This window comes from Pristiophorus japonicus, unplaced genomic scaffold (genome assembly GCF_044704955.1).
Source record: "Pristiophorus japonicus isolate sPriJap1 unplaced genomic scaffold, sPriJap1.hap1 HAP1_SCAFFOLD_1497, whole genome shotgun sequence".
NCBI classification, from domain to species: domain Eukaryota; kingdom Metazoa; phylum Chordata; class Chondrichthyes; family Pristiophoridae; genus Pristiophorus; species Pristiophorus japonicus.
Window position 1 is genome coordinate 1 of NW_027251173.1, and position 62,433 is coordinate 62,433.

The 62,433-nt window shown below is 52.0% G+C and overlaps 20 non-coding genes across 20 annotated transcripts; 19 read left to right on the forward strand and 1 right to left on the reverse strand.

Moving 5' to 3' along the window:
• Nucleotides 1–2,771: 2,771 nt before the first annotated feature.
• On the forward strand, nt 2,772–2,844 carry trnat-ugu (transfer RNA threonine (anticodon UGU)). Its single transcript has one exon. It is a non-coding gene; the product is annotated as a tRNA-Thr (tRNA).
• A 579-nt stretch (nt 2,845–3,423) lies between these two features.
• trnai-uau (transfer RNA isoleucine (anticodon UAU)) lies at nt 3,424–3,496 on the forward strand. The gene has a single exon. It is a non-coding gene; the product is annotated as a tRNA-Ile (tRNA).
• Nucleotides 3,497–6,439: 2,943 nt separating this feature from the next.
• On the forward strand, nt 6,440–6,512 carry trnat-ugu (transfer RNA threonine (anticodon UGU)). Its single transcript has one exon. It is a non-coding gene; the product is annotated as a tRNA-Thr (tRNA).
• Nucleotides 6,513–15,002: 8,490 nt separating this feature from the next.
• trnat-agu (transfer RNA threonine (anticodon AGU)) lies at nt 15,003–15,075 on the reverse strand. Its single transcript has one exon. It is a non-coding gene; the product is annotated as a tRNA-Thr (tRNA).
• Nucleotides 15,076–15,595: 520 nt separating this feature from the next.
• trnat-agu (transfer RNA threonine (anticodon AGU)) lies at nt 15,596–15,668 on the forward strand. The gene has a single exon. It is a non-coding gene; the product is annotated as a tRNA-Thr (tRNA).
• A 2,231-nt stretch (nt 15,669–17,899) lies between these two features.
• Nucleotides 17,900–17,972, forward strand: trnat-agu (transfer RNA threonine (anticodon AGU)). The gene has a single exon. It is a non-coding gene; the product is annotated as a tRNA-Thr (tRNA).
• Nucleotides 17,973–24,674: 6,702 nt separating this feature from the next.
• On the forward strand, nt 24,675–24,747 carry trnat-cgu (transfer RNA threonine (anticodon CGU)). The gene has a single exon. It is a non-coding gene; the product is annotated as a tRNA-Thr (tRNA).
• A 663-nt stretch (nt 24,748–25,410) lies between these two features.
• On the forward strand, nt 25,411–25,482 carry trnai-aau (transfer RNA isoleucine (anticodon AAU)). The gene has a single exon. It is a non-coding gene; the product is annotated as a tRNA-Ile (tRNA).
• A 3,165-nt stretch (nt 25,483–28,647) lies between these two features.
• On the forward strand, nt 28,648–28,720 carry trnat-cgu (transfer RNA threonine (anticodon CGU)). Its single transcript has one exon. It is a non-coding gene; the product is annotated as a tRNA-Thr (tRNA).
• A 3,753-nt stretch (nt 28,721–32,473) lies between these two features.
• trnai-aau (transfer RNA isoleucine (anticodon AAU)) lies at nt 32,474–32,546 on the forward strand. The gene has a single exon. It is a non-coding gene; the product is annotated as a tRNA-Ile (tRNA).
• Nucleotides 32,547–43,358: 10,812 nt separating this feature from the next.
• Nucleotides 43,359–43,431, forward strand: trnat-ugu (transfer RNA threonine (anticodon UGU)). Its single transcript has one exon. It is a non-coding gene; the product is annotated as a tRNA-Thr (tRNA).
• A 602-nt stretch (nt 43,432–44,033) lies between these two features.
• On the forward strand, nt 44,034–44,106 carry trnat-ugu (transfer RNA threonine (anticodon UGU)). Its single transcript has one exon. It is a non-coding gene; the product is annotated as a tRNA-Thr (tRNA).
• Nucleotides 44,107–44,697: 591 nt separating this feature from the next.
• trnai-uau (transfer RNA isoleucine (anticodon UAU)) lies at nt 44,698–44,770 on the forward strand. Its single transcript has one exon. It is a non-coding gene; the product is annotated as a tRNA-Ile (tRNA).
• A 2,385-nt stretch (nt 44,771–47,155) lies between these two features.
• On the forward strand, nt 47,156–47,228 carry trnat-ugu (transfer RNA threonine (anticodon UGU)). The gene has a single exon. It is a non-coding gene; the product is annotated as a tRNA-Thr (tRNA).
• A 2,330-nt stretch (nt 47,229–49,558) lies between these two features.
• Nucleotides 49,559–49,631, forward strand: trnai-uau (transfer RNA isoleucine (anticodon UAU)). The gene has a single exon. It is a non-coding gene; the product is annotated as a tRNA-Ile (tRNA).
• A 2,631-nt stretch (nt 49,632–52,262) lies between these two features.
• trnat-cgu (transfer RNA threonine (anticodon CGU)) lies at nt 52,263–52,335 on the forward strand. Its single transcript has one exon. It is a non-coding gene; the product is annotated as a tRNA-Thr (tRNA).
• Nucleotides 52,336–55,712: 3,377 nt separating this feature from the next.
• Nucleotides 55,713–55,785, forward strand: trnat-agu (transfer RNA threonine (anticodon AGU)). The gene has a single exon. It is a non-coding gene; the product is annotated as a tRNA-Thr (tRNA).
• Nucleotides 55,786–57,434: 1,649 nt separating this feature from the next.
• Nucleotides 57,435–57,507, forward strand: trnat-agu (transfer RNA threonine (anticodon AGU)). Its single transcript has one exon. It is a non-coding gene; the product is annotated as a tRNA-Thr (tRNA).
• Nucleotides 57,508–59,627: 2,120 nt separating this feature from the next.
• trnat-ugu (transfer RNA threonine (anticodon UGU)) lies at nt 59,628–59,700 on the forward strand. The gene has a single exon. It is a non-coding gene; the product is annotated as a tRNA-Thr (tRNA).
• Nucleotides 59,701–60,694: 994 nt separating this feature from the next.
• Nucleotides 60,695–60,768, forward strand: trnat-cgu (transfer RNA threonine (anticodon CGU)). The gene has a single exon. It is a non-coding gene; the product is annotated as a tRNA-Thr (tRNA).
• The last annotated feature ends 1,665 nt before the right edge of the window (nt 60,769–62,433 follow it).

Consider the following 62,433-nt stretch of genomic DNA (forward strand, 5'->3'; position numbering starts at 1 on the left):
ATCTCTCTCTCCCCTTTCCCTCTCTCTCTCCCCTTCTACTCTCTCTCCTTCCGCTCCCTCCCCTCACTCCTCTCTCTCCCTCTTTTGCCTTTCTTTTCAGATTCTCCCCTGCTCCCTCTCTCATAGAAACATAGAAACATAGAAAATAGGTGCAGGAGCAGGCCATTCAGCCCTTCTAGCCTGCACCGCCATTCAATGAGTTCATGGCTGAACATGAAACTTCAGTACCCCCTTCCTGCTTTCTCGCCATAACCCTTGATCCCCCGAGTAGTAAGGACTTCATCTAACTCCCTTTTGAATATATTTAGTGAATTGGCCTCAACTACTTTCTGTGGTAGAGAATTCCACAGGTTCACCACTCTCTGGGTGAAGAAGTTTCTCCTCATCTCGGTCCTAAATGGCTTACCCCTTATCCTCAGACTGTGACCCCTGGTTCTGGACTTCCCCAACATTGGGAACATTCTTTCTGCATCTAACCTGTCTAAACCCGTCAGAATTTTAAACGTTTCTATGAGGTCCCCTCTCATTCTTCTGAACTCCAGTGAATACAATCCCAATTGATCCAATCTTTCTTGATAGGTCAGTCCCGCCATCCCGGGAATCAGTCTGGTGAACCTTCGCTGCACTCCCTCAATAGCAAGAATGTCCTTCCTCAAGTTAGGAGACCAAAACTGTACACAATACTCCAGGTGTGGCCTCACCAAGGCCCTGTACAACTGTAGCAACACCTCCCTGCCCCTGTATTCAAATCCCCTCGCTATGAAGGCCAACATGCCATTTGCTTTCTTAACCGCCTGCTGTACCTGCATGCCAACCTTCAATGACTGATGTACCATGACACCCAGGTCTCGTTGCACCTTCCCTTTTCCTAATCTGTCACCATTCAGATAATAGTCTGTCTCTCTGTTTTTACCACCAAAGTGGATAACCTCACATTTATCCACATTATACTTCATCTGCCATGCATTTGCCCACTCACCTAACCTATCCAAGTCACTCTGCAGCCTAATAGCATCCTCCTCGCAGCTCACACTGCCACCCAACTTAGTATCATCCGCAAATTTGGAGATACTGCATTTAATCCCCTCGTCTAAATCATTAATGTACAATGTAAACAGCTGGGGCCCCAGCACAGAACCTTGCGGCACTCCACTAGTCACTGCCTGCCATTCTGAAAAGTACCCGTTTACTCCTACTCTTTGCTTCCTGTCTGACAACCAGTTCTCAATCCACGTCAGCACACTACCCCCAATCCCATGTGCTTTAACTTTGCACATTAATCTCTTGTGTGGGACCTTGTCGAAAGCCTTCTGAAAGTCCAAATATACCACATCAACTGGTTCTCCCTTGTCCACTTTACTGGAAACATCCTCAAAAAATTCCAGAAGATTTGTCAAGCATGATTTCCCTTTCACAAATCCATGCTGACTTGGACCTATCATGTCACCATTTTCCAGATGCACTGCTATGACATCCTTAATAATTGATTCCATCACTTTACCCACTACTGAGGTCAGGCTGACCGGTCTATAATTCCCTGTTTTCTCTCTCCCTCCTTTTTTAAAATGTGGGGTTACATTGGCTACCCTCCACTCCATAGGAACTGATCCAGAGTCAATGGAATGTTGGAAAATGACTGTCAATGCATCCGCTATTTCCAAGGCCACCTCCTTAAGTACTCTAGGATGCAGTCCATCAGGCCCTGGGGATTTATCGGCCTTCAATCCCATCAATTTCCCCAACACAATTTCCCGACTAATAAAGATTTCCCTCAGTTCCCCCTCCTTACTAGACCCTCTGACCCCTTTTATATCCGGAAGGTTGTTTGTATCCTCCTTAGTGAATACCGAACCAAAGTACTTATTCAATTGATCCGCCATTTCTTTGTTCCCCGTTATGACTTCCCCTGATTCTGACTGCAGGGGACCTACGTTTGTCTTCACCAACCTTTTTCTCTTTACATACCTATAGAAACTTTTGCAATCTGCCTTAATGTTCCCTGCAAGCTTCTTCTCGTACTCCATTTTCCCTGTCCTAATCAAACCCTTTGTCCTCCTCTGCTGAGTTCTAAATTTCTCCCAGTCCCCAGGTTCGCTGCTATTTCTGGCCAATTTGTATGCCACTTCCTTGGCTTTAATACTATCCCTGATTTCCCTAGATAGCCACGGTTGAGCCACCTTCCCCTTTTTATTTTTACGCCAGACAGGAATGTACAATTGTTGTACTTCATCCATGCGGTCTCTAAATGTCTGCCATTGCCCATCCACAGTCAATCCCCTAAGTATCATTCTCCACTTCCTTTCTCTCTCTCCTGCCTCCTCCCTCTCTCGACTTCCCATCTCTCTCCCCTTCACCTCTCTCCCCTCCCTCCTCTCTCTCACTCTTTTGCCTTTCTTTTAAGATTCTCCCCTGCTCTCTCTCTCTCCCCTTCCTTTCTCTCTCCCCTGCCTCCTCCCTCTCTCGCCTTCCCATCTCTCTCTCCTCCCCCTCTCGCTCTCTCCCATTCCGCTCTCTCCCATTCCCCTCTGGCTGATTCCTTCCCCCTCTCTCTCCCATTCCCTCTCCCACTCATTCCCCTCTCTCCCTCCTTTTACAACTTCCAAGCACTAATCTCTCTCACAGAGCCGACACAGACACGATGGGCCGAATGGCCCTCCTTGTGTGCTGTAAGATTCTGTCAATGTTCAGGGATGAATCACCGAGAATGATTATTCGGGCCCCACCTTCTTGTTAACAATAGTAAGATGTAAACAGGAGCTGGTGTTACAGGTGGCTCCATAGCTCAGGGGTTAGAGCACTGGTCTTGTCAACCAGGGGTCGTGGGTTCAAATCTCACTGGGGCCTACTCAATTTTGGCTTCTGTTACTGAATTGACCGTCAATCGACGACAGGCCGACACCATCAACAGGAACCACTCACTCCGCACTTTATAATCTGCCCACAGCACTTTCACTTCCCACTCCCAGTCTGTATCCCACCTTTTCCACATCCAGTCTCAGAGACACCGATATATCATCGACTCATAGAAACTTACAGCACGGAAGGTGACCATTTCGGCCCATTGTGTCTGCACCAGCCGACCAAGAGCTATCTGCTGGGCCGGGCCACAAAGTCCGCATGTCCCAGACACGAGACTCCCAAAGCAAGCGCTCTACTCCTTCACGGCAAGCGAGCCAAAGGTGGGCAGAGGAAACGTTACAAGGGACACCCTCAAAGCCTCCCTGATAAAGTGCAACATCCCCACCGACACCTGGGAGTCCCTAGGCCAAAGACCAGTCTCCCCTCCCATCTCTCTCACTCCTTCCCCACTCTCTCCCATTCCCCTCCCTCTCTTTCTCCTTCCCCTCTCTCTCCCTCCTTCCACTCTCTCTTTTCCCTTCCCCTCTCTTTCCTGCTCCTTCCCGTGTCTTTTGCAGGGCAGGTGGCTCCATAGCTCAGGGGTTAGAGCACTGGTCTTATCAACCAGGGGTCATGAGTTCAAATCTCACTGCAGCCTAATTTTAGTATTTAGACACCTGTCTCTCATTCCTCCCACTCTCTTCCCCCTTGAAAGGATGCAACATTCAGATGAACCCCCTCACAGTGTTTGGGCTCATTCAAAAGGATATTTAATTTGGGACTATCGATTGGAAAGTTTGGAACCCTAAAGTGCTTATGGAAGAAACTACGAACTTGAATAGAATTTTGGACTTTTTAAAGACACATTCAAGGCTGTGTGCGGGCCTAAAGAACTGACAGGAGACAACTTGATTATTGAGGCTGTCTGGGTGTTGGGACTAATGTAACTTGTCTGGAGAAATGGGTATTCGAGAATCCTTCTCCACAAGAGATATTAACATTACAACAAATAACCCAGAGATAGCCAACCATCAACCTGAATCTGGAAAACCATTTCAGCATATACATCACCAAGAGGCCCAATCCAGCCTGTATGCGAAAAACTAAGCACAAAAGGACATTGCGATTACCAAACTAATATTTCCATCAGGAAACAGTTTATCGAACATCAACCCACACAAAACATATTAACTTTGAACGAGCCCGCCAAAATATTACAAAGAAGAGTCAAGCCCGCCAAATTCAATCAAAGAATCCTGGACTGATTTGGTGTGAAGATTAGAACCACTCAAACCGTATAACTGGCCCCTGTTTTAACAGAGGGTGTGACATACTTTGCCAAACAACCGAGACCACGCTTGTGTCATCAAGAAGGGAGAGAAACCAACGCGACCGTTGTAAACTTACTTCTCCAGCCTCGAAGTCCTGAAGTCCTGAAGGAAGAACATCACCATCGCGGCAACAACTGACCACAGCCAACGTGGTTTCAATGAAAAACCACCGCGATCGACCAAACTACAAATAAACTCCAACTGGAAGAAACCGAAGAATCGAAAGTTTCCAGTCTACAATCTAAGTCCTGACTACCAACAGGTGAAAACATTACCTAAAGAGACTTTGAACCTATTTCTAACGAAGAAAACCGGGTACTTACCCCATAGATCCAAAACGTGCTTTACCGCATCAGTGGACTCAACCCAACTGAAGATTGTGCAGCTAGAAGTCTTCTCCGACGTTCGGGGTACGGCAAGCAGAACCTACACAATTCAAGGAACCCCGAAACCGCGAACTACCGCTAACTGACCAGAAAGGATTGGTAAGCATAGTCCCTGCCTGCCCTGGAGTCTAACCTAGCTAGGATTAGGTATGGGGAGGTGGGAGGTGTCATTTTACTGTACACCCCCTTTGAATGTGTAATGTCTTGTTCTTTATTCGAGCGATTATAAGGTTTGACATTGTATTTTCTTGTCTTTCATAAAATCAAAGTTCTTTTGCACCAAACCAGTGACCTTTGCACTTTGTCACACCCCCCAAATAAATCCAGAGTCTCGAACCCAAGGGAGTGGGGGCGATTCGAACCGCTCAAGTAGGTCAGAGGTGAACCTGACCCCCGGGACCATCACCACACCCTTACACTCCCGTCTCTCTCTTTTCCCTTTTCTTTCAGGTTCTCCCCCTCTCTGCCCTCCCCCCTCTCTCTCTCACTCCTTCCCTGTCTCTCCCCTTAACATCTCTCTCCCCTTCCACCCTCTCTCTCCCACTCCTTCCCCTCTCTCCCTCCATTCCACACTCTCGCTCTCCATCTCCTCCCTCTCTTTCCCCAACTCCCTCTCTTCCTCGCTGTCTCCCCTTCCCACTCTCTCACTCCTTCCCCACTCTCTCTCCTTCCCCTCCCTCCTCACTCCTTTTCCCTTCCCCTCTCTTTCCTGATCCTTCCCCTGTTTTCGCTGGAACAGGTGGCTCCATAGTTCAGGGGTTAAAGCACTGGTTTAGTAAACTAGTGGTTGTGGGTTTAAATCTCACTGGGGCCTATTCAAAGTTAACTCAGTATTTAAATTCACTGTCAATTAACAAGGGATTTAATGATAAATATTGACCAGCTCTGAGACTGACCCTGAAACACAAAGCTCTCCTATTCTCCTTTCGCCCCCTTTCTCATTCTCTCTCTCTCCCTATCTTCCCCATCACTACACATTCTGCCGCTCTCCCCATTTCTCTTTATCACTCATTCCCCTCTCTCTCCCCTTCCGCACTCTCCCGTTTCCCTCTCTCTCCTCTACCCATTTCCTCCAATCTCTCTCATTCCTTCCCCCTCTCTCCCCTTAACATCTCTTTCCTCTTCCTTCCTCTCTCTCCCCTTCGCCCCTTTCTCTCTCCCACCCCTAGCCCTCTCTTTCCCTCCTTCCACTCTCTCTCTCTCCATCCCCTCCCTCTCTTTTCCTTTCTTTCTCGCTGTCTCGATTCCCTCTCTCTCACTCCTTCCACTCTCTCTTTTCCCTTCCCCTCTCTTTCCTGCTCCTTCCCCTGTCTTTTCCAAAACAGGTGGCTCCATAGCTCAGGGGTTAGAAAATTGGTCTTGTAAACCAGCTATCATGGGTTCAAATCTCACTGGGGGCCTACTCAAAATTAGCTCAGTATTTAAATACACTGTCAATTAACAAGAGATTTAATTACAAAAATTAAATAGCTTTGAGTCTGACCCTGCAACTGCTCTCTTGCTGCTTTTCCCATGATTACATGTTCTACATCTTTTCCCCGTCTCTCAGTCATTCCCCTTTCACACTCTCTCACACCTCCCACTCTCTTTTTCCCCTTCCAATCTCTCTCACTCCTTCACCCTCTCTCTCTCTCACTCCTTCCCCCCCTCTCTCACTCCTTCCCTCTCTCTCCCCTTCTCTCTCTCTCCCCTTCCCCTCTCTGTCTCCTCTTCCCCCTCTCTCTCACTCCTTCTCTCTCTCACTCCTTCCCTCTCTCTCTCCCCTTCTCTCTCTCTCCCCTTCCACTCTCTGCCTCCCCTTGGCCCTCTCTCTCACTCCTTCCACTCTCTCTTTTCCCTTCACCTCTCTTTCCTGCTCCTTCCCCTGTTTTTCCCAAAACAGGCGGCTCCATAGCTCAGGGGTTCGAGCACTGGTCTTGTAAACCAGGGGTCGTGAGTTCAAATCTCACTGGGACCTACTCAAAATTAGTATTGTATTTAAATTCACTGTCAATTAACAATTATAAATATCAACCAGCTCTGAGACCGGCCCTGGAATAACAGGCTCCCCTCTCCTCTCCTTGTCTCCCTTACACTCTCCCCTTCCAAATCTTTCTCTGCCCTCCCCATCACTGTTCTGTTCAGAATAAATCCACGGGACCGTATCGGAAGCTGAAACTATTGTGACCTTGGTCTCTTTATTGAGACCCCAGAGTGGGGAAGCAGCATGGTGGATCACCTTATGTACCTGCTTGTCCCAGGGTGCACAAGTGACCCTTAGGCCTCCCACAGGTGTGCCCCCTAGTGGCAAGTCTGACATATTGGTGAGGTTTAAGTGCATACATAACATCACTCCCCCCCCCGCCCCCTCCAAAGGCTTATGTACCAGTTATTTGCAAGTTGAGGCGATATGATGCCCTGTGTCCCCGGGTCGATCACCTGATTTGAATTCCTGGCCTGGGTGAGTTGGTCGGAACGTTGCTGCCCGGCCGAGTGCCTGGTGTGATGGGACAGACGTGGCCAGGTCCTTTCACAATGGTGGCCTGCTTATCGATAGTTTGCAGTCTGGTCTGGTCCAAACGCTTTCTGCGTTTGCTCAGTACATGGTTTCACAACCAAACACTCCATTTTCATCACACACACACACACACTCCATTCCCCTCTTTGTCTCACACAGTGCTCTCGGCCCCATCTGGGGGCCCTGAATATTGTCCACGTCACTTATTCTGATGTGGCGTGGAGGGGGGCCGTACGATCGTGGTGCATTCTCTGCTGATAGCAGACGGAAGGCTCGGTCCTGAGCGACTCTGTCCGGTGACTGCGTAGCAACCCGGGACAGCCGGGGTCTGTAGGGAGTCTACCGCGACACGTGTGGTGCTCGGCTTGGTGATCTGGGCTGCCCGCTGCGGACTATTGTCGCTGACCCTAAGGCCTGGAGAGCCCAGGATGGGCCGATACGGCCCTGAGACTTTCAGTGGTAGCGGGAGGCCGTGTGGTCCCCCGTGGATCCTGGGCCGTAGTACGGAGGTTCCCGCACCACCGACTGTGTGTAGCCTCCCTGCCTTTCTTTGTAACACGTTGCAGGGTTTGCCCCACAGGGCGGAGGGCAATCTGATGGGATGAGCATTACGTCTTTGCGACGGATAAGCTGCAACACTCCCGTCTGGCGGTTCGCCGTGAGCAGGCGGTAATGTGATAACACATCACTTGCTACAAGTACTTTGTCAGATACATATACGACCGATTGGTGTTCACCCGCTACTTTGGCTTGTTTTAACGTACCCCCGACCCCATATGATAGTACACCATTGGCCACGAAAGAACGCTCACATGGGTTCCACAGTGCAAACAACTTATTGGAACATAGTGGGTTCCTGGCCTTCTCAGCGGCTCCTCCCTTTACCTTTGCCCCAAACCCAGTGGCCTTCCTCGCTGGCCAACACATGCCTCTGTTCCGTTGCGGCCACATCCCGTGGTCTGGACGTTTCTCTCGACCCGTGGTCTGGACGCTTCTCTCGACTGCCGCCATCTTCCTCCCCAGGGATTTCCGCCTCTGGCGTCGGGAAGACACATTCGGATGGTTTCGGCCGGAGCCCCGCTCCGCTTGGTCGACCTGGAGCCTCTTCCGTCGCCGCCAAGAGGTCGTCGGCTTCGGGTGCTGGGTACCCCCGTCTGTAACCGCTGCTCGGTTGGTCTTCGCCTCCTGGTGGCCGCGATGAGCGGCCTGTGCCTCGGGGGTCTGCAAATGGATCTGCATTTCTCCCCCCTTCTCCCTCTCTCCCCTTCCCTCTCTCCCCTTCCCCCTCTCCCCCCTTCCCCCCCTCTCCCCTTCCCCCTCTCTCCCCTCCCCCCTCTCTCCCCTCCCCCCACACTCCTTCAGGCGCAGGCCATTGGGAAAAGCATAATTGGGTCAGGCAGAGTCAGCATGGATTTATGAAGGGGAAGTCATGTTTGACTAATTTGCTGGAATTCTTTGAGGATGTAACCAACAGGGTGGATAAAGGGGAACTCATTTTAAGAGTGGAAGCAAGTCTTCCTCGATTCCGAGGGACTGCCTCTTGCAATGTCTGTCAGCTTGTAATGTTTGTAGCTCCACATTGAGGATGTGGACGTATTGTGTACTGCAAGTGCAGAGTTAATAATAAACAGAATTCGGCGGGTTTCCGGAGACTTCCGAGAGAGCTGCGCGCCATGTTAGGAAGCTGTGTGTGCTGTGCCCTGTGAATATATCACACCTATGCTGATGATGTTAGAGACAAAGAGTGAGAGAGAAAGAGAAAGTCAGGTTGAGAGATTGAGTGAGAAGGAAAAAGAGTAATGGAGAGGCAGAATCCCATTTGGCCCATCGTATCCACGCCGGCCGGCCAAGAGCAACCCAGCCTCATCCCACTTTCCAGCTCGAGGTCTGTGTGTTCCAGCACTTCAAGTTCTTTTTAAATGTGGTCATCTTTTAACGTGGACAAAAATGTTCCAGGGTCAGTCTGGGAGCTGTTTAATATTTATAGTTAAAGCTCCTGTTAATTGACAATGAATTTAAATTATGATCCAATTTTGAGTAGGCCCCAGTGAGATTTGAACCCACGACCCCTGGTTTACTAGACCAGTGCTCTAACCCCTGGGCTGTGGGTCATTCCCCAGTTAGTGCTGTGTGTTTGAAGAATGAGTGAAACGCTCAGATTGTGTCTCATCCCCCAGACTCCTGCCTCCGTCTCTTCAATATTCACTTCTCAACATCGATATATCGGGTCTTTCACGTCGTAAAACATCCCAAGGCAACTCAGTCACACTCTGCCTCAATCTCTCTGTCTCTCTGTCTCTGGCTCTCTCTCTCACTCCTGCTCCTATTTCTTGTGTTGTTATGATTGTTCAGGGATGAATCACCCAGTCTCAGAGCCACCCGTATATAACCCGATATTTCACACTTCCTGCTTTATTCCCAGGATGTGATGAAGGGTAAAATGAACCAGTTGGGGTTTTTACCCATAATGCATCCCTCAGCGATGTATTTGACCCCTGATAGATAGATGGATAGATAGATGGATAGATAGACAGATAGATAGACAGATAGATAGATAGATAGACAGATAGATAGACAGATAGATAGATAGATAGATAGACAGACAGACAGATAGATAGATAGATAGATAGACAGACAGATAGATAGATAGATAGAACAAAACAGAGATTGATACACAGCACTAACTGGGGAATGACCCACATGCCAAAACAGGTAGCTCCAAAGCTCAGGGGTTAAAGCCCTGGTTTGGTAAACCAGGGGTTGTGAGTTTAAATCTCAGTGGGGCTACTCAAAATTAGCTCAGTATTTAAACTCACTGTCAATTAACAAGAGTCTTAATAATAAATATTAAACAGCTCTGTAACCAACCCAGAAACAACAGACTCCTATTTGCCCCCTTCACCAATCTTTCTCACTCCTTTATTCTTCTCTCTATCTCTCCGCTTCTGCCTTTCCCTTCATTCTCACTTTCTATTTTCCCCCCTCTCATTGCCAGTCGCTCTGTCTCTCTCTCTGCCCTTTACGTCTCTCTCTCTCTCTTTCTGTCTCTCTCTGTCTCTGCCATTCGGCCCCTCAAGCCTGTTAGAGAGGGTGCAGAAAATATTTACCAGCATTTGTAGGATCTTGCGGAGACATCGTTGGTGGTATTTCTCCAGCGACTTGAGCTGTCTGCTGTACATGGTCCATGTCTCTGAGCCATACAGGAGGGCGGCTATTACTACAGCCCTGTAGACCATGAGCTGGGTGGTGGATTTGAGGGCCTGGTCTTCAAACACTCTTTTCCTCAGGCGGCCGAAGGCTGCACTGGCGCACTGGAGGCGGTGTTGGATCTGGTGGTCAATGTCTGCTCTTGTTGATAGGAGGCTCCCGAGGTATGGAAAATGGTCCACGTTGTCCAGGGCCACGCGTGGACCTTGATGACTGGGGCGCAGTGCTGTGCGGCGAGGACAGGTTGGTGGAGGACCTTTGTCTCACGGATGTTTAGTGTAAGGCCAGTGCTTTCGTACGCCTCAGTAAATACATTGACTATATCCTGGAGTTCAGCCTCTGAATGTGCGCAGATTCAGGTGTCGTCCGCGTACTGTAGCTCGACGACAGAGGTTGTGGTGGTCTTGGTGATCATCGATTCCATTCATGCCGCTTCAAAGGGTACGTTTGCAAGGGCTGTGTAACAATGGGATACCTCCAACGTATGTGCAGGCGAGCTGCAAACCCTGCTAATCCTGCAAACCATCATGTTGCAGAGGAGGACAGATCCACGGCGGAACACGATGAACCAGAGCCTCAGACCGAGGAGGCAGAGGCTCCAAATCTTTCTCTGCCCTCCCCATCTACACAACCTGTTCTACATTTTTATCTTGTTTTCCCCATCTCTCACTCATTCCCCTCTCTCACCCTCTGCCTTCTCCCCTTTCTCCTCCATCTCTCTCTCCCCTTCCCGCTCTTACACACTCGTTACCCTCTCTCTCGCTCCTTCCCCCCTCTCTCTCACTCCTTCACTTTTCTCTCTCCCTTTCCTCTCTCCTCTTCTCGTCTCTCTTACACACTCTCTTCCCTTCCAAATCCCTCTCTCCCTTCCCCATCACGACCCGTTCTACATCTTTTCACCCCTCTCTCCCTTTCCCACTATCTCGTTTTCCCCGTCTCTCAATCATTCCCCTCTCCCTCCTTCCCCTTCCCTCACCTCACCCTCTCTCCTTTCCCCTCGCTCCCCTTCCCTCACTCACACCTTCCCCACTCGCTCCCCCTTCCACTCTCTCTCTCTCCCCATCCCCTCCCTCTATCTCCCCTTTCCCTCCCTCTATTTCCCCTTTCCCTCTCTCTTCCTCCCTCTCTCTCCCCTTCCCCACTCTCTCCCCTTCTCCTCCCTCTCTTTCCCCTCCCCTCTCTCTCCCCTTTCCCTCTCTCTTCCTCCCTCTCTCACTCCTTCCCCACTCTTTCCCCTTCCCCCTCTCTCTCACTCCTTCCCAACTCTCTCCCCTTCCTCCTCTCTCTCACTCCTTCTGTTATGTATGTAAACCTGTAATTACCATGTCTAACCACCAGAGGGCTTATCCCCCGGAGTCCAAAGGGAGCCCACAATCCCTTGGGAGCACCTGTATATAAGGAGGCCACACAGGCTGGAGAGGCACTCTGAGATCTGCACTAAAGGACTACGGTCACACTTACTTTGAGCTTGCAGCATCTAGTCTGACACTTTTTTCAAGACATAACAACAGGCGACGAGGTACAGATGACGAACCCCAATGCAACAATGCGGAGAACTGTGAGCATCCTGGATAAATTTTCGAAGGGAGTAGTTTGGGAAACCTTCGTGGAACGACTTGAGGAATATTTTGTGGCCAACGAGCTGGAAGAAGAAACGAACACTGCCAAACCAAGGGCGATCCTCCTCACCGTTTGTGGGCCATCAACATGTGGCCTCATGAAAATCCTGCTCGCTCCAACGAAACCCACAGACAAGTCGTACGATGCATTGTGCACACTGGTCCGGGAGCATCTAAATACAAAGGAAAGCGTTCTGATGGCGAGGTATCGGCTCTACACGTACAAGAGGTCTGAAGGCCAGGAAGTGGCGAGCTATGTCACTGAGCTAAGGCGCCTTTGCAGGACATTGCGAATTTGAAGGACACTTGGACCATATGCTCAGGGACTTCTTTGTACTTGGCATTGGCCATGAAGTAATAATTCGCAAACTTTTGACTGTAGAGACCCCAACCTTGAGTAAAGCCATAGCGATAGCCCAGGTGTTTATTGCCACCAGTGACAATACTAAGCAAATCTCTCAGCACACAAGTGCTGCTACAAGTACTGTGAACAAAGTAACATAGTTTTCGAATCGAAATGTACATGGCAGGACTTACACGCCTGTAGCTGCACGTCCACAGATGTCTCAGAGTCCGCCATCAAGGGTGGTGAATACAAGGCCATTAACACCTTGTTGATGCTGCGGGGGTGATCATCGATTCCATTCATGCCGCTTCAAAGGATACGTTTGCAAAGGCTGTGAAACAATGGGACACCTCCAACGTATGTGCAGGCGAGCTGCAAACCCTGCTAATCCTGCAAACCACCTTGTTGCAGAGGAGGACAGATCCACTGCGGAACACGATGAACCAGAGCCTCAGACTGAGGAGGCAGAGGTATATGGGGTGCACACATTTACCACAAAGTGTCCCCCGATAATGCTGAAGGTTGAATTAAATGGGCTCCCGGTGTCCATGGAGCTGGACACGGGCGCGAGCCAGTCCATAATGAGCAAAAAGACTTTCGATAAGTTGTGGTGCAACAAGGCTTCAAGGCCAGTCCTGACTCCCATTCGAACCAAACTTAGAACGTACACAAAGGAACTGATTCCCGTAATCGGCAGTGCGACCGGAAAGATCTCCTACGATGGAGCGGTGCACGATTTACCACTGTGGGTGGTACCGGGCGATGGCCCCACGCTGTTCGGCAGGAGTTGGCTGGGAAAGATACGCCCGTCGACGACACCTCATGTGCCCAGGTCCTAAGCAAGTTCCCCTCGCTGTTCGAACCAGGCGTCGGGAAGTTCCAAGGAGCAAAAGTACAGATCCATTTAATTCCGGGGGCGTGACCCATCCATCACAAGGTGAGAGCGGTACCTTACATGGTGAGAGAGAGGGTGGACATTGAGCTGGACAGGCTGCAACGAGAGGACATCATTTCGCCGATCGAATTCAATGAGTGGGCCAGTCCGATCGTTCCAATCCTCAAGGGAGACGGCACCGTCAGAATCTGTGGTGATTACAAAGTAACTATCAATCGTTTCTCCCTGCAGGATCAATACCCGCTACCAAAGGCAGATGACCTATTTGTCACGCTGGTGGCGGTGGGGGAAAACATTCACGAAGCTGGACTTGACCTCGGCCTACATGACGCAGGAGCTGGTGGAATCTTCGAAAGGCCTCACCTGCCTCAACACGCACAAAGGTCTTTTCGTTTACGACAGATGCCCGTTTGGGATTCGATCAGCCACGGCGATATTCCAGAGGAACACGGAAAGCTTGCTGAAGTGGGTCCCGTGCACCGTGGTCTTCCAGGACGACATCTTGGTTACAGGTCAGGACACCGTCGAGCATTTGCAGAACGTGGAGGAGCTCCTTAGTCGGCTTAATCGTGTGGGGCTCAGGCTGAAATGCTCGCAGTGCGTTTTCCCGGTGCCTGAAGTGGAGTTCCCGGGGAGAAGAATCGCGGCGGACGGCATCAGGCCCACCGATTCGAAGACGGGGGCAATCGAGAAGGCACCGAGACCACGGAACGTGACGGAGCTGCGGTCGTTTCTAGGACTCCTGAACTATGTTGGTAACTTCTTACCGGGTCTTGGCACATTGTTAGAACCCCTGCACCCTCCACTGCGTAAGGGAGATGAATGGGTCTGGGGTATAAGCCAAGAAAATGCCTTTGAGAAAGCTAGGAAGCTGTCATGTTCAAACAAATTGCTTGTGTTGTACGATCCATGTAAACGTTTGGTACGAGCATGTGATGCGTCGTCGTACGGGGTCGGGTGTGTATTGTAACAAGCGAATGAATTTGGGAAATTGCAACCTGTTGTTTATGCAACCAGAAGTCTGTCCAAGGCCGAAAGGACCTGCAGTATGATCGAGAGAGAAGCATTAGCGTGTGTTTACGGGGTAAAGAAAATGCATCAATATCTGTTCGGGCTCAAATTCGAATTGGAAATCGACCAGAAGTCGCTTATATCCCTCCTTTCTGAAAATTAGGGGATAAATACGAACGCATCGGCCCGCATCCAGAGATGGGCGCTCACGTTGTCCACATACAACTACACCATCCGCCACAGGCCAGGCACAGAAAACTGTGCCGATGCTCTCAGTAGGCTAACATTGCCCACCACCGGGGTGGAGATGTCACAGCCCGCAGATTTAGTTATGGTAATGGTAGCATTTTCTTTCCGACAGATTCTCCCTCTCTCTCACTCCTTCCCCCTCTCTCTCACTCCTTTTGGAGCAGGCCATTGGGAAAAAGCATGATTCAGTCAGGCAGCAGGGATTGATGAAAGGGAAGTCATGTTTGACTAATTTATTGGAATTCTTTGAGGATGTTACACACAGGATGGATAAATGGGGACTCAGTTTTCAAGTGGAAGCAAGTTTCTCCTCCATTCCCAGGGACTGCCTACGATGATGATAGAGACAGACAGAGAGTCAGGTCGAGAGATTGAGTGAGAAGGGAATAAGGCAGAAACCCATTTTGGCCCACTGTATCCACACCCACCAACCAAGCCTAATCCCACTTTCTAGCTTTCTATCTGTATGTTACAGCACTTCAAGTACAATCTAAATGTTGTAATCTTTTAATGTGGACAAGGCAGTGCTTGTAGTTCCAGGGTCAGTCTGGGAACTGTTTAATATTTATAATTACATCCCTTGTTAATTGACAGTGAATTTAAAGACTGAACTAATTTTGAGTAGGCCCCAGTGAGATTTGAACCCACAACCCCTGGTTTACTAGACCAGTGCTCTAACCCCTGAGCTACGGAACCACCTGCCCTGGGCTGTTGGTCATTCCCCAGTTAGTGCTGTGTGTTTGAAGAATGAGGAGGGGTCAGTGAAACGCTCAGATTGTGTCTCATCCCCCAGACTCCTGCCTCCGTCTCTTCAATATTCGCCTCTCAACATCGATATATCGGGTCTTTCACGTAGTAAAACATCCCAAGGCAACTCAGTCACACTCTGCCTCAATCTCTCTGTCTCTCTCAATCTCTCTGTGTATCATTCTCAGTCTCTCTCTCTCTGTCTCTCTGTCTCTCTATCTCTCACTCACTCTCTGTCTCTCTCACAATCTCACTCATTCTCTCTCTCTCTGTGTCTCTCTATCACTTTCTCTCTGTCGCTCACTGTCTCTCGAGCCGGAAGGCGTTAGAGAGGGGGAAGGGGAAAATCAGAAGGGAAAGGAGAGAGGGAGTCTGGGGGATGAGACACAATCTGAGCGTTTCACTGACCCCTCCTCATTCTTCACACACACAGGACTAACTGGGGAATGACCCACAGTCCAGGGCAGGTGGTTCCATAGCTGAGAGGTTAGAGCACTGGTCTAGTAAACCAGGGGTCGTGGGTTCAAATCTCACTGGGGCCTACTCAAAATTAGTTCAGTATTTCAATTCAATATCAATTAACAAGAAATTTAATTATAAATATTAAACAGCTCCAAGACTGTATTTGGGACAATAGGCTCCCCTCTCCTCCTTCTTGTGTCTCTTCAACTCTCTCCTCTCCCTCTCCCTGCCCCCTCACGACCCGTTCTACATATTTTTCTTGCTTTCCCCGTCTCTCACTCATTTCCCTTGCCCCTCCCTCGCCACACTCACTATCCCTTCCCCTCACTCTCCCCATCCTCTCCCCTTCCCCCTCTCTCACACTTCTTTCTACATTCTACCCAATATAAACTAGAAGTGATCCAAAACTCAGCTGCCCCGTGTCCTAACTCGCACCCAGTCCCGCTCACCCATCACCCCCTGTGCTCACTGCCCCCGTGTCCTAACTCACACCGAGTCCCACTCACCCATCACCCCCTGTGCTCACTGACCCCGTGTCCTAACTCGCACCGAGTCCCACTCACCCATCACCACCTGTGCTCGCTGACCCCGTGTCCTACCTCGCACCGAGTCCCACTCACCCATCACCCCCTGTGCTCACTGACCCCGTGTCCTAACTCGCACCGAGTCCCACTCACCCATCACCCCCTGTGCTCGCTGACCCGTGTCCTAACTCACACCCAGTCCCACTCACCCATCACCCTCTGTACTCGCTGCACTACATTGGCTCCCGGTTAAGAAATGCCTCGATTTCAAAATTCTCATCCTTGTTTACAAATCACTCCATGGCCCCTCACTACTCCCTATCTCTGTAACCTCCTCCAGCCCCACACCCCTCCCTATCTCTGTAACTTCCCACAACCCTCCCTATCTCTGCAACCTCCTCCAGCTCCTACATCCCTCCCTATCTCTGTAACCCCACAATCATTGAATGGCGGAGCAGGCTCAAGGAGCTAGATGGCCTACTCCTGTTCCTAATTCTTATGTTCTTATGTCCTTATGTCTGCACTCCTCTAATTCTGCCCTCCTGACCATCCCTGATTACAATCGCTCCACCATCGGTGGCCTTGCCTTCTGTTGCCTGGGCCCCAAGCTCTGGAACTCCCTCCCTAAACCTCTCCGCCTCTCTACCTCTCTTTCCTCCTTCAAGACTCTCCTTAAAACCGACCTCTTCACCTGCCCTAATTTCTACTTTTGTGGCTCGGTGTCAAATTTTTATCCCATAATCCTCCTGTGGAGCACCCTGGGACGTTTCACTACGTTAAAGGCGCTATATAAATATACATTATTGTTGTTGTTCCCTCTGTCTCTCCTCTTCCCCGTCTCTCTCTCACTCCTTCCCCTCACTCTCCCCTTCCCTCTCTCTCACTCCTTCCCCTCACTCTCCCCTTCCCTCTCTCTCACTCCTTCACCTCACTCTCCTCTTCCCCGTCTCTCTCTCACTCCTTCCCCTCACTCTCCCCGTCTCTCTCACTCCTTCCCCTCACTCCCCTTCCCTGCCTCTCACTCCTTCCCCTCACTCTCCCCTACCCTCTCTCTCACTCCTTCACCTCACTCTCCTCTTCCCCGTCTCTCTTTCACTCCTTCCCCTAACTCTCTCTCTCACTCCTTCCCCTCACACTTTGCTTCCCTCTCTCTCACTCCTTCCCCTCACTCTCCCCTTCCCTCTCTCTCACTCCTTCTCCTTACTCACCCTTCCCTCTCTCTCACTCCTTCCCCTCACTCTCCCCTTCCCTCTCTCTTCCTCTAATAGAGCCCCACCTAGTGGACTACCGATGTAATAACAACTACTGACACGCTCCTCTCTCTCTCCATCTCACACTCTCCCTCTCTCCCCTTCCCCCTCTCACTCGCTCCTTTCCTCACGCTGTCCCTTTCCCCCGCTTTCTCCCCTTCCCACTCTCCGCTCCTCTCTCTCTACTCACTCCTCAATCTCTCTCCTCCCTCTCTCTCTCTCCTTTCCCTTCTGACTTTCCCCTTCCCCCTCTCTAACCCCTTCCGGCTCGAGAGACAGTGAGCGACAGAGAGAAAGTGATAGAGAGACAGAGAGAGAGAGACAGAGAGACAGAGAGATTGGGACAGAGTGTGACTGAGTTGCCTTGGGATGTTTTACTACGTGAAAGACCCGATATATCGATGTTGAGAGGCGAATATTGAAGAGACGGAGGCAGGAGTCTGGGGGATGAGACACAATCTGAGCGTTTCACTGACCCCTCCTCATTCTTCAAACACACAGCACTAACTGGGGAATGACCCATAGCCCAGGGCAGGTGGTTCCATAGCTCAGGGGTTAGAGCACTGGTCTAGTAAACCAGGGGTCGTGTGTTCAAATCTCACTGGGGCCTACTCAAGATTAGCTCAGTGTCAATTAGCCAGGGGTTTAATTATAAATATTAAACATCTCTGAGACCGACCCTGGAACAACAGGGTCCCCTCACAACATTCTCTCTCTCTCTGCTTGACATGATTTTTCCGCTTTCTCGCTTTTCCCGTCTCTCACATTCCCATCTGTCACCCTCTTCCATCCCCCACTTTCCCCTGCTCTCTCTTCCCTCCCCTCCCTCCTCTCTCTCTTTTCACTTTTTTTTCAGATTCTCCCATTCCCCCTCTCTCTGTCCCCTCCCTCTCTTTCTCTCTCTCCCCTCCCTCTCTCGCCTTCCATCTCTCTTCCTCCCTGTCTCCCATTTCCAACTCTCTCTCTCTCCTTCCTACCTCTCTCCCTTTCCCACTATCTCGCTTTCCCCATCTCTCACTGTGATATATTCACAGAGCACAGCACACACAGCTCCGAACAAGGCAGGCAGCTCTCTCGGAAGCCTCCGGAAATCTGCCTGGTTCAGTTTAATTATTAACTCTGCAGTTGCAGTACACAATATGTCCACATCCACAGTGTGGAGCGACAAACATTACAAGCTTACAGACATTACACTCACTCATTCCCCTCTCTAACCCTCTCCCCTCACTGTCTCTCCTTCCCCCTCTCTCCGCTTTTCACTCTCCGCTTCCCTCTGCTTCCTCCCTCTCTTTCGTCCCCTCCCTCCCCTCCCTCCACTCTCTCTCCCTCTTTTCCATTTCTTTTCAGATTTCCCCCTTCTCCCACTCTCTCCCCTTCCCCTCCCGCTCTTTCACATTCCCAACTTTCTCTTTTCCCTTCCCCTCTCTTTCCCTCTCCTTCCCCACTCTTTCTCTCCCCTTCCCCTCTCTCTTTCACTCCTTCCCCATCACTCCTCTCAACATCTCTTTCACCTTCCCCCCACTCTCTCTCCTCTTCCCTCTCTTTCCCCTCCCCTCTCTCGCTCTCGCCTTCCCTCGCTCTCTCTCCCATTCCCCTCTCGCTCACTCCTTCCCCTCTCCCTTTTCATTTTCTCCCCTCCTCTCTCTCTCCCCTCCCTCTCCTTCTCCCTCCCCTCCACAGTCTCCACTCCCCTCCATCCTCCCTTTCATTCCCTCGCTCTCGCTCTCCCCTTTCCCATCAGACTCTCCCCCTCCCCATCTCTCACATCCCCCCTCTCTCTCCCCTTCTCCCTCTCTCTCCCCTTCCCCCGCTCTACCCTCTCCCCTCGAGGGACAGAGTGAGAAGGTGAGAGACAGAAAGAAAGAGACAGACACAGAGAGACAGAGAGACTGAGAGATTGAGGCAGAGTGTGACTGAGTTGCCTTGGGATGTTTTACTACGTGAAAGACCCGATATATCGATGTTGAGAGGCGAATATTGAAGAGACGGAGGCAGGAGTCTGGGGGATGAGACACAATCTGAGCGTTTCACTGACCCCTCCTCATTCTTCAAACACACAGCACTAACTGGGGAATGACCCACAGCCCATGGCAGGTGGTTCAATACCTCAGGGGTTAGAGCACCAGGGGTCGTGGGGTCAAATCTCACTGGGGCCGACTCAAAATTAGCTCAGTATTTAAATTAACTGTCAATTAACAAGGGCATTGATTATAAATATTAAACAGCTCTGAGATTGGCCCTGGAACTACAGGCTCCCCTCACACCTTTCCCTGTCTCTCTGCTTTCCAGATCACAACCTGTTCTACATTTTTTTTTAAACTCCTCTCTTACTTTCCCGCAATCTCACTTTCTCCATCTCTCTCTCCCCTTCCCCTCTCTCTCTCCCCTTCCCCTCTCTCTCCTTCCGCTCCCTCCCCTCACTCCTCTCTCTCCCTCTTTTGCCTTTCTTTTCAGATTCTCCCCTGCTCCCTCTCTCTCCCCTTCCTTTCTCTCTTTCCTGCCTCATCCCTCTCTCGACTTCACATCTCTCTCCCCTTTCCCTCTCTCTCCCCTTCCCCATTCTCCCCTCCCTCCTCTCTCTCACTCTTTTGCCTTTCTTTTCAGATTCTCCCCTGCACCCTCTCTCTTCCCTTCCTTTCTCTCTTCCCTGCCTCCTCCCTCTCTCGGTTTCCCATCTCTCTCCCCTCCCCCTCTCGCTCTCTCCCATTCCGCTCTCTCCCATTCCCCTCTGGCTGACTCCTTTCCCCTCTCTCTCCCATTCCCTCTCCCACTCATTCCCCTCTCTCCCTCCTTTTACAACTTCCAAGCACGAATCTCTCTCACACAGCCGACACAGACACGATGGGCCGAATGGCCCTCCTTGTGTGCTGCAAGATTCTGTGAATGTTCAGGGATGTTTCCAGTAGAGTGGATAAGGGAGAACCAGTTGATGTGGTATATTTGGACTTTCAGAAGGCGTTCGACAAGGTCCCACACAAGAGATTGATGTACAAAGTTAGAGCACATGGGATTGGGGGTAGTGTACTGATATGGATTGAGAACTGGTTGTCAGACAGGAAGCAAAGAGTAGGAGTAAATGGGTACTTTTCAGAATGGCAGGCAGTGACTAGTGGGGTACAGCAAGGTTCTGTGCTGGGGCCCCAGCTGTTTACACTGTACATTAATGATTTAGATGAGGGGATTAAATGTAGTATCTCCAAATTTGCGGATGACACTAAGTTGGGTGGCAGTGTGAGCTGCGAGGAGGATGCTGTGAGGCTGCAGAGTGACTTGGATAGGTTAGGTGAGTGGGCAAATGCATGGCAGATGAAGTATAATGTGGATAAATGTGAGGTTATCCACTTTGGTGGTAAAAACAGAGAGACAGACTATTATCTGAATGGTGACAGATTAGGAAAAGGGGAGGTGCAAAGAGACCTGGGTGTCATGGTACATCAGTCATTGAAGGTTGGCATGCAGGTACAGCAGGCGGTTAAGAAAGCAAATGGCATGTTGGCCTTCATAGCGAGGGGATTTGAGTACAAGGGCAGTGAGGTGTTGCTACAGTTGTACAGGGCATTAGTGAGGCCACACCTGGAGTATTGTGTGCAGTTTTGGTCTCCTAACCTGAGGAAGGACATTCTTGCTATTGAGGGAGTGCAGCGAAGGTTCACCAAACTGATTCCCGGGATGGCAGGACTGACCTATCAAGAAAGACTGGATCAACTGGGCTTGTATTCACTGGAGTTCAGAAGAATGAGAGGGGACCTCATAGAAACGTTTAAAATTCTGACGGGGTTAGACAGGTTAGATGCAGGAAGAATGTTCCCAATGTTGGGGAAGTCCAGAACCAGAGGTCACAGTCTAAGGATAAGGGGTAAGCCATTTAGGACCGAGATGCGGAGGAACTTCTTCACCCAGAGAGTGGTGAACCTGTGGAATTCTCTACCACAGAAAGTTGTTGAGGCCAATTCACTAAATATATTCAAAAAGGAGTTAGATGAGGTCCTTACTACTAGGGGGATCAAGGGGTATGGCGAGAAAGCAGGAATGGGGTACTGAAGTTGAATGTTCAGCCATGAACTCATTGAATGGCGGTGCAGGCTAGAAGGGCCGAATGGCCTACTCCTGCACCTATTTTCTATGTTTCTATGTTTCTAATCACCAAGAATGATTATTCGGGCCCCACCTACTTGTTAACAATAGTAAGATGCAAACAGGAGCTGGTATTACAGGTTGCTCCATAGCTCAGGGGTTAGAGCACTGGTCTTGTTGACCAGGGGGTTGTGGGTTCAAATCTCACTGGGGCCTACTCAATTTTGGCTTCTGTTACTGAATTGACCGTCAATCGGCGACAGGCCGACGTCATCAACAGGAACCACTCACTCCGCACTTTACAATCTGCCCACAGCACTTTCACTTCCCACTCCCAGTCTGTATCCCACCTTTTCCACATCCAGTCTCAGAGACACCGATATATCATCGACTCATAGAAACTGACAGCAGGGAAGAAGACCATTTCGGCCCATCGTGTCTGCACCAGCCGACCAAGAGCTATCTGCTGGGCAGGGCCACATAGTCCGCATGTCCCAGACACGAGACTCCCAAAGCAAGCGCTCAACTCGGAACTCCTTCACGGCAAGCGAGCCAAAGGTGGGCAGAGGAAACGTTACAAGGGACACCCTCAAAGCCTCCCTGATAAAGTGCAACATTCCCACCGACACCTGGGAGTCCCTGGCCAAAGACCAGTCTCCTCTTCCATCTCTCTCACTCCTTCCCCACTCTCTCCCCTTCCCCACTCTCTCCCTCCTTCCACTCTCTCTTTTCCCTTCCCCTCTCTTTCCTGCTCCTTCCCCTGTCTTTCAGAGAGCAGGTGGCTCCATAGCTCAGCGGTTAGTACACTGGTCTTGTAAACCAGGGGTCGTGAGTTCAAATATCACTGGGGTCTAATTTTAGTATTTAGATACCTGTTTCTCATTCCTCCAACTCTCTTCCCCCTTGAAAGGATGCAAAATTCACAAGAATCTCCTCACAGTGTTTGGGCTCATTCGAAAGGATATTTAATTTTGGACTATCGATCGGAAAGTTTGCAACCCTAAAGTGCTTATGGAAGAAACTGCGAACTTTAGTAGAATTTTGGACTTTTTAAAGACACATTCAAGGCTGTGAGCGGGCCCAAAGAACGAACAGGAGACAACTTGATTATTGAGGCTGTCTGGGTGTTGGGACTAACATAACTTGTCTGGAGAAATGGGTATTCGAGAATCCTTCTCCACAAGAGACATTAACATTACAACAAATAACCCAGAGATAGCCAACCATCAACCTGAATCGGGAAAACCATTTCAGCATATACATCACCAAGAGGCCCAATCCAGCCTGTATGCGAAAAACTAAGCACAAAAGGACATTGCGATTACCAAACTAATATTTGCACCAGGAAGCAGTTTATCGAACATCAACCCACACAAAACATATTAACTTTTAACGAGCCCGCCAAAATATTACAAAGAAGAGTCAAGCCCGCCAAATTCAATCAAAGAATCCTGGACTGATTTGGTGTGAAGATTAGAACCACTCAAACCGTATAACTGGCCCCTGTTTTAACAGAGGGTGTGACATACTTTGCCAAACAACCGAGACCACGCTTGTGTCATCAAGAAGGGAGAGAAACCAACGCGACTGTTGTAAACTAACTTCTCCAGCCTCGAAGTCCTGAAGTCCTGAAGGAAGAACATCACCACCGCGGCAACAACTGACCACAGCCAACGTGGTATCAATGAAAAACCACCGCGATCGACCAAACTCCAAATAAACTCCAACTGGAAGATACCGAAGAATCGAAAGTTTCCAATCTACAATCTAAGTCCTGACTACCAACAGGTGAAAACATGACCTAAAGAGACTTTGAACCTATTTCTAACGAAGAAAACCGGGTACTTACCCCATAGATCCAAAACGTGCTTTACCGCATCAGTGGACTCAACCCAACTGAAGATTGTGCAGCTAGAAGTCTTCTCCAACGTTCGGGGTACGGCAAGCAGAACCTGCACAATTCAAGGAACCCCGAAACCGTGAACTACCGCTAACTGACCAGAAAGGATTGGTAAGCATAGTCCCTGCCTGCCCTGGAGTCTAACCTAGCTAGGATTAGGTATGGGGAGGTGGGAGGTGTCATTTTACTGTACACCCCCTTTGAATGTGTAATGTATTGTTCTTTATCAGAGTGATTATAAGTTTTGACATTGTATTTTCTTGTCTTTAATAAAATCAAAGTTCTTTTGCACCAAACCATTGACCTTTGCACTTTGTCACACCCCCCCAAATAAATCCAGAGTCTAGAACCCAAGGGAGTGGGGGGCGATTCGAACCGCTCAAGTAGGTCAGAGGTGAACCTGACCCCCGGGACCACCACCACACCATTACACTCCCGTCTCTCTCTTTTCCCTTTTCTTTCAGGTTCTCCCCCTCGCTGCCCTCCCCCTCTCTCTCACTCCTTTCCCCTTTCTCCCCTAAACATCTCTCTCCCCTCCCCCCCTCTCTCCCACTCCTTCCCCTCTCTCTCCCCCCATTCCACACTCTCTCTCTCCATCCCCGCCCTCTCTTTCCCCAACTCCCTCTCTTCCTCGCTGTCTCCCCTTCCCACTCTCTCACTCCTTCCCCACTCTCTCTCCTTCCCCTCCCTCCGCACTCCTTTTCCCTTCCCCTCTCTTTCCTGATCCTTCCCCTGTTTTCGCTGGAACAGGTGGCTCCATAGTTCAGGGGTTAAAGCACTGGTTTAGTAAACTAGTGGTTGTGGGTTTAAATCTCACTGGGGCCAATTCAAAGTTAACTAAGTATTTAAATTCACTGTCAATTAACAAGGGATTTAATAATAAATATTGACCAGCTCTGAGACTGACCCTGAAACACAAAGCTCTCCTATTCTCCTTTCGCCCCCTTTCTCATTCTCCCTCTCTCCCTATCTTCCCCATCACTACACATTCTGCCGCTCTCCCCATTTCTCTTTATCACTCATTCCCCTCTCTCTCCCCTTCCGCACTCTCCCGTTTCCCTCTCTCTCCTCTACCCATTTCCTCCAATCTCTCTCATTCCTTCGCCCTCTCTCCCCTTAACATCTCTTTCCTCTTCCTTCCTCTCTCTCCCCTTCGCCCCTTTCTCTCTCCCACCCCTAGCCCTCTCTTTCCCTCCTTCCACTCTCTCTCTCTCCATCCCCTCCCTTTCTTTTCCTCTCTTTCTCGCTGTCTCTATTCCCTCTCTCTCACTCCTTCCACTCTCTCTTTTCCCTTCCCCTCTCTTTCCTGCTCCTTCCCCTGTATTTCCCAGTGCAGGTGGCTCCATAGCTCAGGGGTTAGAGCATTGGTCTCGTAAACCAGGAGTCGTGAGTTCAAATCTCACTGGGGCCTACTCAAAATTAGCTCAGTGTTTAAATTCACTGTCAATTAACAAGGGCTTTAATTATAAATATTAAACAGCTCTGAGACTGTCCCTGGAACAACAGGGTCCCCTCCTCTCTCCTCCTTCTTGTGTCTCTGACACTCTCTCTCCCTTCCCCATCACGACCCGTTCTGCACCTTTTTATCGCTTTCCCGTCTCTCACTCATTCCCTTCTCCCCCTTTCCCCCTCCCTCGCCTCACCCTCTCTCTCCGCTATCCACTCTCTCACCCCCTCTTTCCGCTCACTCTGTCTCTTTCGCCAACCCAGTCTCTCCACCCTCTCTCCCCTTCCCCTCACCTTTTCACTCTCCACTTCCCTCCCTCCCCTCCTTCCTCTCTCGCTCTCTTTTCCCTTTCTTTTCAGAGTCTCCCGTTCTCCCTCTCTCTCCCCTTCCTTTCTCTCTCGCTTGCCTCCTCCCTCTCTTGCCTTCCCATCTCTCTCCCCTTCCCCCCTCTCCCCTTCCATCACTTACTCTGCCTTCCGCTCTCATCCATTATCCTCTCTCACTCACTCCATCGCCACCCTTCCCTCTCCCTCTATTTCCCCTTCCCCCTCTCTCTCACTCCTTCCACTCTCTCTTTTCCCTTCCCCTCTCTTTCCTGCTCCTTACCCTGCGTTTCCCAAAACAGGTGGTTCCATAGCTCAGGGGTTAGAGCTCTGGTCTAATAAATCAGGGTCGTGGGTTCAAATCTCACTGGGGCTTACTCAAAATTAGCTCAATATTTAAATTCACCGTCAATTAACAAGGGCTTTAATTATAAATATTAAACTGCTCTGATACCGACCCTGGAACAACAGGTTGTCGTCTCTATTACACTTTCTCTCCATCCAAATCTCTCTCTGCCAACCCCCATTCTGCATCTTTTACCCCCTTTCCCGCGATCTCGCTTTGCCCGTCTCCCCCCTCCCTTGCCACACCCACTCTCTATCCTTTCCTGTCTCTCTCTCTCCCCCTTCCGCTCCCCACCTCTCACTCCCCTTCCCCCTGTATCTCAATTCTTCCCACATTCTACCCAATATAAACTAGAGGTGATCCAAAATATGACAGACCCCGTGTCCTAACTCGCACCGAGTCCCGCTCACCCATCACCCCCTGTGCTCACTGCCCACGTGTCCTAACTTGCACCGAGTCCCGCTCACCCATCACCCCCTGTGCTCGCTGCCCCGTGTCCTAACTCGCACCCAGTCCCACTCACCCATCACCCCCTGTGCTCACTGCCCACGTGTCCTAACTCGCACCGAGTCCCACTCACCCATCACCCCCTGTGCTCACTGCCCACGTGTCCTAACTCGCACCGAGTCCCACTCACCCATCTCCCCCTGTGCTCTCTGCCCTACATTGGCTCCCGGTTAAGCAACGCCTCGATTTCAAAATTCTCATCCTTGTTTACAAATCCCTCCATGACGCTCGCCCCTCCCTATCTCTGTAACTTCCTCCAGCACTACACCCCTCCCTATCTCTGTTACCTCCTCCAGCGTCTACACCCCTCCCTATCTCTATAACCTCCTCCAACACCTACATCCCTCCCTATCTCTGTAACTTCCTCCAGCACTACACCCCTCCCTATCTCTGTTACCTCCTCCAGCGTCTACACCCCTCCCTATCTCTATAACCTCCTCCAACACCTCCATCCCTCCCTATCTCTGTAACTTCCTCCAGCACTACACCCCTCCCTATCTCTGTTACCTCCTCCAGCGTCTACACCCCTCCCTATCTCAATAACCTCCTCCAACCCCTGCACCTCTCCCTATCTCAATAACCTCCTCCAACACCTACACCCCTCCCTATCTCTGTAACCTCCTCCAGCACTACACCCCTCCCTATCTCTGTTACCTCCGCCAGCGTCTACACCCCTCCCTATCTCTATAACTTCCTCCAACACTACACCCCTCCCTATCTCTGTTACCTCCTCCAGCGTCTACACACCTCCCTATCTCAATAACCTCCTCCAACACCTACAGCCCTCCCTATCTCTGCAACCTCCTCCAGCCACTACACCCCTCCCTATCTCTGTAACCTCCTCCAGCCCCTACACCCCTCCCTATCTCTGTAACCTCCTCCAGCCCCTACACCCCTCCCTATCTCTGTAAACTCCTCCAGCCCCTACACCCCTCCCTATCTCTGTAACCTCCTCCACCACCTACACCCCTCCCTATCTCTGTAACCTCCTCCAGCCCCTACACCCCTCCCTTTCTCTGTAATCTCCTCCAGCCCCTACACCCCTCCCTATCTCTGTAACCTCCTCCAGCCCCACAACCCCCCGAGATGTCTGCACTCCTCTAATTCTTCCCTCTGACCATCCCTGATTATAATCGCTCCACCATCGGGGGCCATGCCTTCTGTTGCCTGGGCCCCAAGCTCTGGAACTCCCTCCCTAAACCTCTCCGCCTCTCTACCTCTCTTTCCTCCTTCAAGACGCTCCTAATAACCGACCTCTTCACCTGCGCCAATTTCTATTTTTGTGGCTCGGTGTCAAATTTTTATCCCATAATCCTCCTGTGGAGCACCTTGGGACGTTTCACTACGTTAAAGGCGCTATATAAATATACATTATTGTTGGTGTTCCCTCTGTCTCTCCTCTTCCCCGTCTCTCTCTCACTCCTTCCCCTCACTCTCCCTTTCCCTCTCTCTCACTCCTGCCCCTCACTCTCCCCTTCCCTCACTCTCACTCCTTCACCTCACTCTCCTCTTCCCCGTCTCTTTCTCACTCCTTCCCCTCACTCTCCCTTTCCCTCTCTCTCACTCCTTCCCCTCACTCTCCCCTTCCCTCTCTCTCACTCCTTCACCTCACTCTCCTCTTCCCCGTCTCTCTCTCACTCCTTCCCCTCACTCTCCCTTTCCCTCTCTCTCACTCCTTCCCCTCACTCTCCCTTTCCCTCTCTCTCACTCCTTCCCCTCACTCTCCCTTTCCCTCTCTCTCACTCCTTCACCTCACTCTCCCCTTCCCTCTCTCTCACTCCTTCCCCACACTCTCCCCTTCTCTCTCTCTCAATACTTCCCCTCACTCTCCCCTTCCCTCTCTCTCACTCCTTCCCCTCACTCTCCCCTTCCCTCTCTCTCACTCCTTCCCCTCACTCACCCCTTCCCTCTCTCTCAATCCTTCCCCTCACTCTCCCCTTCCCTCTCTCTCACTCCTTCCCCTCACTCTCCCCTTCCCTCTCTCTCACTCCTTCCCCTCACTCTCCTCTTCTCCATCTCTCTCTCACTCCTTCCCCTCACTCTCCCCTTCCCTCACTCTCACTCCTTCCCTTCACTCTCCCCTTCCCTCTCTCTTCCTCTAATAGAGCCCCACCTAGTGGACTATCGATGTAATAACAACTACTGACACGCTCCTCTCTCTCTCCATCTCTCTCTCTCTCTCTCTCCCCGTCCCCCTCAAACTCACTCCTTCCCTCACGCTGTCCCTTTCCCCCGCTTTCTCCCCTTCCCACTCTCCGCTCCTCTCTCTCCACTCAATCCTCAATCTCTCTCCTCCTCTCTCTCTCTCTCTCTCTCTCCCTTCCCTTCTGACTTTCCCCTTCCCCCTCTCTAACCCCTTCCGGCTCGAGAGACAGTGAGCGACAGAGAGAAAGTGATAGAGAGACAGAGAGAGAGAGAGACAGAGGGAGAGAGAGAAAGAGATTGAGAGACAGAGAGATTGGGGCAGAGTGTGACTGAGTTGCCTTGGGATGTTTTACTACGTGAAAGACCCGATATATCGATGTTGAGAGGCGAATATTGAAAAGACGGAGGCAGGCGTCTCCCCTGCCTCCTCCCTCTCTCTCTTTCCGATCTCTCTCCCCTTCCCCCTCTCTCTCACTCCTTCCATTCTCTCTTTTCCCTTCCCCTCACTTTCCTGCTCCTTCCCCTGTATTTCCCAGGGCAGGTGGCTCCATAGCTCAGGGGTTAGAGCACTGGTCTCGTAAACCAGGGGTCGTGAGTTCAAATCTCACTGGGGCCTACTCAAAATTAGCTCAGTATTTAAATTCACTGTCAATTAACAAGGGCTTTAATTATCAATATTAAACAGCTCTGAGACTGTCCCTGGAACAACAGGGTCCCCTCCTCTCTGACACTCTCTCTCCCTTCCCCATCATGACCCGTTCTACACCTTTTTATCGCTTTCCCGTCTCTCACTCATTCCCTTCTCCCCCTTTCCCCCTCCCTCGCCTCACCCTCTCTCTCCGCTATCCACTCTCTCACCCCCTCTCTCCGCTCACTCTGTCTCTTTCACCAACCCAGTCTCTCCACCCTCTCTCCCCTTCCCCTCACCTTTTCACTCTCCACTTCCCTCCCTCCCCTCCTTCCTCTCTCGCTCTCTTTTCCCTTTCTTTTCAGAGTCTCCCGTTCTCCCTCTCTCTCCCCTTCCTTTCTCTCTCGCTTGCCTCCTCCCTCTCTTGCCTTCCCATCTCTCTCCCCTTCCCCCCTCTCCACTTCCCCTCTCTCCCCTTCCATCACTTACTCTCCCCTTCCGCTCTCATCCATTATCCTCTCTCACTCACTCCATCGCCACCCTCCCCTCTCCCTCTATTTCCCCTTCCCCCTCTCTCTCACTCCTTCCACTCTCTCTTTTCCCTTCCCCTCTCTTTCCTGCTCCTTCCCCTGCGTTTCCCAAAGCAGGTGGTTCCATAGCTCAGGGGTTAGAGCACTGGTCTAGTAAATCAGGGTAGTGGGTTCAAATCTCACTGGGGCATACTCAAAATTAGCTCAATATTTAAATTCACCGTCAATTAACAAGGGCTTTAATTATAAATATTAAACTGCTCTGATACCGACCCTGGAACAACAGGTTGTCGTCTCTATTACACTTTCTCTCCATCCAAATCTCTCTCTGCCGACCCCCATTCTGCATCTTTTACCCCCTTTCCCGCTATCTCGCTTTGCCCGTCTCCCCCCTCCCTTGCCACACCCACTCTCTATCCTTTCCTGTCTCTCTCTCTCCCCCTTCCGCTCCCCACCTCTCACTCCCCTTCCCCCTGTCTCTCAATTCTTCCCACATTCTACCCCAATATAAACGAGAGGTGATCCAAAACTCGGCTGACCCCGTGTCCTAACTCGCACCCAGTCCCACTCACCCATCACCCACTGTGCTCACTGCCCCGTGTCCTAACTCGCACCGAGTCCCACTCACCCATCACCCTCTGTGCTCACTGCCCCGGGTCCTAACTCACACCCACTCCCGCTCACCCATCACCCCCTGTGCTCACTGACCGCGTGTCCTAACTCACACCCAGTCCCACTCACCCATCACCCCCTGTGCTCACTGCCCCGTGTCCTAACTCGCACCGAGTCCCACTCACCCATCACCCCCTGTGCTCACTGCCCCCGTGTCCAAACTCGCACCGAGTCCCGCTCACCCATCATCCCCTGTGCTCGCTGCCCCGTGTCCTAACTCGCACCCAGTCCCGCTCACCCATCACCCCCTGTGCTCACTGCCCCCGTGTCCTAACTCGCACCCAGTCCCACTCACCCATCACCCCCTATGCTCGCTGACCCCGTGTCCTAACTCGCACCGAGTCCCGCTCACCCATCACCCCCTGTGCTCACTGCCCCCGTGTCCTAACTCGCACCGAGTCCCGCTCACCCATCACCCCCTGTGCTCTCTGCCCCGGTGTCCTAACTCACACCGAGTCCCGCTCACCCATCACCCCCTGTGCTCACTGGCCCCGTGTCCTAACTCGCACCCAGTCCCACTCACCCATCACCCCCTGTGCTCTCTGCCCTACATTGGCTCCTGGTTAAGCAACGACTCGATTTCAAAATTCTCATCCTTGTTTACAAATCCCTCCATGACGCTCGCCCCTCCCTATCTCTGTAACTACTTCCAGCGTCTACACCCCTCCCTATCTCTATAACCTCCTCCAGCACCTACACCCCTCCCTATCTCTGTAACTTCCTCCAGCACTACACCCCTCCCTATCTCTGTTACCTCCTCCAGCCCCTACACCCCTCCCTATCTCTATAACCTCCTCCAACACCTACACCCCTCCCTATCTCTGTAACTTCCTCCAGCACTACACCCCTCCCTATCTCTCTTACCTCCTCCAGCGTCTACACCCCTCCCTATCTCTATAACCTCCTCCAACACCTACACCCCTCCCTATCTCTGTAACCTCCTCCAGCCACTACACCCCTCCCTATCTCTGTAACCTCCTCCAGCACCTACACCCCTCCCTATCTCTGTAACCTCCTCCAGCCCCTACACCCCTCCCTATCTCTGTAACCTCCTCCAGCACCTACACCCCTCCCTATCTCTGTAACCTCCTCCAGCCCCTACACCCCTCCCTATCTCTGTCACCTCCTCCAGCCCCTACACCCCTCCCTATCTCTGTAACCTCCTCCAGCCCCACAACCCTCCCTATCTCTGTAACTTCCCACACACCTCCCTATCTCTGTAACCTCCTCCAGCCGCTGCACCCCTCCCTATCTCTGTAACCTCCTCCAGCCCCTACACCCCTCCCTATCTCTGTAACCCCCTCCAGCCCCACAACCCCCCGAGATGTCTGCACTCCTCTAATTCTGCCCTCCTGACCATCCCTGATTATAATCGCTCCACCATCGGTGGCCGGGCCTTCTGTTGCCTTGGCCCCAAGCTCTGGAACTCCCTCCCGAAACCTCTCCGCCTCTCTATCTCTCTTTCCTCCTTCAAAACTCTCCTTAAAACCGACCTCTTCACCTGCGCTAATATTTATTTTTGTGGCTCGGTGTGGAGCACCTTGGGACGTTTCACTACGTTAAAGGCGCTATATAAATATACATTATTGTTGGTGTTCCCTCTGTCTCTCCTCTTCCCCGTCTCTCTCACTCCTTCCCCACACTCTCCCCTTCTCTCTCTCTCACTCCATCCCCTCACTCTCCCCTTCCCTCTCTCTCACTCCTTCCCCTCACTCTCCCCTTCCCTCTCTCTCAATCCTTCCCCTCACTCACCCCTTCCCTCTCTCTCAATCCTTCCCCTCACTCTCCCCTTCCCTCTCTCTCACTCCTTCCCCTCACTCTCTCCTTCCCTCTCTCTCACTCCTTCCCCTCACTCTCCTCTTCTCCATCTCTCTCTCACTCCTTCCCCTTACTCTCCCCTTCCCTCTCTCTCACTCCTTCCCCTCACTCTCCCCTTCCCTCTCTCTTCCTCTAATAGAGCCCCACCTAGTGGACTATCGATGTAATAACAACTACTGACACGCTCCTCTCTCTCTCCATCGATCTCTCTCCCTCTCTCCCCGTCCCCCTCTCACTCACTCCTTCCCTTACGCTGTCCCTTTCGCCCGCTTTCTCCCCTTCCCACTCTCCGCTCCTCTCTCTCCACTCACTCCTCAATCTCTCTCCTCCCTCTCTCTCTCTCTCTCTCTCCCTTCCCTTCTGACTTTCCCCTTCCCCCTCTCTGACCCCTTCCGGCTCGAGAGACAGTGAGCGACAGAGAGAAAGTGATAGAGAGACAGAGAGAGAGAGAGACAGAGGGAGAGAGAGAAAGAGACAGAGAGACAGAGAGATTGGGGCAGAGTGTGACTGAGTTGCCTTGGGATGTTTTACTACGTGAAAGACCCGATATATCGATGTTGAGAGGCGAATATTGAAAAGACGGAGGCAGGCGTCTCCCCTGCCTCCTCCCTCTCTCTCTTTCCAATCTCTCTCCCCTTCCCCCTCTCTCTCACTCCTTCCACTCTCTCTTTTCCCTTCCCCTCACTTTCCTGCTCCTTCCCCTGTATTTCCCAGTGCGGGTTGCTCCATAGCTCAGGGGTTAGAGCACTGGTCTAATAAACCAGGGGTCGTGGGTTCAAATCTCACTGGGGCCTGCTCAAAATTAGCTTAGTGTTTAAATTCACTGTCAATTAACAAGGGATTTAATTATAAATATCAAACAGCTCCAAGACTGTCCCTGCAACAACAGGGTCCCCCCTCTCTCCTCCTTCTTGTGTCTCTGACACTCTCTCTCTCCCTTCCTCATGACGACCCGTTCTACACCTTTTTATCGCTTTCCCGTCTCTCACTCATTCCCCTCTCCCCCTTTCCCCCTCCCTCGCCTCACCCTCTCTCTCCGCTATCCACTCTCTCACCCCCTCTCTCCGCTCACTCTGTCTCTTTCGCCAACCCAGTCTCTCCACCCTCTCTCCCCTTCCCCTCGCCTTTTCACTCTCCACTTCCCTCCCTCCCCTCCTTCCTCTCTCGCTCTCTTTTCCCTTTCTTTTCAGAGTCTCCCGTTCTCCCTCTCTCTCCCTTTCCTTTCTCTCTCCCTTGCCTCCTCCCTCTCTTGCCTTCCCATCTCTCTCCCCTTCCCCCCTCTGCCCTTCCCCTCTCTCCCCTTCCATCACTTACTCTCCCCTTCTGCTCTCATCCATTATCCTCTCTCACTCACTCCATCGCCACCCTTCCCTCTCCCTCTATTTCCCCTTCCCCCTCTCTCTCACTCCTTCCACTCTCTCTTTTCCCTTCCCCTCTCTTTCCTGCTCCTTACCCTGCGTTTCCCAAAGCAGGTGGTTCCATAGCTCAGGGGTTAGAGCTCTGGTCTAGTAAATCAGGGCCGTGGGTTCAAATCTCACTGGGGCATACTCAAAATTAGCTCAATATTTAAATTCACCGTCAATTAACAAGGGCTTTAATTATAAATATTAAACTGCTCTGATACCGACCCTGGAACAACAGGCTGTAGTCTCTGTTACACTTTCTCTCCATCCAAATCTCTCTCTGCCGACCCCCATTCTGCATCTTTTACCCCCTTTCCCGCGATCTCGCTTTGCCCGTCTCCCCCCTCCCTTGCCACACACACGCTCTATCCTTTCCTGTCTCTCTCTCTCCCCCTTCCGCTCCCCACCTCTCATTCCCCTTCCCCCTGTCTCTCAATTCTTCCCACATTCTACCCCAATATAAACTAGAGGTGATCCAAAACTCGGCTGACCCCGTGTCCTAACTCGAACCGAGTCCCGCTCACCCATCACCCCCTGTGCTCACTGCCCCAGTGTCCTAACTCGCACCGAGCCCCACTCACCCATCACCCCCTGTGCTCACTGCCCCAGTGTCCTAACTCGCACCGAGCCCCACTCACCCATCATCCCCTGTGCTCACTGCCCCGTGTCCTAACTCGCACCGAATCTCACTCACCCATCACCCCCTGTGCTCACTGCCCCAGTGTCCTAACTCGCACCGAGCCCCACTCACCCATCACCCCCTGTGCTCACTGCCCCAGTGTCCTAACTCGCACCGAGTCCCGCTCACCCATCACCCGCTGTGCTCACTGACCCCGTGTCCTAACTCGCACCGAGCCCCACTCACACATCACCCCCTGTGCTCGCTGCCCCGTGTCCTAACTCACACCCAGTCCCACTCACCCATCACCCCCTGTGCTCTCTGCCCTACATTGGCTCCCGGTTAAGCAACGCCTCGATTTCAAAATTCTCATCCTTGTTTACAAATCCCTCCATGACGCTCGCGCCTCCCTATCTCTGTAACTTCCTCCAGCACTACACCCCTCCCTATCTCTATATCCTCCTCCAACACGTACACCCCTCCCTATCTCTGTAACCTCCTCCAGCCACTACACCCCTCCCTTTCTCTGTAACCTCCTCCAGCCCCTGCACCCCTCCCTATCTCTGGAACCTCCTCCAGCCCCTACACCCCTCCCTATCTCTGGAACCTCCTCCAGCACCTACACCCCTCCCTATCTCTGTAACCTCCTCCAGCCCCTACACCCCTCCCTATCTCTGTAACCTCCTCCAGCCCCTACACCCCTCCCTATCTCTGTAACCTCCTCCAGCCCCTACACCCCTCCCTATCTCTGTAACCGCCTCCAGCACATACACCCCTCCCTATCTCTGTAACCTCCACCAGCCCCTACACCCCTCCCTATCTCTGTAACCTCCACCAGCCCCTACACCCCTCCCTATCTCTGTAACCTCCTCCAGCACCTACACCCCTCCCTATCTCTGTAACCTCCTCCAGCCCCTACACCCCTCCCTTTCTCTGTAATCTCCTCCAGCCCCTATACCCCTCCCTATCTCTGTAATCTCCTCCAGCCCCACAACCCCCCGAGATGTCTGCACTCCTCTAATTCTGCCCTCCTGACCATCCCTGATTATAATCGCTCCACCATCGGTGGCCGGGCCTTCTGTTGCCTGGGCCCCAAGCTCTGGAACTCCCTCCCTAAATCTCTCCGCCTCTCTACCTCTCTTTCCTCCTTCAAGACTCTCCTTAAAACCGACCTCTTCACCTGCGCTAATTTCTACTTTTGTGGCTCGGTGTCAAATTTTTATCCCATAATCCTCCTGTGGAGCACCTTGGGACGTTTCACGACGTTAAAGGCGCTATATAAATATACATTATTGTTGGTGTTCCCTCTGTCTCTCCTCTTCCCCGTCTCTCTCTCACTCCTTCCCCTCACTCTCCCCGTCTCTCTCACTCCTTCCCATCACTCTCCCCTTCCCTGCCTCTCACTCCTTCCCCTCACTCTCCCCTTCCCTCTTTCTCACTCCTTCCCCTTACTCTCCCCTTCCCTCTCTCTCACTCCTTCCCCTCACTCTCCCCTTCCCTCTCTCTTCCTCCAATAGAGCCCCATATAGTGGACTACCGATGTAATAACAACTACTGACACGCTCCGCGCTCACTCCATCTCTCTCTCTCCCTCTCTCCCCTTCCCACTCTCACTCACTCCTTCCCTCTCCCTGTCCCTTTCCCCCACTTTCTCCCCTTCCCACTCTCCGCTCCTCTCTCTCCACTCACTCCTCAATCTCTCCCCTCCCTCTCTCTCTCTCCTTTCCCTTCTGACTTTCCCCTTCCCCCTCTCTAACCCCTTCCGGCTCGAGAGACAGTGAGTGACAGAGAGAAAGTGATAGAGAGACAGAGAGAGAGAGAGACAGAGAGACAGAGAGATTGGGACAGAGTGTGACTGAGTTGCCTTGGGATGTTTTACTACGTGAAAGACCCGATATATCGATGTTGAGAAGTGAATATTGAAGAGACGGAGGCAGGAGTCTGGGGGATGAGACACAATCTGAGCGTTTCACTGACCCCTCCTCATTCTTCAGACACACAGCACTAACTGGGAAATGACCCACAGCCCAGGGCAGGTTGCTCCATAGCTCAGGGGTTAGAGCACGGGTCTAGTAGGCCAGGGGTCGTGGGTTCAAATCTCACTGGGGCCTACTCAAAATTAGTTCAGTATTTAAATTAGCAAGGGCTTTAATTATAAATATGGGTCAAATACTTTATTAAGATGGAGAGTGACAGAATTAATTCAGAGATGAGGGAGGGCCTTGAAGTTCAGGAAAGATAACTTTGATGGTGTGAGATGTGAATAGACTGGCCAATGATCCTTAAAGGGTTGATGTTGGATTGACAATGGCAAATATTTCAAGATCACATGGATGAACTCCAACAATTGCACATCCCTGTCTGGAGTAAAAATAAAATGGGGAATGTGGCTCACAAGGGAAATTAAGGATAGTGTTAAATCCAAGGAAGAGGCATATAAATTGGCCAGAAAAAGCAGCAAACCTGAGGACTGGGAGAATTTTGTAATGCAGCAGAGGAGGACAAAGGGTTTAACCAGGAGGGGGGAAATAGAGTATGAGAGGAAGCTTGCAGGCAACATAAAAACTGACTGCAAAAGCTTCTAAAAAGATTAGTGACGACAAACATAGATCCCTTGCAGTCAGATTCAGGTGAATTTATAATGGGGAACAAAGAAATGGCGGACCAGTTAAACAAATACTTTGGTTCTGTCTTCACGAAGGAAGACACAAATAAGTTTCCGGAAGTACTAGGGGACGAGTGAGAAGGGGGAACTGAAGGATATCCGTATTAGGTGGGAACTTGTGTTCGGGAAATTGATGGGATTGAAGGCAGATAAATCCCCGGGGCCTGATAGTCTGCATCCCAGAGTACTTAAGGAAGTGGCTCTCAAAATAGTGGATGCATTGGTGATCATTTTCCAACAGTCTATCGACTCTGGATCAGTTCCTATGGACTGGAGGGTAACTAATGTTATGCCGCTGTTTAAAAAAGGAGGGAGAGAGAAAGCGGGTAATTATAGAGCGGTTAGCCTGACATCGGTAGTGGGGAAAATGATGGAATCAATTATTAAACATCAAAAAGCAGCACATTTGGAAAGCAGTGACAGGATCGATCCAAGTCAGCATGGATTTATGAAAGGGAAATCATGCCAGACAAATCTTCTAGAATTTTTTGAGGATGTAACTCGTAGAGTGGACAAGGGAGAACCAGTGGATGTGGTGTATTTGGACTTTCAAAAGGCTTTTGACAAGGTTCCACACAAGAGATTAGTGTGCAAAATTAAAGCACATGGTATTGGAGGTAATGCATTGACGTGGATAGAGAACTGGTTGGCAGACAGGAAGCAAAGAATCGGGATAAACGGGTCGTTTTCAGAATGGCAGGCAGTGACTAGTGGAGTGTCGCAGGGCTCAGTGCTGGGACCCCAGCTATTTACAATATACATTAATGATTTGGATGAGGGAATTGAGTGTAATATGTCCAACTGGGTGGCAGTGTGAGCTGTGGGGAGGACACTAAAAGTGTGTAGGGTGACTTGGACAGGTTAGGTGAGTGGGCAAATGCATGGCAGATGCAGCATAATGTGGATAAATGTGAGGTTATCCACTTTGGTGGCAAAAACATGAAGGCGAATATTATCTGAATGGCGGCAGATTAGGAAAAGGGGAGGTGCAACAAGACCTGGGTGTCATGGTACATCAGTCATTGAAAGTTGGCATGCAGGTACAGCACTTTTCTCTGCCCTCCCCATCACTGTTATGTTCAGAATAAATCCACGGGACCGTATCGTAAGCTGAAACTATTGTGACCTTGGTCTCTTTATTGAGACCCCAGAGTGGGGAAGCAGCATGGTGGATCACCTTATGTACCTGCTTGTCCCAGGGTGCACAAGTGACCCTTAGGCCTCCCACAGGTGTGCCCCTAGTGGCAAGTCTGACATATTGGTGAGGTTTAGGTGCATACATAACATCACTCCCCCCCCGCCCCCTCCAAAGGCTTATGTACCAGTTATGTGCAAGTTGAGGCGATATGACGCCCTGTGTCCCCGGGTCGATCACCTGATTTGAATTCCTGGCCTGGGTGAGTTGGTCGGAACGTTGCTGCCCGGCCGAGTGCCTGGTGTGATGGGACAGACGTGGCCAGGTCCTTTCACAATGGTGGCCTGCTTATCGATAGTTTGCAGTCTGGTCTGGTCCAAACGCTTTCTGCGTTTGCTCAGTACATGGTTTCACAACCAAACACTCCATTTTCATCACACACACACACACACACTCCATTCCCCTCTTTGTCTCACACAGTGCTCTCGGCCCCATCTGGGGGCCCTGAATATTGTCCACGTCACTTATTCTGATGTGGCGTGGAGGGGGGGCCGTACGATCGTGGTGCATTCTCTGCTGATAGCAGACGGAAGGCTCGGTCCTGAGCGATTCTGTCCGGTGACTGCGTAGCAACCCGGGACAGCCGGGGTCTGTAGGGAGTCTACCGCGACACGTGTGGTGCTCGGCTTGGTGATCTGGGCTGCCCGCTGCGGACTATTGTCGCTGACCCTAAGGCCTGGAGAGCCCAGGATGGGCCGATACGGCCCTGAGACTTTCAGTGGTAGCGGGAGGCCGTGTGGTCCCCCGTGGATCCTGGGACGTAGTACGGAGGTTCCCGCACCACCGACTGTGTGTAGCCTCCCTGCCTTTCTTTGTAACACGTTGCAGGGTTTGCCCCACAGTGGGGGGGGGGGCAATCTGATGGGATGAGCATTACGTCTTTGCGACGGATAAGCTGCAACACTCCCGTCTGGCGGTTCGCCGTGAGCAGGCGGTAATGTGATAACACATCACTTGCTACATGTACTTTGTCAGATACATATACGACCGGTTGTTGTTTGCCCGCTACTTTGGCTTGTTTTAACGTACCCCCGACCCCATATGATAGTACACCATTGGCCACGAAAGAACGCTCACATGGGTTCCACAGTGCAAACAACTTATTGGAACATAGTGGGTTCCTGGCCTTCTCAGCGGCCCCCCCCTTTACCTTTACCCCAAACCCAGTGGCCTTCCTCGCTGGCCAACACATGCCTCTGTTCCGTTGCGGCCACATCCCGTGGTCTGGACGTTTCTCTCGACCCGTGGTCTGGACGCTTCTCTCGACTGCCGCCATCTTCCTCCCCAGGGATTCCCGCCTCTGGCGTCGGGAAGACACATTCGGATGGTTTCGGCCGGAGCCCCGCTCCGCTTGGTCGACCTGGAGCCTCTTCCGTCGCCGCCAAGAGGTCGTCGGCTTCGGGTGCTGGGTACCCCCGTCTGTAACCGCTGCTCGGTTGGTCTTCGCCTCCTGGTGGTCGCGACGAGCGGCCTGTGCCTCGGGGGTCTGCAAATGGATCTGCACTTCGACGCCTGGTTCAGCTGAAGGTGGGGGGCTTGCTCAGCCTTTGAGCAAGGGGAGAGGTTGTTCGCCGGAGAAGGTACACAGAGGTCTTCCCAGTTCCATCGAATCTTCCCCATCCACCTTCTACCAAGCAGCATTGGCCCATCACCTGAAACAATCCACAGAGGTAAATCGCGCACCGCTCCCTCATGGGATACCCTTATGCCCGCACTACCAATAACTGGTCTCAGTTCCTTGGTGTAGGTGCCCAGCTTTGCCTGAATCGGGATCAGCTTGGGTCATTGTGCTCTGTCGCCCCCCCCCACAGCCTCTCGAATGCCTTCTGGCTCATTATTGATTGACCCGCCCCCGTGTCTAGTTCCATGGAGACTGGAGTACCGTTAGGTCCAACTTTTCACATTATCGGAGGGCTTTTGGTGGTGAAGGTGTGTACCCCATGTACTTCCCCTTCAGCCTCAGGTTGAGTTGCCTCTCCTGCTCGTTCAGCGTGACCCTCGCTGGATCGATGGTCCTCTCCTGACTCTGCCACGTGGTGAGTCACAGACCGTTTGCACATTCGCTGGAGGTGCCCCATTGTTCCACGGCCCTTGCACACACAGGGCTTGAATCGACATTGATGGGCTCGATGGCTGACCCCAGCAGCGCCAACATGATGCTAATGGATACGCATTCACGGCCCACGGCGGACTCTGAGTCACCCGAGGCCTAGGTCTGGCCTCTGCGGTCATGTGGGCCCTGTCCTGTGCCGCTCTGCCTGCTGAATACATTATTTTATGCACAGTACTTGCCGGTGAGCTTCGAATCTGTTTCGTGTTATCGCTCGTGGATATGAAGGCCTGGGCTGTCGTGATGGCCTTGCTCAGAGAGAAACATAGAAACAGAGAAAATAGGTGCAGGAGTAGGCCATTCGGCCCTTCGAGCCTGCACCACCATTCAATAAGATCATGGCTGATCATTCCCTCAGTACCCCTTTCCTGCTTTCTCTCCATACCCCTTGATCCCTTTAGCCGTAAGGGCCACATCTAACTCCCTCTTGAATATATCCAATGAACTGGCCTCAACAACTCTCTGCGGCAGGGAATTCCACAGGTTAACAACTCTCTGAGTGAAGAAGTTTCTCCTCATCTCGGTCCTAAATGGCTTACCCCTTATCCTTAGATTGTGTCCCCTGGTTCTGGACTTCCCCAACATCGGGAAAATACTACCTCCATCTAACCTGTCCCGTCCCGTCAGAATCTTATACGTTTCTATGAGATCCCCTCTCATCCTTCTAAACACCAGTGTATAAAGGCCCAGTTTATCCAGTCTCTCCTCATATATCAGTCCAGCCATCCCGGGAATCAATCTGGTGAACCTTCGCTGCACTCCCTCAATAGCAAGAATGTCCTTCCTCAGATTAGGAGACCAAAACTGAACACAATATTCCAGGTGAGGCCTCACCAAGGCCCTTACAACTGCAGTAAGACCTCCCTGCTCCTATACTCAAATCCCCTCTAAATGAAGGCCAACATACCATTTGCCTTCTTCACCGCCTGCTGTACCTGCGTGCCAACTTTCAATGACTGATGAACCATGACACCCAGGTCTCATTGCACCTCCCCTTTTCCTAATCTGTCACCATTCAGATAATATTCTGCCTTCCTGTTTTTGCCCCCAAAGTGGATAACCTCACATTTATCCACATTATTCTGCATCTGCCATGTATTTGCCCACTCACCTAACCTGTCCAAGTCACCCTGCAGCCTCTTAGCATCCTCCTCACAGCTCACACTGGCCACCCAGCTTAGTGTCATCTGCAAACTTGGAGATATTACACTCAATTCCTGCATCTAAATCATTGACGTATATTGTAAATAGCTGGGGTCCCAGCACTGAGCCCTGCGGTACCCCACTAGTCACTGCCTCCCATTCCGAAAAGGACCAGTTTATCCCGGGATCCGGCAGACAGCAGCTTGCGAAGGATGACCTCGTGACCGATTCCGAGCACGAAACCGTTCGGCAACATTTCCCGCAAAGATCCCGCAAAAACCGTACTGCCCCGCAAGGAATCTTCTGGCCCTGGGAGCGCCGGTGGGTGTAAAAGTGATACCTGACCTTTAAGGTGCTCTCCTTCGGCTTGAGGCGTTCCCACACCAGCACACACAGCTCTGTGTAAGTCTTCTCCTCTGGTTTGACCGGTGCCAGCAGGTTTTTGAGCAGGCCGTATATCGGAGACCCACATACGGTGAGGAGAATCGCCCTGGTCTTGATCGCCCTCTCTCAGCCTCGTCCTGTTCATTGGCGACGTAGTACCGGTCGGGACGCTCAACGAAGGCTTCCCAAATCATCACCCTCAACAAATCCCTCAACAAGACCAACGGCAGCCATTACCGGGTGAAGGTTGGTGATCCGTTACTCGTCGCCAGTGAGTGATGTTCAGAATAAATCCACAGGACTGTATTGCAAGCTCAAACTGTGGTGACCTTGTGCTCTTTATTCAGACTCCAGGGTGGGGAAGCAGTATGGTGAGTCACCTTATATACCTGCTTGTCCCAGGGTGTACAGGTGACCATTGGGTCTCCCACAGGTGTGCCCCCTAGTGGCAAGTCTTACATATTGGTGACGTTTACATGTGTACACAACAATCACGACCCGTTCCACATCTTTTTATTCCTCTCTCACTTTCCCGCTATCTCGCTTTCCCCGTCTCTCACTCATTCCCCTCTCCCCCTTTCCCCTCCCTCACCTCACCCTCTTCCCGTCCCACTCTCTCCCCCTCCGACTCTGCCTTTCCACTCTCCCTCTCCCTCCTCCTTCTCCGCTCCCTTTCCTCCCCTCCCTCCTCTCTCTCTCTCTTTTCCCTTTCCTTTCAGATTCTCCCCTTCTCCCTCTCTCCCCTTCCCCTTTCTCTCTCCCCTTCCTCGCTCTCTCACTCCTTCCTCTCTCTCTCTCACTCCTTCCCCATCACTCCTCTTAACATCACTTTCACCTTCCCCCCGCTCTCTCTCCCCTTCCCTCTCTTTCCCCTCCCGTCTCTCGCTCTCGCCTTACCCCTCTCTCTCCCATTCCCCTCTCGCTCACTCCTTCCCCTCTCCCTTTTCATTTTCTCCCCTCCTCTCTCTCTCCCCACCCACTCCTTCTCCCTCCCCTCCCCAGTGTCCATCCCCTCCATCCTCCCTTTCATTCCCTAGCTCTCGCTCTCCCCATTCCCTTCAGACTCTCCCCTCCCCATCTCTCCCATCACCCCCCTCTCTCCCCTTTTCCCTCTCTCTCCCCTTCCCCCGCTCTAGTCTCCCCGCTCGAGGGACAAAGTGAGAAGGTGAGAGACAGAAAGAAAGAGAGAAAGACAGAGAGAAAGAGAGACAGAGCCAGAGTGTGACTGAGTTGCCTTGGGATGTTTTACTTCGTGAAAGACCCGATATATCGATGTTGAGAAGTGAATATTGAAGAGACGGAGGCAGGAGTCTGGGGGATGAGACACAATCTGAGTGTTTCACTGACCCCCTCCTCATTCTTCAAACAGTATTTAGTAAACCAGGTATCGTGGGTTCAAATCTCACTGCAACCTACTCAAAATTAGTTCAGTAGTTAAATTCACCGTCAATTCACAAAGGCATTGATTATAAATATTAAACAGCTCTGAGATTGACCCTGGAACTATAGGCTCCCCTCACACCTTTCCCTGTCTCTCTGCTTTCCAGATCACGACCCGTTGGACATTTTTTTTTTTAACTCCTCTCTCACTTTCCCGCAATCTCACTTTCTCCATCTCTCTCTCCCCTTTCCCTCTCTCTCTCCCCTTCCCCTCTCTCTCTCTCCTTCCGCTCCCTCCCCTCACTCCTCTCTCTCCCTCTTTTGCCTTTCTTTTCAGATTCTCCCCTGCTCCCTCTCTCTCCCCTTCCTTTCTCTCTCACCTGCCTCCTCCCTCTCTCGACTTCCCATCTTGCTCCCCTCCCCCACTCACTCTCTCCCATTACGCTCTCTCCCATTACCCTCTGGCTGACTCCTTCCCCCTCTCTCTCCCATTCCCTCTCCCACTCATTCCCCTCTCTCCCTCCTTTTACAACTTCCAAGCACTAATCTCTCTCACAGAGCCGACACAGACACGATGGGCCGAATGGCCCTCCTTGTGTGCTGTAAGATTCTGTCAATGTTCAGGGATGAATCACCGAGAATGATTATTCGGGCCCCACCTCCTTGTTAACAATAGTAAGATGTAAACAGGAGCTGGTGTTACAGGTGGCTCCATAGCTCAGGGGTTAGAGCACTGCTCTTGTAAACCAGGGGTCGTGGGTTCAAATCTCACTGGGGCCTACTCAATTTTGGCTTCTGTTACTGAATTGACCGTTAATCGATGACAGGCCGACACCATCAACAGGAACCACTCACTCCGCACTTTACAATCTCCCCACAGCACTTTCACTTCCCACTCCCAGTCTGTATCCCACCTTTTCCACATCCAGGCTCAGAGACACCGATATATCATCGACTCATCGAAACTTACAGCAGGGAAGGAGACCATTTCGGCCCATCGTGTCTGCACCAGCCGACCAAGAGCTATCTGCTGGGCAGGGCCACATAGTCCGCATGTCCCAGACACGAGACTCCCAAAGCAAGCGCTCTACTCGGAACTCCTTCACGGCAAGCGAGCCAAAGGTGGGCAGAGGAAACGTTACAAGGAACACCCTCAAAGCCTCCCTGATAAAGTGCAACATCCCCACTGACACCTGGGAGTCCCTGGCCAAAGACCAGTCTCCCCTTCCAACTCTCTCACTCCTTCCCCACTCTCTCCCATTCCCATCCCTCTCTTTCTCCTTCCCCACTCTCTCTCCTTCCCCTCTCTCTCCCTCCTTCCACACTCTCTTTTCCCTTCCCCTCTCTTTCCTGCTCCTTCCCGTGTCTTTCTCAGAGCAGGTGGCTCCATAGCTCAGGGGTTAGAGCACTGGTCTTGTAAACCAGGGGTTGTGGGTTCAAATCTCACTGGGCCCTACTCAATTTTGGCTTCTGTTACTGAATTGACCGTCAATCAGCGACAGGCCGACACCATCAACAGGAACCACTCACTCCGCACTTTACAATCTGCCCACAGTACTTTCACTTCCCACCCCCAGTCTGTATCCCACCTTTTCCACATCCAGTCTCAGAGACACCGATATATCATCGACTCATAGAAACTTACAGCAGGGAAGGAGACCATTTCGGCCCATCGTGTCCGCACCAGCCGACCAAGAGCTATCTGCTGGGCGGTCCGCATGCCCCGACACGAGACTCCCAAAGCAAGCGCTCTACTCGGAACTCCTTCACGGCAAGCGAGCCAAAGGTGGGCAGAGGAAACGTTACAAGGGACACCCTCAAAGCCTCCCTGATAAAGTGCAACATCCCCACCGACACCTGGGAGTCCCTGGCCAAAGACCAGTCTCCCCTTCCATCTCTCTCACTCCTTCCCCACTCTCTCCCATTCCCATCCCTCTCTTTCTCCTTCCCCACTCTCTCTCCTTCCCCTCTCTCTCCCTCCTTCCACTCTCTCTTTTCCCTTCCCCTCTCTTTCCTGCTCCTTCCCGTGTCTTTCTCAGAGTAGGTGGCTCCATAGCTCAGGGGTTAGAGCACTGGTCTTATCAACCAGGGGTCGTGAGTTCAAATCTCACTGCAGCCTAATTTTAGTATTGAGACACCTGTCTCTCATTCCTCCCACTCTCTTCCCCCTTGAAAGGATGCAACATTCAGATGAACCCCCTCACAGTGTTTGGGCTCATTCAAAAGGATATTTAATTTGGGACTATCGATCGGAAAGCTTGGAACCCTAAAGTGCTTATGGAAGAAACTACAAACTTGGAATAGAATTTTGGAATTTTTAAAGACATATTCAAGGCTGTGTGCGGGCCTAAAGAACTGACAGGAGACAACTTGATTATTGAGGCTGTCTGGGTGTTGGGACTAACATAACTTGTCTGGAGAAATGGGTATTCGAGAATCCTTCTCCACAAGAGACATTAACATTACAACAAATAACCCAGAGATAGCCAACCATCAACCTGAATCTGGAAAACCATTTCAGCATATACATCACCAAGAGGCCCAATCCAGCCTGTATGCGAACAACTAAGCACAAAAGGACATTGCGATTACCAAACTAATATTTCCATCAGGAAACAGTTTATCGAACATCAACCCACACAAAACATATTAACTTTGAACGAGCCCGCCAAAATATTACAAAGAAGAGTCAAGCCCGCCAAATTCAATCAAAGAATCCTGGACTGATTTGGTGTGAAGATTAGAACCACTCAAACCGTATAACTGGCCCCTGTTTTAACAGAGGGTGTGACATACTTTGCCAAACAACCGAGACCACGCTTGTGTCATCAAGAAGGGAGAGAAACCAACGCGACCGTTGTAAACTAACTTCTCCAGCCTCGAAGTCCTGAAGTCCTGAAGGAAGAACATCACCATCGCGGCAACAAATGACCACAGCCAACGTGGTATCAATAAAAAACCACCGCGATCGACCAAACTGCAAATAAACTCCAACTGGAAGAAACCGAAGAATCGAAAGTTTCCAGTCTACAATCTAAGTCCTGACTACCAACAGGTGAAAACATTACCCAAAGAGACTTTGAACCTATTTCTAACGAAGAAAACCGGGTACTTACCCCATAGATCCAAAACGTGCTTTACCGCATCAGTGGACTCAACCCAACTGAAGATTGCGTAGGTAGAAGCCTTCTCCGACGTTCGGGGTACGGCAAGCAGAACCTACACAATTCAAGGAACCCCGAAACCGTGAACTACCGCTAACTGACCAGAAAGGATTGGTAAGCATAGTCCCTGCCTGCCCTGGAGTCTAACCTAGCTAGGATTAGGTATGGGGAGGTGGGAGGTGTCATTTTACTGTACACCTCCTTTGAATGTGTAATGTATTGTTCTTTATCAGAGTGATTATAAGTTTTGACATTGTATTTTCTTGTCTTTAATAAAATCAAAGTTCTTTTGCACCAAACCATTGACCTTTGCACTTTGTCACACCCCCCCAAATAAATCCAGAGTCTAGAACCCAAGGGAGTGGGGGCGATTCGAACCGCTCAAGTAGGTCAGAGGTGAACCTGACCCCCGGGACCACCACCACACCGTTACACTCACGTCTCTCTCTTTTCCCTTTCCTTTCAGGTTCTCCCCCTCGCTGCCCTCCCCCTCTCTCTCACTCCTTTCCCCTTTCTCCCCTAAACATCTCTCTCCCCTCCCCCCCTCTCTCCCACTCCTTCCCCTCTCTCTCCCCCCATTCCACACTCTCACTCTCCATCCCCTCCCTCTCTTTCTCCAACTCCCTCTCTTCCTCGCTGTCTCCCCTTCCCACTCTCTCACTCCTTCCCCACTCTCTCTCCTTCCCTTCCCTCCGCACTCCTTTTCCCTTCCCCTCTCTTTCCTGATCCTTCCCCTGTTTTCGCTGGAACAAGTGGCTCCATAGTTCAGGGGTTAAAGCACTGGTTCAGTAAACTAGTGGTTGTGGGTTTAAATCTCACTGGGGCCTATTCAAAGTTAACTCAGTATTTAAATTCACTGTCAATTAACAAGGGATTTAATAATAAATATTGACCAGCTCTGAGACTGACCCTGAAACACAAAGCTCTCCTATTCTCCTTTCGCCCCCTTTCTCATTCTCCCTCTCTCCCGACATTCCCCATCACTACACATTCTGCCGCTCTCCCCATTTCTCTTTATCACTCATTCCCCTCTCTCTCCCCTTCCGCACTCTCCCGTTTCCCTCTCTCTCCTCTACCCATTTCCTCCAATCTCTCTCATTCCTTCCCCCTCTCTCCCCTTAACATCTCTTTCCTCTTCCTTCCTCTCTCTCCCCTTCACCCCTTTCTCTCTCCCACCCCTAGCCCTCTCTTTCCCTCCTTCCACTCTCTCTCTCTCCATCCCCTCCCTCTCTTTTCCTCTCTTTCTCGCTGTCTCTATTCCCTCTCTCTCACTCCTTCCACTCTCTCTTTTCCCTTCCCCTCTCTTTCCTGCTCCTTCCCCTGTCTTTCCCAGAGCAGGTGGCTCCATAGCTCAGGGGTTAGAGAATTGGTCTTGTAAACCAGAGGTCGTGGGTTCAAATCTCCCTGGGGCCTAATAATAAATATTAAACAGCTCCAAGACTGTTCCTGAAACAACAGGCTCCCCTCTCCTCCTTGTGTCCTTTACACTCTCTCTCCCTGACCCATTCTACATCTTATTCTTGCTTTCCCCATCTCTCACTCATTTCCCTCTCCCCTCACTCTCCCCATCCTCTCCCCTTCCCCCTCTCTCAAATTTCTTTCTACATTCCACCCAATAGAAACTTGAAGTGATCCAAAACTCGGCTGCCCCGTGTCCTAACTCGCACCCAGTCCCACTCACCCATCACCCCCTGTGCTCACTGCCCCCGTGTCCTAACTCGCTCCGAGTCCCACTCACCCATCACCCCCTGTGCTCACTGCCCCGTGTCCTAACTCGCACCCAGTCCCGCTCACCCATCACCCCCTGTGCTCACTGCCCCGTGTCCTAACTCGCACCGAGTCCCGCTCACCCATCACCCCCTGTGCTCACTGCCCCGTGTCCGAACTCGCACCCAGTCCCACTCACCCATCACCCGCTGTGCTCGCTGCCCCGTGTCCGAACTCGCACCGAGTCCCGCTCACCCATCACCCCCTGTGCTCACTGCCCCCGTGTCCTAACTCGCACCGAGTCCCACTCACCCATCACTACCCTGTGCTCACTGCCCCGTGTCCTAACTCGCACCGAGTCCCACTCACCCATCACCCCCTGTGCTCACTGCCCCCGTGTCCTAACTCGCACCCAGTCCCGCTCACCCATCACCCACTGTGCTCACTGCCCCGTGTCCTAACTCGCACCGAGTCCCGCTCACCCATCACCCCCTGTGCTCACTGCCCCCGTGTCCTAACTCACACCCAGTCCCACTCACCCATCTCCCCCTGTGCTCGCTGCCCTACATTGGCTCCCGGTTAAGCAATGCCTCGATTTCAAAATTCTCATCCTTGTTTACAAATCCCTGCATGGCCCCTCACTACTCCCTATCTCTGTAACCTCCTCCAGCCCCACAACCCTCCCTATCTCTGTAACCTCCTCCAGCCACACAACCCTCCCTATCTCTGTAACTTTGCACACCCCTCCCTATCTCTGTAATCTCCTCCAGCTCCTACATCCCTCCCTATCTCTGTAACCCCACAATCAGCCATGATCTTATTGAATGGCGGAGCAGGCTCAAGGGGCTAGATGGCCTACTCCTGTTCCTAATTCTTATGTCCTTATGTCTGCACTCCTCTAATTCTGCCCTCCTGACCATCCCTGATTATAATCGCTCCACCATCAGTGGCCGGGCCTTCTGTTGCCTGGGCCCCAAGCTCTGGAACTCCCTCCCTAAACCTCTCCACCTCTCTCCCCCTCTTTCCTCCTTCAAGACGCTCCTTAAAACCGACCTCTTCACCTGTGCTAATTTCTATTTTTGTGGCTCGGTGTCAAATTTTTATCCCATAATCCTCCTGTGGAGCACCTTGGGACGTTTCACTACGTTAAAGGCGCTATATAAATATACATTATTGTTGGTGTTCCCTCTGTCTCTCCTCTTCCCCGTCTCTCTCTCACTCCTTCCCCTCACTCTCCCCTTCCCTCTCTCTCACTCCTTCCCCTCACTCTCCCTTTCCCTCTCTCTCACTCCTTCACCTCACTCTCCCCTTCCCTCTCTCTCACTCGTTCCCCTCACTCTCCCCTTCCCTCTCTCTCACTCCTTCCCCTCACTCTCCTCTTCTCTGTCTCTCTCTCACTCCTTCCCCTCACTCTCCCCTTCCCTCTCTCTCACTCCTTCCCCTCACTCTCCCCTTCCCTCTCTCTTCCTCTAATAGAGCCCCACGTAGTGGACTATCGATGTAATAACAACTACTGACACGCTCCGCTCTCTCTCCATCTCTCTCTCTCCCTCTCTCCCCTTCCCCCTCTCACTCACTCCTTCCCTCACGCTGTCCCTTTCCCCCGCTTTCTCCCCTTCCCACTCTCCGCTCCTCTCTCTCCACTCAATCCTCAATCTCTGTCCTCCCTCTCTCTCTCTCTCTCCCTTCCCTTCTGACTTTCCCCTTCCCCCTCGCTAACCCCTTCCGGCTCGAGAGACAGTGAGCGACAGAGAGAAAGTGATAGAGAGACAGAGGGAGTGAGAAAGAGATTGAGAGACAGAGAGATTGGGACAGACTGTGACTGAGTTGCCTTGGGATGTTTTACTATGTGAAAGACCCGATATATCGATGTTGAGAGGCGAATATTGAAGAGACGGAGGCAGGAGTCTCCCCTGCCTCCTCCCTCTCTCTCTTTCCGATCTCTCTCCCTTTCCCCCTCTCTCTCACTCCTTCCACTCTCTCTTTTCCCTTCCCCTCACTTTCCTGCTCCTTCCCCTGTATTTCCCAGAGCAGGTGGTTCCATAGCTCAGGGGTTAGAGCACTGGTCTTATAAACCAGGAGTCGTGAGATCAAATCTCACTGGGGCCTACTCAAAAGTAGCTCAGTATTTAAATTCACAGTCAATTAACAAGGGCTTTAATTATAAATATTAAACAGCTCCAAGACTGTCCCTGGAACAACAGGGTCCCCTCCTCTCTCCTCCTTCTTGTGTCTCTGACACTCTCTCTCCCATTTTAAATCTCTCTCTCCCTTCCCCATCACGACCCGTTCTACACCTTTTTATCGCTTTCCCGTCTCTCACTCATTCCCTTCTCCCCCTTTCCCCCTCCCTCGCCTCACCCTCTCTCTCCGCTATCCACTCTCTCACCCCCTCTCTCCGCTCACTCTGTCTCTTTCGCCATCCCAGACTCTCCACCCTCTCTCCCCTTCCCCTCACCTTTTCACTCTCCACTTCCCTCCCTCCCCTCCTTCCTCTCTTTTCCCTTTCTTTTCAGAGTCTCCCGTTCTCCCTCTCTCTCCCCTTCCTTTCTCTCTCCCTTGCCTCCTCCCTCTCTTGCCTTCCCATATCTCTCCCCTTCCCCTTTCTCCCCTTCCATCACTTACTCTCCCCTTCCGCTCTCATCCATTATCCTCTCTCACTCACTCCATCGCCACCCTTCCCTCTCCCTCTATTTCCCCTTCCCCCTCTCTCTCACTCCTTCCACTCTCTCTTTTCCCTTCCCCTCTCTTTCCTGCTCCTTACCCTGCGTTTCCCAACGCAGGGGGTTCCATAGCTCAGGGGTTAGAGCACTGGTCTAGTAAATCAGGGTCGTGGGTTCAAATCTCACTGGGGCATACTCAAAATTAGCTCAATATTTAAATTCACTGTCAATTAACAAGGGCTTTAATTATAAATATTAAACTGCTCTGATACCGACCCTGGAACAACAGGCTGTCGTCTCTATTACACTTTCTCTCCATCCAAATCTCTCTCTGCCAACCCCCATTCTGCATCTTTTACCCCCTTTCCCGCGATCTCGCTTTGCCCGTCTCCCCACTCCCTTGCCACACCCACTCTCTATCCTTTCCTGTCTTTCTCTCTCCCCCTTCCGTTCTCCACCTCTCACTCCCCTTCCCCCTGTCTCTCAATTCTTCCCACATTCTACCCAATATAAACTAGAGGTGATCCAAAACTCGGCTGACCCCGTGTCCTAACTCGCACCGAGTCCCACTCACACATCACCCCCTGTGCTCACTGCCCCGTGTCCGAATCGCACCAAGTCCCGCTCACCCATCACCCTCTGTGCTCGCTGCCCCGTGTCCTAACTCGCACCGAGTCCCACTCACCCATCACCCCCTGTGCTCACTGCCCCGTGTCCTAACTCGCACCGAGTCCCACTCACCCATCACCCCCTGTGCTCGCTGCCCCGTGTCCTAACTCGCACCGAGTCCCGCTCACCCATCACCCCCTGTGCTCACTGCCCCGTGTCCTAACTCGCACCGAGTCCCACTCACCCATCACCCCCTGTGCTCACTGCCCCCGTGTCCTAACTCACACCCAGTCCCGCTCACCCATCACCCCCTGTGCTCACTGACCCCGTGTCCTAACTCGCACCGAGTCCCGCTCACCCATCACCCCCTGTGCTCGCTGACCCCGTGTCCTAACATGCACCTAGTCCCGCTCACCCATCACCCCCTGTGCTCACTGCCCCCGTGTCCTAACTCGCACCGAGTCCCGCTCACCCATCACCCCCTGTGCTCAATGCCCCCGTGTCCTAACTCGCACCCAGTCCCGCTCACCCATCACCCCCTGTGCTCACTGCCCCATGTCCTAACTCGCACCCAGTCCCACTCACCCATCACCCACTGTGCTCACTACGTTAAAGGCGCTTTATAAATATACATTATTGTTGGTGTTCCCTCTGTCTCTCCTCTTCCCCGTCTCTCTCTCACTCCTTCCCCTCATTCTCCCCTTCTCTCTCTCTCACTCCATCCCCTCACTCTCCCCTTCCCTCTCTCTCACTCCTTCCCCTCACTCTCCCCTTCCCTCTCTCTCAATCCTTCCCCTCACTCTCCCGTTCCCTCTCTCTCACTCCTTCCCCTCACTCTCCCCTTCCCTCTCTCTCAATCCTTCCCCTCACTCACCCCTTCCCTCTCTCTCAATCCTTACCCGCACTCTCCCCTTCCCTCTCTCTCACTCCTTCCCCTCACTCTCCCCTTCCCTCTCTCTCACTCCTTCCCCTCACTCTCCCCTTCCCTCTCTCTCACTCCTTCTCCTCACTCTCCCCTTCCCTCTCTCTCACTCCTTCCCCTCACCCTCCCCTTCCCTCTCTCTCACTCCTTCCCCTCACTCTCCCCTTCCCTCTCTCTCACTCCTTCCTCTCACTCTCCCCTTCCCCCTCTCTACCTCCTTCCGGCTTGAGAGACAGTTAGCGACAGAGAGAAAGTGATAGAGAGACAGAGAGAGAGCGACAGAGGGAGAGAGAGAAAGAGATTGAGAGACAGAGAGATTGGGACAGAGTGTGACTGAGTTGCCTTGGGATGTTTTACTACGTGAAAGACCCGATATATCGATGTTGAGAGGCGAATATTGAAGAGACGGAGGCAGGAGTCTCCCCTGCCTCCTCCCTCTCTCTCTTTCCGATCTCTCTCCCCTTCCCCCTCTCTCTCAATCCTTCCACTCTCTCTTTTCCCTTCCCCTCACTTTCCTGCTCCTTCCCCTGACTTCCCATAGCAGGTGGCTCCATAGCTCAGGGGTTAGAGCACTGGTCTCGTAAACCAGGGGTCGTGAGTTCAAATCTCACTGGGGCCTACTCAAAATTAGCTCAGTATTTAAATTCACTGTCAATTAACAAGGGCTTTAATTATAAATATTAAACAGCTCTGAGACTGTCCCTGGAACAACAGGCTCCCTTCCTCTCTCTGACACTCTCTCTCCCTTCCTCATCAAGACCCGTTCTACACCTTTTTATCGCTTTCCCGTCTCTCACTCATTCCCTTCTCCCCCTTTCCCCCTCCCTCGCCTCACCCTCTCTCTCCGCTATCCACTCTCTCACCCCCTCTCTCCGCTCACTCTGTCTCTTTCGCCAACCCAGGCTCTCCACCCTCTCTCCCCTTCCCCTCGCCTTTTCACTCTCCACTTCCCTCACTCCCCTCCTTCCTCTCTTTTCCCTTTCTTTTCAGAGTCTCCCGTGCTCCCTCTCTCTCCCCTTCCTTTCTCTCTCCCTTGCCTCCTCCCTCTCTTGCCTTCCCATATCTCTCCCCTTCCCCTTTCTCCCCTTCCATCACTTGCTCTCCCCTTCCGCTCTCATCCATTATCCTCTCTCACTCACTCCATCGCCACCCTTCCCTCTCCCTCTATTTCCCCTTCCCCCTCTCTCTCACTCCTTCCACTCTCTCTTTTCCCTTCCCCTCTCTTTCCTGCTCCTTACCCTGCGTTTCCCAAAACAGGTGGTTCCATAGCTCAGGGGTTAGAGCACTGGTCTAGTAAATCAGGGTCGTGGGTTCAAATCTCACTGGGGCAGACTCAAAATTAGCTCAATATTTAAATTCACCGTCAATTAACCAGGGCTTTAATTATAAATATTAAACTGCTCTGATACCGACCCTGGAACAACAGGCTGTCGTCCCCATTACACTTTCTCTCCATCCAAATCTCTCTCTGCCGACCCCCATTCTGCATCTTTTACCCCCTTTCCCGCGATCTCGCTTTGCCCGTCTCCCCCCTCCCTTGCCACACCCACTCTCTATCCTTTCCTGTCTCTCTCTCTCCCCCTTCCGCTCCCCACCTCTCACTCCCCTTCCCCCTGTCTCTCAATTCTTCCCACATTCTACCCAATATAAACTAGAGGTGATCCAAAACTCGACTGACCCCGTGTCCTAACTCGCACCCAGTCCCGCTCACCCATCACCCCCTGTGCTCACTGCCCACGTGTCCTAACTCGCACCGAGTCCCGTTCACCTATCACCCCCTGTGCTCACTGCCCCGTGTCCTAACTCGCACCGAGTCCCGCTCACCCATCACCCCCTGTGCTCACTGCCCCGTGTCCTAACTCTCACCGAGTCCCGCTCACCCATCACCCCCTGTGCTCACTGCCCCGTGTCCTAACTCTCACCGAGTCCCGCTCACCCATCACCCCCTGTGCTCGCTGCCCTACATTGGCTCCCGATTAAGCAACGCCTCGATTTCAAAATTCTCATCCTTGTTTACAAATCCCTCCATGACGCTCGCCCCTCCCTATCTCTGTAACTTCCTCCAGCACCTACACCCCTCCCGATCTCTGGAACCTCCTCCAGCCCCTACACCCCTCTCTATCTCTGTAACCTCCTGCAGCCCCTACACCCCTCTCTATCTCTGTAACCTCCTCCAGCCCCTACACCCCTCCCTATCTCTGTAACCTCCTCCAGCCCCTACACCCCTCCCTATCTCTGTAATCTCCTCCAGCCCCACAACCCCCCGAGATGTCTGCACTCCTCTAATTCTGCCCTCCTGACCATCCCTGATTATAATCGCTCCACCATCGGTGGCCGGGCCTTCTGTTGCCTGGGCCCCAAGCTCTGGAACTCCCTCCCTAAACCTCTCCACCTCTCTACCTCTCTTTCCTCCTTCAAGACGCTCCTAATAACCGACCTCTTGTCCCCTGCGCTAATTTCTACTTTTGTGGCTCGGTGTCAAATTTTTATCCCATAATCCTCCTGTGGAGCACCCTGGGACATTTCACTACGTTAAGGGCGCTATATAAATACACATTATTGTTGGTGTTCCCTCTGTCTCCCCTCTTCCCCGTCTCTCTCTCACTCCTACCCCTCACTCTCCCCTTCCCTCTTTCTCACTCCTTCCCCTCACTCTCCCCTTCCCTCTCTCTCACTCCTTCCCCTCACTCTCCCCTTCCCTCTCTTTCACTCCTTCCCCTCATTCTCCCCTTCCCTCTCTTTTGCTCCTACCCCTCACTCTCCCCTTTACTCTCACTCACTCTTTCCCCTCACTCTCCCCTTCCCTATCTCTCCCTCCTATCCCTCACTCTCCCCTTCCCTCTCTCTCACTCCTTCCCCTCACTCTCCCCTTCCCTCTCTCTCATTCCTTCCCCTCACTCTCCCCTTCCCTCTCTCTCGCTCCTTCCCCTCACTCTCCCCTTCCCTCTCTCTCACTCCTTCCCCTCACTCTCCCCTTCCCTCTCTCTCACTCCTTCCCCTCACTCTCCCCTTCCCTCTCTCTCACTCCTTCCTCTCACTCTCCCCTTCCCTCTCTCTCACTCCTTCCCCTCACTCACCACTTCCTTCTCTCTCACTTCTTCCCTTCACTCTCCCCTTCCCGCTCTCTCACTCCTTCCCCTCACTCTCCCCTTCCCTCCCTCTCACTCCTTCCCCTCACTCTCCCCTTCCCTCTCTCTCACTCCTTCCCTCTCTCTCACTCCTTCCCCTCTCTCTCCCCTTCTCTCTCTCTTCCTCTAATAGCGCCCCACCTAGTGGACTATCGATGTAATAACAACTGCTGACACGCTCCTCTCTCTCTCCATCTCTCTCTCTCTCTCTCTCGCCTTCCCCCCTCACTCACTCCTTCCCTCTCCCTGTTCCTTTACCCCGCTTTCTCCCCTTCCCACTCTCCGCTCCTCTCTCTCTACTCACTCCTCAATCTCTCCCCTCCCTCTCTCTCTCTCTCTCTCCTTTCCCTTCTGACTTTCCCCTTCCCCCTCTAACCCCTTCCGGCTCGAGAGACAGTGAGCGACAGAGAGAAAGTGATAGAGAGACAGAGAGAGAGACTGAGAAAGAGAGAGAAACAGAGCGAGAGTGAGTGAGTGAGAGAGAGAGAGACAGAGAGACAAAGTGATAGAGAGACAGAGAGAGAGTGAGAAAGAAAGACAGAGAGAGAGAGACTGAGAAAAATACACAGAGAGACAGAGAGATTGAGGCAGAGAGAGAGTGAGAAAGGAAGACAGAGAGAGAGAGAGAGACTGAGAAAGATACACAGAGACACAGAGAGACAGAGAGATTGGGACAGAGTGTGACTGAGTTGCCTTGGGATGTTTTACTACGTGAAAGACCCGATATATCGATGTTGAGAGGCGAATATTGAAGAGACGGAGGCAGGAGTCTGGGGGATGAGACACAATCTGAGCGTTTCACTGACCCCCTCCTCATTCTTCAAACACACAGCACTAACTGGGGAATGACCCATAACCCAGGGCAGGTGGTTCAATAGCTCAGGGGTTAGAGCACTGGTCTAGTAAACCAGGGGTCGTGGGTTCAAATCTCACTGGGACCTACTCAAAATTAATTCAGTATTTAAATACAGTGTCAATTAACAAGGGCTTTAATTATAAATATTAAACATCTCTGAGACTGACCCTGGAACAACAGGCTCCCCTCACAACATTCTCTCTCTCTCTGCTTTACATCTTTTTCCCGCTTTCTCGCTTTTCCCGTCTCTCACATTCCCATCTCTCACCCTCTTCCATCCCCCACTCTCCCCTGCCCTCTCTTCCCTCCCCTCCCTCCTCTCTCTCTCTTTTCCCTTTTTTTTCAGATTCTCCCATTCCCCCTCTCTCTGTCCCCTCCCTCTCTTTCTCTCTCCCCCCTCCCTCTCTCCTCTTCCCTTCTCTCTCTCCCCTTCCTCTCTCGCCTTCCATCTCTTTCTCTCCCCTTCCGCTCTCTCCTATTCCCCTCTCTCATCCTTTCCTCTCTCTCTATCTCTCTCCTTCCCCCTCTCTCTTCCCCGTCCCTCTCTTTCCCCTCCCCCTCTCTCTCTCCCCCTTCCGTTCTCTCTTCCTCCCTGTCTCCCATTTCCAACTCTCTCTCACTCCTTCCTACCTCTCTCCCTTTCCCACTATCTCGCTTTCCCCGTCTCTCACTGTGATATATTCACAGAGCACAGCACACACAGCTCCTCTCTCGGAAGCCTCCGGAAATCTACCTGGTTCAGTTTAATTATTAACTCTGCAGTTGCAGTACATAATATGTCCACATCCACAGTGTGGAGCGACAAACATTACAAGCTTACAGACATTACACTCACTCATTCCCCTCTCTAACCCTCTCCCCTCACTGTCTCTCCTTCCCCCTCTCGCCGCTTTTCACTCTCCGCTTCCCTCTCCTTCCTCCCTCTCTTTCGTCCCCTCCCTCCCCTCCCTCCTCTCTCTCTCCCTCTTTTCCATTTCTTTTCAGGTTTCCCCCTTCTCCCACTCTCTCCCCTTCCCCTCCCGCTCTTTCACATTCCCAACTTTCTCTTTTCCCTTCCCCTCTCTTTCCCTCTCCTTCCCCACTCTTTCTCTCCCCTTCCCCTCTCTCTCTCACTCCTTCCCCATCACTCCTCTCAACATCTCTTTCACCTTCCCCCCACTCTCTCTCCTCTTCCCTCTCTTTCCCCTCCCCTCTCTCGCTCTCGCCTTCCCTCTCTCTCTCTCCCATTCCCCTCTCGCTCACTCCTTCCCCTCTCCCTTTTCATTTTCTCCCCTCCTCTCTCTCTCCTCTCCCTCACCTTCTCCCTCTCCTCCCCAGTCTCCACTCCCATCCATCCTCCCTTTCATTCCCTCGCTCTCGCTCTCCCCTTTCCCATCAGACTCTCCCCCTCCCCATCTCTCCCATCCCCCCTCTCTCTCCCCTTCTGCCTCTCTCTCCCCTTCCCCCGCACTACCCTCTCCCCTCGAGGGACAGAGTGAGAAGGTGAGAGACAGAAAGAAAGAGACAGAGACAGTGAGATAGAGAGACAGAGAGATTGGGACAGAGTGTGACTGAGTTGCCTTGGGATGTTTTACAACGTGAAAGACCCGATTATATCGATGTTGAGAGGCGAATATTGAAGAGACGGAGGCAGGAGTCTGGGGGATGAGACACAATCTGAGTGTTTCACTGACCCCTCCTCATTCTTCAAACACACAGCACTAACTGGGGAATGACCCACAGCCCAGGGCCGGTGGCTCCATAGCTCAGGGGTTAGAGCACTGGTTTAGTAAACCAGGGGTCGTAGGCTCAAATCTCACTGGGGCCTACTCAAAATTAGTTCAGTATTTAAATTCACTTTCAATTAACAAGGGCTTTAATTATAAATATTAAACAGCTCAGAGACCGACCTTGGAACAACAGGCTCCCTGTGCACTTTGACACTCTCTTCTCCCTACCCATTCAACATATTTTTCCCCCTCTCCCCTCACCCTCTGTCCCCTACCCAATCTCTGTGTCTCTTCTCCCTTTCTTTTAAGATTCACCGATAAAAACATTAGAACATCAGAAATAGGAGCAGGAGAAGGCCATACGGCCCCTCGAGCCTGCTCCGCCATTCAATACGATCATGGCTGATCCGATCATGGACTCAGCTCCACTTCCCTGCCCGCCCCCTTATCTCCTTATCGGTTAAGAAACTGCCTATCTCTGTCTTAAATTTATTCAATGACCCGGCTTCCACAGCTCTCTGAGGCAGAGAATTCCACAGATTTACAACCCTCTGAGAGAAGAAATTCCTCCTCATCTCAGTTTTAAATGGGTGGCCCCTTATTCTAAGACCATGCCCCCTAGTTCTAGTCTCCCCCATCAGTGGAAACATCCTCTCTGCATCCACCTTGTCGAGCCCCCTCATAATCTTATACGTTTCGATAAGATCACCTCTCATTCTTCTGAATTCCAATGAGTAGAGGCCCAACCTCCTCAACCTTTTCTCATAAGTCAACCCTCTCATCCCCGGAATCAACCGAGTGAACCTTCACTGAACTGCCTCCAAAGCAAGTATACCCTTTCGTAAATATGGAAACCAAAACTGCACGCAGTACTCCAGGTGTGGCCTCACCAATACCCTGTATAACTGTAGCAAGACTTCCCTGCTTTTATACTCAATCCCCTTTGCAATAAAGGCCAAGATACCATTGGCCTTCCTGATCACTTGCTGTACCTGCATACTAACCTTTTGTGTTTCATGCACAAGTACCCCCAGGTCCCACTGTACTGCGGCCCTTTGCAATCGTTCTCCATTTAAATAATAACTTGCTCTTTAATTTTTTTCTGTCAAAGTGCATGACCTCACACTTTCCAACATTATACTCCATCTGACAAATTTTTGCCCACTCACTTAGCCTGTCTAGGTCCTTTTGCAGATTTTTTGTGTCCTCCTCACACATTGCTTTTCCTCCCATCTTTGTATCGTCAGCAAACTTGCCTACGTTACACTCAGTCCCTTCTTCCAAGTCGTTAATATAGATTGTAAATAGTTGGGGTCCCAGCACTGATCCCTGCGGCACACCACTAGTTACTGGTTGGTAACCAGCGAATGAACCTGTTGTGTTCCTAACACAGATGAGACTGCACACAGGGAGGTTAAAGTAACAGTGACCTCAGTCTTTATTAAGACACTCCAGAGTGAGGAACAGGCCTTAGGGGCCGGCTTATATACAGTGCTCCCAAGGGATGCTGGGATCCCTTGGGACTTCAGGGGATGCGCTCCCTGGTGGTGGAAGATGGGAGTGCATGCTTTACAGATACACAACAGAACCATCTATTCTTCTCTCTCCCCTTCCCTCTCTCAGTCCTTCCGCTCTCTCTCCCCCCCTTAACTCTATCTCTTCATCCCTGCTCTTTCCCCCTCCCCCTCTCTCTTTCCCCTTCCCCTCCCACATTACCATTCCCCTCGCTCACTCCCCTTCCCCTCTCTCTCTCTCTCTCCCCTTTCCTCTCTACTGTCATTCTCCCCCCATTCCTTCCCCCCTCTCTCCTTCCTCCTCTATCTTGCCTTTCTCTCCCCTCCCCCTCTCTCCCCCTCTCTCCCCTTCCCCCTCTGCTTTTTCACTCTCCCTTTCACTCTCCCTCTCCCCTTCCACTCTCGTCCCTCCCCTCCCTCCACTCTCTCTCTTTACCATTCTTTTCCGATTCTCCCCTTCGCCCTCTCTCTCTCCCCTTCCTTTCTCTCTCCCCTGCCTCCTCCCTCTCTCATCTTCCCATCTCTCTCCCCTTCCCGTCTCTCCCCTCCCCCTCTCCTTCTCTCCCATTCCTCTCTCTCTCACTCTGTCTCCCCCTCTCTCCCCTTCCTCACTTTCCCCTTCCCCATCTCTCTCACTCCTTCCACGCTCTCTTTTCCCTTCCCCTCTCTTTCCTGTTCCTTCCCCTGTAACTTCTCAAACAGGAGGCTCCATAGTTCAGGGGTTAGAGCACTGGTCTTGTAAACCAGCTGTCATGAGTTCAAATCTCAATGGGGCCTCCTCAAAGTTAACTCAATATTTAAATTCACCCTCAATTAACAAGGCTATTAAACAGCTTTGAGACTGACCCTGGAGCAACAATCTCCTTTTGTCTCCAGTAATATCGCTCTCCCTTCCCGTTCTGCATCTTTTTCCCGCAATTGAGCTTTCCCCGTCCCTCACAGACTCCCCTCCCCCTCTCTCCCCCATCCTTCCACTCTCTCTCTCTCCGTCCCCTCTCTTTCCCTTCGCCCCTCTTTCTCTCTCCCTTTCCCCTTCACTTCTCTTTCCAACTCCTCCACGATCACCTTCCCCTTCCCGCCTCTCTCTAACCCTTCCCTTTTCTCGCGCTCCACTTCCCCTCTCTCCCCTTCTCTCTCACTTTCATTCACCGCGCACTCCTTCCCTCTCTCTCCTTCCTCCTCTATCTTCCCTCTCTCTCCCCTCCCCCTCATTCCACTACCCACTCTCTCCACCCTCTCTCCCCCTCCCGTTCTGCCTTTTCACTCTCCCTTTCCCTCTCCCCTCCCCTCTCTCTCCTCCCCTACCTCCTCTGTCTCTTCCTTTTCCCTTTCTTTTCAGATTCTCCCCTTCTCCCTCTCTTTCTCGTTCCCATCTCTCCTCTCCCCATCTCTCTCCTCTCCCCCTCTCTCTCTCCCCTTCCCTCCTCTCTCTTCCTCCATGTCTCCCCTTCCCCCTCTCTCACTCCTTCCACTCTCTCTCCACTTCCCCTCTCTCTCTCACTCCTCCCCTCTCTTCCCCTCCCCCTCTCACTCCTTCTACTCTCTCCCTCCCTTCCACACTCTCTCCCTCCCTTCCACAAGCTCTCTCCCCTTTCCCCCTCTCACTCCTTTCCCTCCCTCTCTTCCTCTTCCCACTCTCTCTCACTCCTTCCCCCTCTCTCTCACTCCTTCCTTCTCTGTCTCCCCTTCCCCCTCTCTCTCACTCCTTCCACTCTCTCTTTTCCCTTCCCCTCTCTTTCCTGCTCCTTCTCCTATCTTTCCTAAAGCAGGTGGCTCCATAGCTCAGGGGGTTAGAGCACTGCTCTCGTAAACCAGGGGTCGTGAGTTCAAATCTCACTGGGGCCTCCTCAAGATCAGCTTATTTATTAAATTCACCGTCAATTAACAATGGCTTTAATTATAAATATTAACCAGCTCTGAGACCGACCCTGGAACAACAGGCTCCCCTCTCCTCCCCTTGTCTCCCTCACACTCTCTCTTCCCTTCCAAATCTTTCTCTGCCCTCCCCATCACTGTTATGTTCAGAATAAATCCACCTGACCGTATCGTAAGCTGAAACTATTGTGACCTTGGTCTCTTTATTGAGACCCCAGAGTGGGGAAACAGCATGGTGGATCACCTTATGTACCTGCTTGTCCCAGGGTGCACAAGTGACCCTTAGGCCTCCCACAGGTGTGCCCCCTAGTGGCAAGTCTGACATATTGGTGAGGTTTAGGTGCATACATAACATCACTCCCCCCCCCCGCCCCCTCCAAAGGCTTATGTACCAGTTATTTGCAAGTTGAGGCGATATGACGCCCTGTGTCCCCGGGTCGATCACCTGATTTGAATTCCTGGCCTGGGTGAGTTGGTCGGAACGTTGCTGCCCGGCCGAGTGCCTGGTGTGATGGGACAGACGTGGCCAGGTCCTTTCACAATGGTGGCCTGCTTATCGATAGTTTGCAGTCTGGTCTGGTCCAAACGCTTTCTGCGTTTGCTCAGTACATGGTTTCACAACCAAACACTCCATTTTCATCACACACACACACACACTCCATTCCCCTCTTTGTCTCACACAGTGCTCTCGGCCCCATCTGGGGGCCCTGAATATTGTCCACGTCACTTATTCTGATGTGGTGTGGAGGGGGGCCGTACGATCGTGGTGCATTCTCTGCTGATAGCAGGCGGAAGGCTCGGTCCTGAGCGACTCTGTCCGGTGACTGCGTAGCAACCCGGGACAGCCGGGGTCTGTAGGGAGTCTACCGCGACACGTGTGGTGCTCGGCTTGGTGATCTGGGCTGCCCGCTGCGGACTATTGTCGCTGACCCTAAGGCCTGGAGAGCCCAGGATGGGCCGATACGGCCCTGAGACTTTCAGTGGTAGCGGGAGGCCGTGTGGTCCCCCGTGGATCCTGGGACGTAGTACGGAGGTTCCCGCACCACCGACTGTGTGTAGCCTCCCTGCCTTTCTTTGTAACACGTTGCAGGGTTTGCCCCACAGGGGGGGGGGGCAATCTGATGGGATGAGCATTACGTCTTTGCGACGGATAAGCTGCAACACTCCCGTCTGGCGGTTCGCCGTGAGCAGGCGGTAATGTGATAACACATCACTTCCTACAAGTACTTTGTCAGATACATATACGACCGATTGGTGTTTGCCCGCTACTTTGGCTTGTTTTAACGTACCCCCGACCCCATATGATAGTACACCATTGGCCGCGAAAGAACGCTCACATGGGTTCCACAGTGCAAACAACTTATTGGAACGTAGTGGGTTCCTGGCCTTCTCAGCGGCCCCCCCCTTTACCTTTGCCCCAAACCCAGTGGCCTTCCTCGCTGGCCAACACATGCCTCTGTTCCGTTGCGGCCACATCCCGTGGTCTGGACGTTTCTCTCGACCCGTGATCTGGACGCTTCTCTCGACTGCCGCCATCTTCCTCCCCAGGGATTCCCGCCTCTGGCGTCGGGAAGACACATTCGGATGGTTTCGGCCGGAGCCCCGCTCCGCTTGGTCGACCTGGAGCCTCTTCCG